General features: G+C 46.1%; 1 protein-coding gene across 1 annotated transcript; it reads right to left on the bottom strand.

The window, feature by feature from the left end:
- Window positions 1-11,425: 11,425 nt before the first annotated feature.
- Window positions 11,426-47,979, bottom strand: frmpd2 (FERM and PDZ domain containing 2; the record flags this gene model as incomplete). Its single annotated transcript, XM_079491889.1, has 28 exons — window positions 11,426-11,448; window positions 11,702-11,930; window positions 12,107-12,173; window positions 12,331-12,482; window positions 12,933-13,034; window positions 14,752-14,944; window positions 17,171-17,256; window positions 19,915-19,993; window positions 25,686-25,858; window positions 26,612-26,728; window positions 28,232-28,339; window positions 28,649-28,747; window positions 30,059-30,176; window positions 32,195-32,300; window positions 32,487-32,694; window positions 35,207-35,366; window positions 35,874-36,059; window positions 36,597-36,749; window positions 37,768-37,906; window positions 38,395-38,530; window positions 39,902-40,076; window positions 40,688-40,759; window positions 41,437-41,587; window positions 42,623-42,710; window positions 45,293-45,476; window positions 46,037-46,102; window positions 47,199-47,362; window positions 47,859-47,979. 27 exons carry the CDS (start codon window positions 47,977-47,979, stop codon window positions 11,890-11,892), a joined length of 3,444 nt encoding a protein of 1,147 aa, XP_079348015.1. The 3' UTR covers window positions 11,426-11,448; window positions 11,702-11,889.
- Window positions 47,980-71,231: the final 23,252 nt, after the last annotated feature.

Raw genomic sequence — 71,231 nt, 5'->3', positions numbered from 1 at the left:
CCCCTCTGCTGCGGTGATTTGGCTTCCCCTCTGTCACTGTCTCGTCTGCCAGTCCAGATCCTTGGTTAGTTGCACAAGTCCTCCTGTCCCTCGATCACGTCCCATGAACAGCCACGCAAGCCAGTAAACTCCATGGCTTAGCCTGGGAGCTGTCTCCTCCTTTGTCCTATCGTCCGCACACCACAGACCCACTCCCTTTACTGTCCTCCTTTGAATGAATTATCTGGCCCCATTTAAAGTCACTGGAGCTCCACCCCCTCATTGACAGGGCTGGCACTGGTCAAGTAATTAAGGGCTTAAAGGGGAACACAACCATTATATGATCTCACACAACACATTAAGAGTAATATAAATGACACAAGGGAAAACAATATTACTGATTAACAGGTAAAAAATAAGGCCATTAGGAAACACAAAAAAAAGAAAGAAAAAGGACAGTTGATCCCCGTCACACGAGCACGGAAAGCTGCAACACTGTAACTGTCATTTCTCGACCGTTTCGGATGCAGGAAGGCTTGCCGGAACCGGGCAGCCCCCCCCCCCCCCCCCCCCAGGAGCGCCTGATGTTGCGGGGACCCCCACACGGTACAGTTGCACCGCTCACTTCACACAGGTGTGATTTGTATATACAAATCCTCTCTTGTGGGGCTGCCTGGAGGAACAAACGTGAATTTGAGGGGTATATTTGGCACAAACAAGTTTGAGAGCTACTGGACTCCACCATGGCCCGTAGCACTTGCCCTAGCCCCTTAGATAGCACTTTATGTAGACTTATGTAGCCAGGCAAAGTTGAGCCTCAAGGGCCACCGTAGACTGGCTGCCCTGTCAATCAATGTGGAGTATATAAAGGCCCTGCAGTCTAACAAACAGGTCGCTTGGTGTTGGCTGTGGGTCCTGAGACCTGGGTCTCCGGTTTTAATTGTTTTATCTTTTCCCTACTTTTGGATGAGTTCATGTGCCTGGGAGTGATGAGCTCAGTATGTAATATGTATGTAGTATGTAATTGTACGTTTTCTTCATGCCAATAAAGCTCCATTGAATTGGGAGGGGGTTGTGGGGGGTGGGGGGGATTCTTGCCCAAGAGGTGTGACTAGGAAGCAGCCACAGCAGGGGGCCTTGCATATTTAAGTTGGTACAATTCGGACCTCTACATACCGGTAGATTTGCTGATTACAGGCTGGTAAACAACCGTAATCACCCGTAAATTTACTGGATTTACATGGCCTCTACATGTAGCCAGAGGGGAGAAAGATATGAATGAACACAAACACTCTAGATGTCACCACTGCAATGTTTTTGTTTGGTTTGTTTTAGAAAGGAATTCCATTGCATCTACATTAATATATATTAATAATAAATGAATGTGCTATTGCAACATTGTTCTGAGCTAACTTAAATAAACTTTTATATGCTTGGGGGAAAACTCACGTCTCAATCTCATTGGTCGAACTTGTGCATAATGGGAAACCCAATTTACAGAGTCATTGTACAGTTGGGTGCCACCGATATTGTCCCTTATCATTTGACCCATTCAGGCCTGACCTCAACATTTTAAAAAATCCTTCTAAATCCTCCAGTTTTCTGAAATAAATATTTTCCCGATTTTTCAAAAATAGCAGACCTACAAGCTCGTAGCGCGCCACTCGGTGGTGCGCTATGAGCTTGTAGATCTGCTACTTTTTCAATAGCTAAATTATAACATAATGTTTAAAACACCAAAAGGGGTTCCCGCCCAAAATGGGTTAACTGTCCTTTTGCGCAGATCACGCAAACCTCAGCAAAAAGAAAAGGACAATATCGATGGCCTCCAACTGTATTTCCTTGATATCAATATCAAGGTGGCGTAGTCATTTTGAATCATTAATTAAGAGTAAATTCTTTGCCCACCAGGTTACACTTAGATACCATTTTAAACAGACTCATAGCATGTTACGTAGACAGCACTAGAATTGCATTTGATGTAGTCATAGCACTTTATAGTACATGTATATAGTATGTACAGTTGGAGGCCATCGATATTGTCCTTTTCTTTTTGCTGAGGTTTGCGTGATCTGCGGAACCCCTTTTGGTGTTTTAAACATTATGTTATAATTTAGCTATTGAAAAATAGCAGATCTACAAGCTCATAGCGTGCTACGAGCTTGTAGATCTGCTATTTTTGAAAAATCGTGAAAATATTTATTTCAGAAAACTGGAGGATTTAGAAGGATTTTTTAAAATGTTGAGGTCAGGCCTAAATGGGTCAAATGATAAGGGACAATATCGGTGGCACCCAACTGTATAGTTTATATAGTTTCATACTCCACTGTTACGTTCTTATAGCTTACGCATGTTTCATGATGACTACTTTTTATGATGCATGCCATGCTTTTTGTTACTGCTTAATGTAAATCGCTCTGGATTAAGAGCGTCTGCTAAATGCCTAAATTGTAAATTGTAAAGACAATCACCTCCAGAACCAAGCTTACCCCTATTTGCCTGAATCGAATGCCATCATGCAGAACCTTATCTTCTGAGTCACTCCTGCTACTGTCTCCCTCTCACTGTCTGTCTCTCAGCTGTCCTACTGTCTGTCTCTCCTACACTGTCTGTCTCTCAGCTGTCCTACTGTCTGTCTCTCCTACACTGTCTCCCTCTCAGCTGTCCTACTGTCTGTCTCTCCTACACTGTCTCCCTCTCAGCTGTCCTACTGTCTGTCTCTCCTACACTGTCTCCCTCTCAGCTGTCCTACTGTCTGTCTCTCCTACACTGTCTCCCTCTCAGCTGTCCTACTGTCTGTCTCTCCTACACTGTCTCCCTCTCAGCTGTCCTACTGTCTGTCTCTCCTACACTGTCTCCCTCTCAGCTGTCCTACTGTCTGTCTCTCCTACACTGTCTCCCTCTCAGCTGTCCTACTGTCTGTCTCTCCTACACTGTCTCCCTCTCAGCTGTCCTACTGTCTGTCTCTCCTACGCTGTCTCCCTCTCAGCTGTCCTACTGTCTGTCTCTCAGCTGTCCTACTGTCTGTCTCTCCTACACTGTCTCCCTCTCAGCTGTCCTACTGTCTGTCTCTCCTACACTGTCTCCCTCTCAGCTGTCCTACTGTCTGTCTCTCCTGCACTGTCTCCCTCTCAGCTGTCCTACTGTCTGTCTCTCCTATCCCTCTAAGCTGTTCCACTGTCTCTGTTGGAGACTGTTGGAGAGCCTGCCTCACTGGGGCCTTGGCTGTCCCCTGTGTATATCCTATGTCGTTTTGGACTGGAAGCTGCCGTCTCGGTGGTGAAGGTTATGCCCTCCTCAGACGTTGAGGTTTCCTCCTCAGACGTTGAGGCTGGGGGGCTGACAGGGTGCTGCTATAGGCCGCATGGCGGCCGGCCGCTCCCTCAGGGAAGCCAGACCTCACACATAGAACAATGTTGTGACGCTACTACGGGCCAGCTGTAGAGAACTAACTCTCCTTCACTACTACGGGCCAGCTGTAGGGAACTAACTCTCCTTCACTACTACGGGCCAGCTGTAGGGAACTAACTCTCCTTCACTACTACGGGCCAGCTGTAGGGAACTAACTCTCCTTCACTACTACGGGCCAGCTGTAGAGAACTAACTCTCCTTCACTACTACGGGCCAGCTGTAGGGAACTAACTCTCCTTCACTACTACGGGCCAGCTGTAGGGAACTAACTCTCCTTCACTACTACGGGCCAGCTGTAGGGAACTAACTCTCCTTCACTACTACGGGCCAGCTGTAGAGAACTAACTCTCCTTCACTACTACGGGCCAGCTGTAGAGAACTAACTCTCCTTCACTACTACGGGCCAGCTGTAGAGAACTAACTCTCCTTCACTACTACGGGCCAGCTGTAGAGAACTAACTCTCCTTCACTACTACGGGCCAGCTGTAGAGAACTAACTCTCCTTCACTCACAGGTTCTCTCTACTACGGGCCAGCTGTAGAGAACTAACTCTCCTTCACTACTACGGGCCAGCTGTAGAGAACTAACTCTCCTTCACTACTACGGGCCAGCTGTAGAGAACTAACTCTCCTTCACTACTACGGGCCAGCTGTAGAGAACTAACTCTCCTTCACTACTACGGGCCAGCTGTAGAGAACTAACTCTCCTTCACTACTACGGGCCAGCTGTAGGGAACTAACTCTCCTTCACTACTACGGGCCAGCTGTAGAGAACTAACTCTCCTTCACTCACACGTTCTCTCTTTTCACTTCACGTCCTCTGTCTTTCTGAAGCCCTGCGTTATGCTTCGGCGAGCGACGGCGTCGGCTGCCGAAAGTAGCCCACTCAAACTCTAGACGGGAGGCGGGCCTGCCCCAAAAATTAAGATCTGCCCCCCCCCCCCCCCCCCCATTCCAAAGCGCCAGCGCTCGCCCAGCAGTCTGCTGTCACCCAGGCCAATTCCAAAGCGCCGGCGCCGCCCGCGTCTTACTGGTATTGTTTGTTTCTGTAAATATATTTTGACACGTAGCAATTTTACTCGTACACGTAGAATTTCAAATGCAGGACGTTGTACTTCACACTACAAGTAATTCTACAATTGCTACCTACTGAATCCACCACTGCACATTCACAGGTCAACGCACACACGCACGCACGGATGCATGCATGCACGGCCACACGCATGCACGCATGCACGCACGCACACGCACGCAGTACATCCGTTCACCGTTTGCCTTTCATTCGCCCCCTACACGCCCTCCCTCACCATTACCATCTCAACCTTCTCCTGCCTTCATTCTCTTCAGTTCTCCTCAGAAAGGAATGGAATGTCTCCTCATCGCCTTCCTTTTCTCTCTGCCGTGCCCCCCCCCCCCCCCCCCCCCCCCCCCCCACCCCATGTTTAAAAACCGTGCAATTACCATTGTTTTCATTCTTTAGACATCGGCCTATTCCAGACAGGATATAATGGTATAATTAGGACATCCTTTTCCACTCTTTTTCGGCAGTAATAAGTCAAATTGTTTGGGGGGGGATTTCACATTCTTTTTCGTGTTTTGAACAAAGACTTATTGGGCTTTTTTTCCACGCCGAGCATGTACGTGCACGGACACACGCACATATTCCGCCCATATTTTAGGCCTCACTCACACTGTTGCAACATGCATACAACATTTGTCTTGTGTCCTGTCCGTGTTTAATGGCCGCCCCCAATGCATTTCCAATGGAAGTCACATGGTTTGACAAAACATTTTTGTTTGATGCAGGGGAGGGGGGCACAACACACATCAAACTAAAATGTTTTGTCAAACCATGTGACTTCCATTGGAAATGCATTGGGGCGGACAAGACACAAGACACAAGACACAAGACACACAAGACACAAGACACACAAGACACACAAGACACAAGACACAAGACACACAAGACACAAGACACAAGACACACAAGACACAAGACACACAAGACACACAAGACACAAGACACAAGACACACAAGACACACAAGACACACAAGACACACAAGACACAAGACACAAGATACAAGACACACAAGACACAAGACACACAAGACACAAGATACAAGAGACACAAGAGACACAAGACACAAGATACAAGACACACAAGACACAAGACACACAAGACACAAGATACAAGAGACACAAGAGACACAAGACACAAGATACAAGACACACAAGACACAAGACACAAGACACACAAGACACAAGACACACAAGACACAAGATACAAGACACAAGACACACAAGACACACAAGACACAAGACACAAGACAAGACACAAGACACAAGACACACAAGACACAAGACACAAGACACAAGACAAGACACACAAGACACACAAGACACACAAGACACACAAGACACACAAGACACACAAGACACACAAGACACACAAGACACACAAGACACACAAGATACAAGACACACAAGACACAAGACACAAGACACACAAGACACAAGATACAAGACACAAGAGACACAAGACACAAGAGACACAAGACACAAGAGACACAAGAGACACAAGACACACAAGACACACAAGACACACAAGACACAAGAGACACATGTAAGAGACACAAGACACAAGATACAAGACACACAAGACACAAGAGACACAAGACACACAAGACACACAAGACACAAGAGACACAAGAGACACATGTAAGAGACACAAGACACAAGATACAAGACACACAAGAGACACAAGACACAAGATACAAGACACACAAGACACACAAGACACAAGATACAAGACACAAGACACAAGACACACAAGACACACAAGACACAAGATACAAGATACAAGACACAAGACACACAAGACACACAAGACACACAAGACACACAAGACACAATATACAAGACACACAAGACACAAGACACAAGACACACAAGACACAAGATACAAGACACAAGACACAAGACACACAAGACACACAAGACACAAGATACAAGACACACAAGACACAAGACACAAGATACAAGACACACAAGACACAAGATACAAGACACAAGACACAAGACACACAAGACACACAAGACACAAGATACAAGACACACAAGACACACAAGACACAAGAGACACAAGAGACACAAGAGACACAAGAGACACAAGATACAAGATACAAGACACACAAGACACAAGAGACACAAGACACAAGACACAAGACACACAAGAGACACAAGACACAAGAGACACAAGAGACACAAGATACAAGACACACAAGACACAAGACACACAAGAGACACAAGACACAAGACACACAAGACACACAAGACACAAGATACAAGACACACAAGACACACAAGACACAAGACACAAGACACACAAGACACAAGACACACAAGACACAAGATACAAGACACACAAGACAAATGTTGTATGCATGTTGCAACAGTGTGAGTGAGTCCTTACCCGGAGATGAGAGCTTTTTTCCCGCCTGAATCTTTATATCAAAGATCGAAAAGATTATTGTTTTGGCCAATTACTGCAATAATAACCCCACGACCCACCAGGGGACCCCGGACCACAGCTTGATCAGTGCATATAGTTTATGCAAGGAAGCAGGAGACTGTGTGTGTGTGTGTGTGTGTGTGTGTGTGTGTGTGTGTGTGTGTGTGTGTGTGTGTGTGTGTGTGCACACACATTTACACTTGCACACTGACATGCATGCTGACTCTATATTGTTTGACAAAGTGAGTTTGTTGCACAGATACACGCAGCAATCTACACACACACACACACACACGCACGCACACACGCACACACACACACACACACACACACACACACACACACACACACACACACACACACACACACACACACACACACACACCTCCCAGTGTGAGGCAGCAGTAACTGCGTGCTTCATAAATAAGGGTTCCTGTATGTTGGGCAGCATCTGGATTCCATCACAGATCATGTTCCTGTTGCAGACCCCCCCCCCCCCCCCCCCCTCACACACACACACACACTGCTTCTAATTATGCCTGAAGACACGCCCATTTGCGTGTGTGCGTGCATGCGCCCACCCCCCCCCCCCCCCCCCACCAACAAAAAAAACGTTCCGCGGACTTTAGCGCGGCACCGTGACGAAGCAGGCCGATTCAGCATTCACATTTTCTTTGCATTATTTTCTCACATTTTTCTTCGCAGTTTTTTCTCACATTTTTTTTTGCATTTTTTTCCTCACATTTTGAAAAAGTTTGGGAACCACTGCTCTATTGTACAGTAGCTATAACAACCATTGATACAGTATACTGGGAGAGCATTCTAAGCCGGGTCATGCTTTACCAACAGGCATTTCATCCTTTATTTCGCACATATTAGTGTATCACAGTACAGTACAAATCATATCAGATAACAATGAATTTATATTTCATAATTCCTTTGTCTGATCGAGAACATTACTATCACAATATGAACCCGTATAAAAGGCAGGATTATAAATACAGGATTTACATGGAACATCTATGATAATCAGGATTTATGTAGGACATCCATGACCTATAATCTGGCTATTATAATCTGATCGTGGTCATATCACAATGTGGATAATTTGCAATAACCCATAAAGGCAAGATTATATACAGGAGGACAACGGAGAACATAATCCCATATTTATGATCTGATAAAATAAGTTGGAATCTTATCACAGTTTGGGAACATTCCAAATATGAAGTGTATAAAGGCCAGATTCTAAGTGAGGAGGATTTATACACAGAACATTATTCCAGTGTCATAACATGTGATTATCATAACATAATTGTAGTCATCTGACTGCTGCCGTAATAATGTGGATCACGATAACTCGTAAAGGCAAGATAATGCACGAGGAGATGAAGGAGAACAGAATCCTATACTATGGTAATCAGCAGTGGTGGAAAAAGTACTGGATTGTTTTACTTAAGTAAAAGTATCAATACTGCAATGTAGAAACACTCCAATACAAGTAAAAGTCCGGAATTCAAAATGTAATTGAGTAAAAGTACAAAAGTAGAAAGTGCTCATTGTGCAGAATGTCCAGTTTTCACATGTATGAAAATCATTTGAAAAATAGCCGATCTACAAGCTCACAATGCGTCGCGATGCGACGCATTGTGAGCTTGTAGATCAGCTTTTTTTTTTAAATGTCTAAAATGTATATATGGCTGAAGTACTGTAGGTTTTTTAACAATAACAATCAAAATGGACAAAGTAACTACAGTAGTAGTTGTTTTCATTGCAGCTCAAAAGGCTTCACAACACACAGAGAAAACCCCCAGACCACATAAAATCCACTGAATGTTCAAAGTTCAGGTTGTGTGGGTGTAAATGAAACCTTTAACGACTTAAACCCTCAAACATACAAAAATAAATGACTGATGCTACATATTTGAAAGTGTCACTGATAGTGACACTATAGAGACAGTATGGGTGAATCCGGAACTGGTGGTAATAATCATAAATAAATATAGTTGTCAGCCAAGAATGTTTACATGTTTCCTCCCTAAAGAATAGTCCATTCGTACGTCATGCTCTTCTGTGTTTTCTCCTCTTCATCTTCACCAAATGGTTTCATTTTCTACAAAAGGAGACAAAAGACAACGGTTTAGTTAAAGGTACTTTAAGAGAGATGTAGAGTAGTGCAGGTTATAAAATCATGTTTTCATTTCAATGTGGAACCTGATACTAATTTAGACTGGGACTGGGACACCAGATTAGTTTAGTTTATTTCGATCAATTCAACAGTGTAACATAAATCATTACCTAAAACATTCACATTCTCTTATAGTTGATGGAAAAGGCATAGACTGAAGCTCAAAGCTATAGTGATGCCTATCCTTTGCACATGTCACATTTTCTTTAACATATTTTAAACTCACATAATGAATAATCCCCCTACATAATTATAAAAAAAATTACATTCACATTCACATTCCTTCCATTGTTCGTTAAAACGAACACTCAACATTATTATTATTTAGTTTTTGCCCTCGAAAAACTAAACTAGACTGGGACACCAGATGAATGTAATTAATATCACTTTGCTAGAATAGGAAACTAGAACAGAATCCAGATTTACTTTTCTTTCTTTCTTTCTTTCTTTCTTTCTTTCTTTCTTTCTTTCTTAAAGGCAGTGCATGGTTTTCTTTTACAAGATAGTGGCAGTATTGCGTTGCCCTGTGCTGACACCTAGTGGCCAATAGGTGTCAATCACCAATAATGAATTCAGTTATATGGTTAACATGACTTAACAATGACTTATAATCAGTTGAAATATGGGTTGAGCACCATTATACTGTATGCAATGATACTGTGAAGGACCTATAGGGTCTTTGCTATTCAAAACACACAAGATTGTTGTCTTTTTTAATATTTGTATAAGCTCCATAACAGCTCTTTTTTGCACTCTATATTCTATTCTTTTGTTTGCTGTGTTTTACTATTTGCTGCTGCATTGTCTGTAAGGAAGCCAAACAAAAATAAGTTTTACTCTTATGTACCTGTAGACAAGATGCAGGGGCGCAGATGGCATTTTATAACTGGGGGGTACATATGTGGGGGCTATCTATGCGTTTTTTAGCGGATTTCATGGCAAAACACATGCAGCCACGGTACATGGCTTTTTTTTTGGAGGGGATAATCCCCCCTCCTCATGAAACTGAGGGGGTCGATCCCCCCCCCGTCCTCCCCCCGTCCTCCCCCCGTCCTCCCCCTATCTGCGTGCCTGACAAGATGTAACAATAAAGCACAACCTTGAACCTTGGTAGTTGCTTCATAATCTTTTATAGGGTTCAGTGGAGTTTTGCTTCTACTGTGCTGGTAGAAGTAACCAGTGTTGTTTTTGGCAACAAATTTCTGTTGTAGTTTTAGTCATAGTCTCTTGAATAGTTTTAATTTAGCTTTAGTCACATTTTAGTCACCCGGAATGTTTCAGTGTTAGTCTAGTTTTAGTCGACTAAATATCATAAGATTTTAGTCGACTACATCTACAGGTGATTTAGTAGACTAACATTTATTCTGGCGGTCCTTGATGCCGTCTTAATGGCTGATTTTACACTTGCTGAAAATAGCCGATCTACAAGCTCACAACGCATTGCAGTGCGACGTGTTGTGAGCTACCAGGTGCAACCAGGTGTAAAATGACTTGTGTCTTTTCCTGGTGAAGACCTGTGCCACGAGGGGCTTTGGGGTTCCTGGTGGAGACCTGTGCCACGAGGGGCTTTGGGGTTTGTGTTTTCTAACCTGCATCCTTCTTCATGTCAATACCGGCTCACTCTCACCTTCACATGCTGTCCACCTGCTCTCCTTAAACTCCCGTTGGAGTCTCGTTCTCAGCTCTCTGTAGTTTAAACTCCCGTTGGAGTCTCGTTCTCAGCTCTCTCTGTCCTTTAAACTCCCGTTGGAGTCTCGTTCTCAGCTCTGTCCTTTAAACTCCCGTTGGAGTCTCGTTCTTTAAACTCCCGTTGGAGTCTCGTTCTCAGCTCTGTCCTTTAAACTCCCGTTGGAGTCTCGTTCTCAGCTATGTCCTTTAAACTCCCGTTGGAGTCTCGTTCTTTAAACTCCCGTTGGAGTCTCGTTCTCAGCTCTGTCCTTTAAACTCCCGTTGGAATCTCGTTCTCAGCTCTCTGTCCTTTAAACTCCCATTGGAGTCTCGTTCTCAGCTCTCTGTAGTTTAAACTCCTGTTGGAGTCTCGTTCTCAGCTCTCTTTAAACTCCCGTTGGAGTCTCGTTCTTTAAACTCCCGTTGGAGTCTCGTTCTCAGCTCTGTCCTTTAAACTCCCGTTGGAGTCTCGTTCTCAGCTCTCTGTCCTTTAAACTCCCATTGGAGTCTCGTTCTCAGCTCTCTGTAGTTTAAACTCCCGTTGGAGTCTCGTTCTCAGCTCTCTTTAAACTCCCGTTGGAGTCTCGTTCTCAGCTCTCTTTAAACTCCCGTTGGAGTCTCGTTCTCAGCTCTCTTTAAACTCCCGAACTTGGAGTCTCTCCACAATGTCCTACTCCCACCTCCGGCTGTCTGGAGAACAGAGAGAAACGCAACTCACGTTTAGGACAGATTCTAAAAACAACTCGCTTTTTGCATCGTTGACAACGAGCTGTGCGACCTCTCCTTCCTATTTTCAGTTATGCGTTGGCTATTCAAAAATAAATAGCAGATGTAGATGTGTAGAAGTGTGATCAGAACTGATTTAGAAGGCATTTGTAGAACAGTGATGATGATACAGTATGTAATTTACAGTCCATACTATGTACGTCATGGTGTTACATACGTTGTCATTGCAGTGATGGAGGTTGACCGGACCCTCTCTTGTCACCCGAGCAGCATGCAGGACCCCTGGCTGGCTGGCATGGACCCCCATGGTGGTGTCCTCCCCCCCACACCGGGGACGCCAGCAGTTCCACTTCCTGTTTCGACGTGTGATCCTGGAACTAGTCCACGTGTCCGCTGTGTCGTGGCTCATGTGCCGGACGTAAACTGCTGGATGGGAGGAAGGATTCCTGGAAACGGAAAGAGAAAGTACGTTTGTGTGTCAAGTTCACCTGCGTCCCTATAGTCTCACAGCCAATCACATAACATTCCCAACACCATAAATACACCTCTTATCTCATCACTTACTTGACACTGCTTCGCACTGTTAATGTAAATGTAAATGTATGCGCCTGTGTGTGTGTACCTGGAGCAGGCCGACACAGGGCCAATCGAACTTCCGGCGGTGAAGTCCTGAACAGCTGTTGCACCCTCTAGTGGACGAAAGAGAACTGTCAACAATCTCTAACCAGCATCAAAACCTCACCAACCAAACTTGATGAGCTCACGCAGGAGCTTTAAATTAATGCAGTGATTTATTGAATCGTTATTGCACCGGCTCAGTGGCCTTGTGGTTAGAAAGGAGCATGCTGTATGAATGAATGGAGTGTTTTTTACCGGGTAGGGCAGAGCCTTCAGCGGCTGGCCGTTCACAGCCAGAATGACGTCTCCCTCTTGGATGCGTCTGCTCTGGTGGGCCGGCTGGCCTGGGAACAGCTGCTTCACCATCACCAGACTGGCAGCTGTGGTGGATTTGGGCAGCAAATTTTAGATTTTTAGTCATGGCTACTGTACATACTCCTTGGAATACAACTTTTCTTTGTGAAACTGTGAAAAGGAAATGAAAAACGATAACTAACGGAAACTGTATTGTGTGTGTTTACAAAACCAACTAAAACAAACTGAAATGAATAGTTAGTTTTATGCTTAGAATACTTAGTTTTAGTCAATTAATTTATTAACTTAATCTGTAACTGAATGTTTTTTTTTTTTAATGCTATCTTTTATTGAGTTTTTATTACACAATACTTACTCTGGCCCTTTTCAATCCTGCACCTGACTTAATTGTCATGTGCAGGATTGAAAAGGGACGAACTAACTAAAACTAATACAAAACTAAACTAAAACTAAGCATTGTCACAACATTAAAAAAAAATACTAAACTATAATGAAAAATCCCAAACTATTGTAACCTTGGCTGTTGGTGCTTCCTCCTCCCGGCTCCAACTCACACATCACAAAGCTGAATCCCAGACCGTTGGAGTTCTTCCTCAGGGTCACCTCCAGTGTGTTGTCTGGGAGAGCAGAAAGACACCAGGGAATTCATTCCGCTCCTATGCCACCGAAATGTGGAACGCCCCACCGACAGCCATTGAATCCCTTGACTCCTTCAAAACCTCTCTCAAAGGGCACCATAAGGTCCATCTCAATGAATTAGAATATTGTGTAAAAGTAAATTTTCTTCCGTAATATAATTCAAAAAGTGAAACTTTCATATATTCTCAATTTATTGTGCATAAAGTGAAGTATTTAAAACCTTTTTTTTGTTTTAATCTTGATGATTATGGCGTACAGCTCATGAAAATAAAATTAATCCTACTTTATTTTTTTAAACGAGAAATGTCGACCATCTGAAAAGTATATTAATGTATGCAGTCAATACTTGGTCTGGGCCTGTGGAACTGTTGAGGTGTTATGGACGCCCAGGTTTGCTTTGATAACAGCCGTAAATTAATTTGTATTGTTCAGTCTCATGTCTCACACCTTCCTCTTGACAATACAACCTAGATTCTCTGTGGGGTTCAGGTCAGGCCAGTTGGCTGGTCACAGTAATACCATGGTGCAAAAAGTGACATGATGAAAAAAGCGACGCAGAGAGAAGACGTTTGGTTCCTCAAGCCGTCATCAACCCTGAACGAAGGTTCTCCATGTGGGCTATAAGTAGACAGTATAGCCTATTAGAGCTAATCAATGGTACTAATGAAGCTGATTGAGGCCCTTAAGGGCCTGCAAGAAATATATAAACAGCCCAAACAAACAAGGAATCAATAAATCCAATATTGTTGCATCACTCTTAAAGAAGAGATAACAATCCGATGTACAACTTTACGAGAGAGAGAGAGAGAGAGAGAGAGAGAGAGAGAGAGAGAGAGAGAGAGAGAGAGAGAGAGAGAGAGAGAGAGAGAGAGAGAGCAAGGACGAATAGAGCTAAATGGAGAGAGACAAGCAGACTGGAGTCTGGAGAGAGAGAGAGAGGACTCAGCAGAGAGGGAGGGAGGGGTCGGGCCTTATAAGAAGGGCAAGGTGAGGGTCAGGGGTCTGGTTGAGAAGGAGTACAGGGTCAGGAGATCGCGGAGGAGGAGGAGGGGGAGGAGGAGGGGGAGGAGGAGGAGGAGAGGAGGGGGAGGGGGAGGGGGAGGAGGAGGAGAGGAGAAGTGTGCGAAGGTTCACCTCGACATGCAGGGTCTTTATATTTTCCCCTTTATATTTTTCTGGCTTTTCTGACGAGCGCTTGATAACGGCAACGATTAATCAGCGACACACATGTCATGTATGACAAATCTGCTACTTCTTAAATTTGTATCCCACAATTTTGCAGCCCATTTTTTCACCCAGTGTGAATGTAATCCTGGGCGCTACACTTCCTCTGCCAACCTGGGGGGGGCAGCGGACTGACCTCATGCTTCCTTCTATGCATGAGGAGTCCAAGCTGCTTCTTTTCACCTGACAGCGGGAGTTTCCCCGGTTGGACGTAGCGCGTGGAAGGAACACGCTATTCCGACCAGTTCCTTTCCCCTCCATCAGGTGCCCCGGCTGGCCAGGGGGAGGTAGTTTAGAGACCAGTTCCTTACCCCTCCATCAGGCGCCCCGGCTGGCCAGGGGGAGGCAGTATAGAGACCAGGATTGGTCCCTGATTGGCCGAGCGCCGCCACCGACATACGGCAGCCGATTACAGCAATTGCGCGCTCTGCTCGCGCATGAAGTATAAGGAGTCAACACAGCGCCACCTACCGTCCGTGACAAAGCAGTAGTCTCGCGGGCGGCTGGACACGGTGTACGGGGTGGTCATGATGGCGGGACAGCTGTTGTTCCTGGTGGGGCAGCAGTCCGGACTGATGCTGTGAGGGGACAGACTGCTGCCCGTGTCCGGACTCACCAGCACCCTGGGGTGCAGCCCGCCCCGCTCCAGAACCAACGTCACCCCCTGGTGGAGAGAGAGAGAGAGAGAGACGGGAGAGACGGGCTGTCAACGTTACAAAACTTAATGATTGTCATACAAATAATTGATGCGATGAATTGTGTTTTTTTTTGGCATTGAACATACCAGTGTTGTTTTTGTCGACTAAGACTAAGACGAAAAATGTTCGTCAACATACAATAGGTTGAATGCTGAAAATAGCTGATCTACAAGCTCACAACGCGACGCGCTGCGACGCTTTGTGATCTTGTAGATCGGCTATTTTCAGCAAGTGTAATAACAGTCATTACGACGGCATTAAGGTCCGCCAAAATACATTTTAGTCGACTAAATCAACTGTAGATTTAGTCAACTAATTTTATTTGATATAATAATTTAATTGATACATAATTAACATAATGAATAACATTTTCATTTATGTTTTTCCTTTTAGGCTTCGTAGTCAAAATTGGCTCGATGAAATATACTAATAATATTTTACCCATAACTCAAATATACACAGAAATTACTGATAATAATTTGATACTTTCAAAATAATCATTACATTTTTAAATAGCGGAAATATCTGATGTACTGCAAGCTTACAACGTCAAGTCATGAAGACGTTGTAGATAGTTATTTTTGGAAGATGTATGAACATTATTTTTCAACATGGAAATGATTATCCCGTGCGTTCAATTCATCATAAAACGGAAGGGGTGAATAGGACAGAATAATTAAAATATTTTTTTTCAAGCATTCTGGCTACAGCATGCTCAGTTATACTGATTGAATTTCTGAATTATTAATATCTCTCGTACAGTTGGCTCCCATTAATGGCTGAAAACTTGATTGAATTCCCAATTATTATCCGCCACTCCAATCCGAGGTATAAAAGAAATGTCTTCTGTTAATATGACGACCCTGTATCTATAAATGGTAAATGGTGCCTTTATCCAAGGCGCTTTACATAGATTGTGCATTACATTCACCCATTCACACACACATTCACACACCTTTACATAGATTGTGCATTACATTCACCCATTCACACACACATTCACACACCTTTACATAGATTGTGCATTACATTCACCCATTCACACATACACCGATGGCGGCGGAAACCATGCAAGGCACCAACCTGCTCATCAGGAGCAATTATGGGTTCAGTATCTTGCTCAAGGACACTTCGACACTAGCCTCGAAAACCCAGACGTTTTTATTTCCAGGGAGAAAAAAAAAGGCTGGGTCCGAGTCCACTTCAATTTGGCATATAGAGTAGTGCAAACGTCGATCACTCTCTGCTGATTTCTGATCGTCTGCACCTTTGTTAAATTGACGCACACACGCACACCCGTACACACACACACACACACACTCCTCTCTCTCTGTGTCGCTCTAATTAATTATCCTCATGTCCAGCAGCTGTGCACAGTTTCTGCCGCCGGATCCTGCCACTGCCAGGAGCTGCCTATGCCATAGAAAGCATAGGTGAGTTCCAGGCTACTTCGACACTAACTCTGGGGGAGTCCGGGTTCGAACTGGCAACCTTACGGTTACCATCCAGCCACTCTACCCCTGAGCCACCGCCGCCCGATCTATAATATATACAATTGAGAAGTTGGAGAAGTGTGCCCCCCTGCCCCTCCATCATAGCCTGGCTAATAAGCCAGACTAATATCACACAACACTGTCGCGGTATATCAGTCTGGGCTGGCTCCACTTGGATTTCATTTCCCGGGGAACATTTTCTCTTTGACGCAATTGGTCAGAGCTACTGTCAGTCAAAAGTCTCAAGCATTGAACGTCACTGTACCAAAGCCCGCCCATATTGCATACCGTGTCCCGATTGGTCCGACCTGTTCTCGATTGTAGGAAAGAGGCGTGCTACTGAGCCTCGCCAGACCGAAATCCGCTGGTAGGCAACTTTTTTTTGCCAACGGCTGATTCGGTCTGGTTTATTAACCAGGCTACCTCCATCAAGCAAGGCTGTTTCGACAAACCATGTGACTTCCATAGAACTCTTCTCCCCCCCCCCCCCCTCTCCCCCCAGAACAGACACAAAACATGTGGTTTGAATGTGTGACTGACTGCAGCCTTATAGATAAGACTAATATGTAGGTACAGTAGCAAGCAGCCGACAGCAGGAGGCAGTACAGTATATATCGTGTGCGTGCGTGCGTGCGTGCGTGCGTGCGTGCGTGCGTGCGTGCGTGCGTGCGTGCGTGCGTGCGTGCGTGCGTCGTGTACCTCTCCTGTCCTGGTCAGACACTCCACTGCCTGCAGGTAGGAGAAGCTGTGGAACCTGATGCCGTCCACCTCCATGATCCTGTCCCCTGGAACACAACACAGAGAGCAGAGGTTCACAAACGCTTTCATGTCAAGGACCCCCAAATTGACACTAATAAGGGCCTTTCTGGGCCCCACCCCTCTCCCATTTGTTTATTCTGGGTGCCTGCCATGCAATGGCAGAAACACAGGTTGAAATCTAAAACGCATACTTAATTATCATCATCAATACGCGAAACTTCGACGTCTACGGCCGGCCGCACGGTTTGCCAAAGCCCCGCAATATATACATCAAAACGTGCGGCTCGGCCGGGAATGGTGTGCTTGTGCTTTTCTTTCCGATTCGTGTTACCGTGCCGACGTAATTCGCAATAAACGACGCGAAAATGACCCATTCAAAGTCGATGGGGAGACGCGGGTAAAAACAGAAAACGACACGTTACTTTGGAGCCACATTGCTCGGGCATACTGTTACGTAGAAACACGATTTAAACGTCAAACAGCACACGAGGCCATCGACTTTGTGGTGGTTCAGACGGAATTCGAATACGTTGCACGGTTTGCCCGCTATGGCAGTTCAAAGTGTGTGTGGTCTGAGCAATATTCTCGACTCAGAGTGTCGCACGCCCAGAGAGAGAGCGGATCAGAGTGAGAAGCCAATGTGAAGACTATACCGAAATTCTCCGAACAAATCGTCCTCACGGCCAAAATATTCACTTTACACGCATGGGTTTCGGTAATTTTGTAGCCACACTCGTCCTCTTTCACCCAATGTCACAACCAAAGCCCAGATACATACAGTACGTGAACTACAGCCCTGAAAGCGACAGGTGTACCATCATAATGTGTCAAAAACTCCATGTTAACTGCCTGAATGAGTCAGCAATTTTTTCATCACAAGCACAATTCTTAACTCGCTCTTATAACCACGTTTTTTATCGTACCAATACCACGATCGCACACGGCGTACCTCAATGCCTCGGGTCACTCACGGTGAAAACAAAAATCGCATTCGACTTTTACTTTTTGCGATAGAGCAATTTGTTCGGACATACGTTCTGTCATAGAGAGTCAGTGTGCTTTACCTTTCAATACTGTTTGCATTGCATAGACTAGCCCAGGTGAAAATGATACTTTGTTAATGATTCAAGGTCACCTGACCAACTCTCACACACGCGCGCACACACGCACATGCACGCACGTGCAGACATGTGCACGCACACACACACATTGAAAGTCAATAGAGAAATTCGGGGAAACACGTAACTCTGTCATTTCTCAACCGTTTCGGACGCGGGGCGGCTCGCCAGAACCGGGCCGCCCCCCTGAGCGAAACCAAATGGACCCCTTAGCATGTTAGCATTAGCATGTTAGCATTAGCATGTTAGCATGTTAGCATTAGCATGTTAGCATGTTAGCATGTTAGCATTAGCATGTTAGCATTAGCATGTTAGCATGTTAGCATGTTAGCATTAGCATGTTAGCATGTTAGCCTTAGCATGTTAGCATTAGCATAATAGCATGTTAGCATTAGCATGTTAGCATATTAGCATGTTAGCATTAGCATGTTAGCATGTTAGCATGTTAGCATTAGCATGTTAGCATTAGCATGTTAGCATGTTAGCATTAGCATGTTAGCATTAACATGTTAACATGTTAGCATTAGCATGTTAGCATTAGCATGTTAGCATGTTAGCATGTTAGCATTAGCATGTTAGCATGTTAGCATGTTAGCATTAGCATGTTAGCATTAGCATGTTAGCATTAGCATGTTAGCATTAGCATGTTAGCATGTTAGCATTAGCATGTTAGCATGTTAACATTAGCATGTTAGCATGTTAGCATTAGCATGTTAGCATGTTAGCATTAGCATGTTAGCATTAGCATGTTAGCATGTTAGCATTAGCATGTTAGCATTAGCATGTTAGCATGTTAGCATTAGCATATTAGCATGTTAATGCTAGCATTAGCATGTTAGCATTAGCATGTTAGCATTAGCATGTTAGCATGTTAGCATTAGCATGTTAGCATGTTAGCATTAGCATGTTAGCATTAGCATGTTAGCATTAGCATATTAGCATGTTAGCATTAGCATATTAGCATGTTAGCATTAGCATTTTAGCATGTTAGCATTAGCATGTTAGCATTAGCATGTTAGTATTAGCATGTTAGCATTAGAATGTTGGTGGCAACGTAATGTGCAATAAACTTAGACAAAATACCCCATTGAAAGTCAACCAAATGGACCCTTACAGGGTCTGAGAGGCTAAATGTCATCAAATGGTGGTCCGTGGCTCAAATGCTGCACAGACTTGGCGAGCTGCAGGCACCCAGTCAAATTTCCTGAAATTTGTTTCTAGTATTGTGTTTAGGATCCAAGATGGCCGCAGCACCAGGAGGGGGTGGGGCGGAGGTGAGCGGGGGGGGGTCGACATATGCCCTTACTGAGCTGCATTCAAGACACTTGCCTTGTGTCTGACACCTGACTTGTGTCTGAACACAGCTTTGATGGATGTGTTCTGCCCCCCCTCCCCCACATCAAACAAAATGTTTGGTCAAACCATTTGGGCTTCCATTGGAAATGCATTGGAGCGGCCATTGAACACAGACACAAGACAAACGCAAGACAGGTGTCTTGAATGTGTGAACGCATTCAAGACACCTGCATTCAGACAACGCATACAAGATAGACAGGAACATGATACCTGATCGTACGCGTCCGTCACTCTCAGCGGCCCCACCAGGAACTAGTCTGTTGACGTAGATTCCACTGTTACCCCCGCCCTGTGCAGAACACCAGACGATTGGTTAAGAAACACATCACATGACATCAACATAAACCAGTAAGACGCTGCAGTACAGGACAACGGAATATGTCAGCTGGCTGATTGATAGATACATAAATAAAGGCCCTCGCTGCCGCCCCTCACTTCACGCGAGTGTGATTTTTGTGTTGCTATGGACCCATAATCACATTTGATTGGTTGACTTGATATCATCATCAGCACACATCATGCACTGAAAGCTGCTGAGCTTATGTTGTGTGTGTGTGTGTGTGTGTGTGTGTGTGTGTGTGTGTGTGTGTGTGTGTGTGTGTGTGTGTGTGTGTGTGTGTGTGTGTGTGTGTGCGCGTGCGTGACTCACAGCGATGCTGAAACCCAGACTTCCTGCCTTCTTCCGCAGCCCCACGATGACCTCCTCTGTTCTGTCAACACTCAGAGACGACGAGGCCAGAGAACATCCATCCTGACACACACACACACACACACACACACACACACACACACACACACACACCATCCATAGAATCAACACTGCTATCAATGTATGCTATCTGTTGTCTGCCCGTCCGTCCGCCTGTCCCTCTGTCCGGTGTTTTGAAAGAAACATGTTACACATCCTTTATGGGGGCAGATTAGTCGAATGAGAATTATTCCATGTTTGTTCTAAATTTGTGCACCGTATGGAAATGTCCGTCCGTCCGTCCGTCCGTCCGTCCGTCCGTCCACACCTCTGTCGTGTCTTTGCCAATGTCCCCGTCCGTCCCTCCTCTATCCGTCCATCAGAGGGACAACGTCCCCTCCACTAGTACCTGTGTCCACAAGAGGGACAACGTCCCCTCCACTAGTACCTGTGTCCACAAGAGGGACAACGTCCCCTCCACTAGTACCTGTGCCATGTTGAGGATGAGAGGGACAACGTCCCCTAACAGTATACCTGTGTCCACTAGAGGGACAACGTCCCCTCCACTAGTGCCTGTGCCATGTTGAGCATGAGAGGGACAACGTCCCCTAACAGTATACCTGTGTCCACTAGAGGGACAACGTCCCCTCCACTAGTACCTGTGTCATGTTGAGGATGAGAGGGACAACGCCCCCTCCACTAGTACCTGTGCCATGTTGAGGATGAGAGGGACAACGTCCCCTCCACTAGTACCTGTGCCATGTTGAGGATGAGAGGGACAACGTCCCCTAACAGTATACCTGTGTCCACTAGAGGGACAACGTCCCCTCCACTAGTACCTGTGCCATGTTGAGGATGAGAGGGACAACGTCCCCTAACAGTATACCTGTGTCCACTAGAGGGACAACGTCCCCTCCACTAGTACCTGTGTCCACTAGAGGGACAACGTCCCCTCCACTAGTACCTGTGCCATGTTGAGGATGAGAGGGACAACGTCCCCTAACAGTATACCTGTGTCCACTAGAGGGACAACGTCCCCTAACAGTATACCTGTGTCCACTAGAGGGACAACGTCCCCTCCACTAGTACCTGTGCCATGTTGAGGATGAGAGGGACAACGTCCCCTAACAGTATACCTGTGTCCACTAGAGGGACAACGTCCCCTCCACTAGTACCTGTGCCATGTTGAGGATGAGAGGGACAACGTCCCCTAACAGTATACCTGTGTCCACTAGAGGGACAACGTCCCCTAACAGTATACCTGTGTCCACTAGAGGGACAACGTCCCCTCCACTAGTACCTGTGCCATGTTGAGGATGAGAGGGACAACGTCCCCTAACAGTATACCTGTGTCCACTAGAGGGACAACGTCCCCTCCACTAGTACCTGTGCCATGTTGAGGATGAGAGGGACAACGTCCCCTAACAGTATACCTGTGTCCACTAGAGGGACAACGTCCCCTCCACTAGTACCTGTGCCATGTTGAGGATGAGAGGGACAACGTCCCCTAACAGTATACCTGTGTCCACTAGAGGGACAACGTCCCCTCCACTAGTACCTGTGCCATGTTGAGGATGAGAGGGACAACGTCCCCTAACAGTATACCTGTGTCCACTAGAGGGACAACGTCCCCTCCACTAGTACCTGTGCCATGTTGAGGATGAGAGGGACAACGTCCCCTAACAGTATACCTGTGTCCACTAGAGGGACAACGTCCCCTCCACTAGTACCTGTGTCCACTAGAGGGACAACGTCCCCTCCACTAGTACCTGTGTCCACTAGAGGGACAACGTCCCCTCCACTAGTACCTGTGCCATGTTGAGGATGAGAGGGACAACGTCCCCTAACAGTATACCTGTGTCCACTAGAGGGACAACGTCCCCTCCACTAGTACCTGTGTCCACTAGAGGGACAACGTCCCCTCCACTAGTACCTGTGCCATGTTGAGGATGAGAGGGACAACGTCCCCTAACAGTATACCTGTGTCCACTAGAGGGACAACGTCCCCTAACAGTATACCTGTGTCCACTAGAGGGACAACGTCCCCTCCACTAGTACCTGTGCCATGTTGAGGATGAGAGGGACAACGTCCCCTAACAGTATACCTGTGTCCACTAGAGGGACAACGTCCCCTCCACTAGTACCTGTGCCATGTTGAGGATGAGAGGGACAACGTCCCCTAACAGTATACCTGTGTCCACTAGAGGGACAACGTCCCCTCCACTAGTACCTGTGCCATGTTGAGGATGAGAGGGACAACGTCCCCTATCAGTATACCTGTGTCCACTAGAGGGACAACGTCCCCTCCACTAGTACCTGTGCCATGTTGAGGATGAGAGGGACAACGTCCCCTAACAGTATACCTGTGTCCACTAGAGGGACAACGTCCCCTCCACTAGTACCTGTGCCATGTTGAGGATGAGAGGGACAACGTCCCCTAACAGTATACCTGTGTCCACTAGAGGGACAACGTCCCCTCCACTAGTACCTGTGCCATGTTGAGGATGAGAGGGACAACGTCCCCTAACAGTATACCTGTGTCCACTAGAGGGACAACGTCCCCTAACAGTATACCTGTGTCCACTAGAGGGACAACGTCCCCTAACAGTATACCTGTGTCCACTAGAGGGACAACGTCCCCTCCACTAGTACCTGTGCCATGTTGAGGATGAGAGGGACAACGTCCCCTAACAGTATACCTGTGTCCACTAGAGGGACAACGTCCCCTCCACTAGTACCTGTGCCATGTTGAGGATGAGAGGGACAACGTCCCCTAACAGTATACCTGTGTCCACTAGAGGGACAACGTCCCCTCCACTAGTACCTGTGCCATGTTGAGGATGAGAGGGACAACGTCCCCTCCACTAGTACCTGTGTCCACTAGAGGGACAACGTCCCCTCCACTAGTACCTGTGCCATGTTGAGGATGAGAGGGACAACGTCCCCTAACAGTATACCTGTGTCCACTAGAGGGACAACGTCCCCTCCACTAGTGCCTGTGTCATGTTGAGGATGAGAGGGACAACGCCCCCTCCACTAGTACCTGTGCCATGTTGAGGATGAGAGGGACAACGTCCCCTAACAGTATACCTGTGTCCACTAGAGGGACAACGTCCCCTCCACTAGTGCCTGTGTCATGTTGAGGATGAGAGGGACAACGCCCCCTCCACTAGTACCTGTGCCATGTTGAGGATGAGAGGGACAACGTCCCCTAACAGTATACCTGTGTCCACTAGAGGGACAACGTCCCCTCCACTAGTACCTGTGTCCACTAGAGGGACAACGTCCCCTCCACTAGTACCTGTGTCCACTAGAGGGACAACGTCCCCTAACAGTATACCTGTGTCCACTAGAGGGACAACGTCCCCTACACTAGTACCTGTGCCATGTTGAGGATGAGAGGGACAACGTCCCCTACACTAGTACCTGTGCCATGTTGAGGATGAGAGGGACAACGTCCCCTACACTAGTACCTGTGCCATGTTGAGGATGAGAGGGACAACGTCCCCTAACAGTATACCTGTGTCCACTAGAGGGACAACGTCCCCTACACTAGTACCTGTGTCCACTAGAGGGACAACGTCCCCTACACTAGTACCTGTGTCCACTAGAGGGACAACGTCCCCTAACAGTATACCTGTGTCCACTAGAGGGACAACGTCCCCTACACTAGTACCTGTGTCCACTAGAGGGACAACGTCCCCTAACAGTATACCTGTGTCCACTAGAGGGACAACGTGCCCTCCACTAGTACCTGTGTCCACTAGAGGGACAACGTCCCCTAACAGTATACCTGTGTCCACTAGAGGGACAACGTCCCCTCCACTAGTACCTGTGTCCACTAGAGGGACAACGTCCCCTAACAGTATACCTGTGTCCACTAGAGGGACAACGTCCCCTCCACTAGTACCTGTGTCCACTAGAGGGACAACGTCCCCTCCACTAGTACCTGTGTCCACTAGAGGGACAACGTCCCCTCCACTAGTACCTGTGTCCACTAGAGGGACAACGTCCCCTAACAGTATACCTGTGTCCACTAGAGGGACAACGTCCCCTCCACTAGTACCTGTGCCATGTTGAGGATGAGAGGGACAACGTCCCCTCCACTAGTACCTGTGTCCACTAGAGGGACAACGTCCCCTCCACTAGTACCTGTGTCCACTAGAGGGACAACGTCCCCTAACAGTATACCTGTGTCCACTAGAGGGACAACGTCCCCTCCACTAGTACCTGTGTCCACTAGAGGGACAACGTCCCCTCCACTAGTACCTGTGTCCACTAGAGGGACAACGTCCCCTAACAGTATACCTGTGTCCACTAGAGGGACAACGTCCCCTCCACTAGTACCTGTGCCATGTTGAGGATGAGAGGGACAACGTCCCCTCCACTAGTACCTGTGTCCACTAGAGGGACAACGTCCCCTCCACTAGTACCTGTGCCATGTTGAGGATGAGAGGGACAACGTCCCCTCCACTAGTACCTGTGTCATGTTGAGGATGAGAGGGACAACGTCCCCTAACAGTATACCTGTGTCCACTAGAGGGACAACGTCCCCTCCACTAGTACCTGTGTCATGTTGAGGATGAGAGGGACAACGTCCCCTAACAGTATACCTGTGTCCACTAGAGGGACAACGTCCCCTAACAGTATACCTGTGTCCACTAGAGGGACAACGTCCCCTAACAGTATACCTGTGTCCACTAGAGGGACAACGTCCCCTAACAGTATACCTGTGTCCACTAGAGGGACAACGTCCCCTCCACTAGTACCTGTGTCATGTTGAGGATGAGAGGTACAACGTCCCCTAACAGTATACCTGTGTCCACTAGAGGGACAACGTCCCCTAACAGTATACCTGTGTCCACTAGAGGGACAACGTCCCCTCCACTAGTACCTGTGCCATGTTGAGGATGAGAGGGACAACGTCCCCTCCACTAGTACCTGTGCCATGTTGAGGATGAGAGGGACAACGTCCCCTCCACTAGTACCTGTGCCATGTTGAGGATGAGAGGGACAACGTCCCCTAACAGTATACCTGTGTCCACTAGAGGGACAACGTCCCCTCCACTAGTACCTGTGCCATGTTGAGGATGAGATGGACAACGTCCCCTAACAGTATACCTGTGTCCACTAGAGGGACAACGTCCCCTCCACTAGTACCTGTGCCATGTTGAGGATGAGATGGACAACGTCCCCTCCACTAGTACCTGTGTCATGTTGAGGATGAGAGGGACAACGTCCCCTAACAGTATACCTGTGTCCACTAGAGGGACAACGTCCCCTCCACTAGTACCTGTGCCATGTTGAGGATGCGCACGTCCGTGGGGACACTCAGCCTGCTGCCCGTCTTCGGCGCCATCATGACGGACACGATCTCGTCCAGGCTGTCCTCTCGCTCGGAGGCCGACGCCACCGCCAGCGGCGACTCGCGGTCACTCAGCACGTCGTTGGAGCTCGCCGCCACACCTGGGGGGGGGGGGGAGGGGAGGGGAAGGGAACGATGGAAACAAGATGGAGTTTGTGTGAATGTTTAAACGTGTAATGGTGTTAACCGATTGGACCCTATTAGCGTCCCAATAGGCACTTAGGGTCTTCCTACACTTACGGGCCCCTTCCCTATACTTCCTAGGTGCTACCGATGACACTAAATGAATAAATAAATAAATGGTGCATTTATATAGCGCCTTTATCCAAGGCGCTTTACATAGATTGTGCATTACATTCACCCATTCACACACACATTCACACACCGATTGCAGCGGAAGCCATGCAAGGTACCAACCAGCACATCGGGAGCAATTTGAGGTTCAGTGTCTTGCCCAAGGACACTTCGACATGTAGACAGGAGGAGCCGGGATTCGAACCGCCGACCCATGGATCATTGGACGACCTGCTCTACCTCCTGAGCCACAGCCGGCCCACTAATGAAGGCTCTGGTCAAACAGAGTCAGGGTGCTGCTGTTGTGCGTGTTGGCTCACTGGAAACACTCTGCTACCCTGCTTTCTCAAAACATCTGAACACTGGACGGATTTGACAAAAATAATGACTTTGGAGTATTTTTCAGAGAAAACAGGCAGCAAAGAAATCACAGTAAGTGGATTCCTATTGGATGCGCGCGCGTTCTCTCTTGTGCCGGGAGGGACGAAGGCGTTGCCTAGCAACCTGGGCAGCACTAGATGTATGTGTCCGGCCGTCCTCCCCCCCCCACACACACACACCTTTAGCCTGTGAGATGATGAGCTGCACCTCCTCGGGGCTGTTCTGCATGACCTCCGCGGCCTCCGTGAAGGTCATGCCCTCCAGGCTGGTCTGGTTCAGGGAGATGAGACGACCTCCTGTATGGGGGAGGGGCGCACGCACACACGCACGCACGCACGCACGCACGCACGCACGCACGCACGCACGCACGCACGCACACACAGAGAGAGAGAGAGACGCGCAGAGTGAGTGGAAAAGGATGTACTTTTATAATAACACACGCTGCTGCACTCTGCTTTGCATGAGACAGACAGACAGACAGACAGACAGACAGACAGACAGACAGACAGACAGACAGACAGACAGACAGACAGACAGACAGACAGACAGACAGACAGACAGACAGACAGACAGACATCCCTATAGCTACCATTGAATGATTGATTGATTGATTGAATAGTTTATTAGACAGAATGTATAAAATAGCAACAGAGTACACTCCAAAATGGATAGCACCAAAACAAGGGGGTTTCCATTTAGGCCCTATGGAATCAATTCAAAGACAATTAATGTTCGATGGACGCCAGCGACATACAGCACATGGCTTTACAGTACACCTTGTGCTGGAATAGGAGGAAACCTCATGTTTCTGTATCAGTGGTGCTCAATATTTCATGTCAAGGACCCCACAAAATGTAATTGGCCTCCGCCGCCCCATCTGAAAATTATGTTGTTCCAGGGACCTCCCCAGAAGCAACGATTTGAGTTAAAATGTTCACTCTGTAATAATTGCGAACGCAGTGAGCATTTACTATGAGACCCAGCAGATCACGTCTGTGTGTGTGTCTGTGTGTCTGTGTGTCTGTGTGTGTGTCACGCTGTAACACCACCCGCCCACCACCAGAGGGCGCAGCTGTATCACACACAAAAACACACACACACACACATGCACGCACGCACACACACACACACACACACACACGCACGCACGCACGCACGCACACACACACACACACACACAAAACTTAACTTAAAAAAAAACTTAACTTAAAAAAAAACGTAACTTAAAAAAAAAACTTAAAAAGGAAAAACGCACACACACAAACTTAACTTAAAAAAAAACTTAACTTAAAAAAAAAACTTAACTTAAAAAAAAACATAAAAAGGAAAAACGCGCACACACAAAAAACTTAACTTAAAAAAAACTTAACTTAAAAAAAAACTTAAAGAAAAAAATTTCAAAAAAAAAACCTAAGAAAGAAACACGCACGCACGCACACATACACACACTAAAAAAATAACTTGAAAAAACATTTAATTTAAAAAAACTTAACTTAAAAAAAACCTTAAAAAGTACGTAATTTATTCTAATTGTTGTTATTGCAATTTACGAGCTGCGTTCGCTTCCCGCGTTTGCGCGTCTTACTTGTATATATTCAAAAATAGCAGACCTACAAGTTCATAGCGCGGCACTCGGTGCCGCGCTATGAGCTTGTAGATCTGCTATTTTTCAATAGCTAAAGTACTTTAAAACACCAAAAGGGTGTTTTAAAGTACCAAAATGGGTTAATTTAGACCAACTGCTGTCCAGGCCAGCGTTGATTTTGACAGGCGACAGCACGCGTGAAACGGTTCTATACCTTTCCTAATGCGTCCGTCCTTGTCTGCAGGTCCTCCGGGAACGACGGTGGCCACAAAGATTCCTAGGTCGTACCGGCTGACCGTGTCCTCTCCTACGATCACTATACCTGCAGAGACACAAACACAGGATGAGGACATTCCAAGACAAGGTACAAGGTAGAAAAAAAAGAATGTATGGGAAGTAAATGTATATATATTTTTTTTATGAAAATGATAGAAACATACACTAATGCTCCAACCTTACTGTCTGTATAAATCAACACGGCACGGCATACATTTAAAACATCAAAACGGCCAATTATTTGAATTTCATTTTATTTATTCCCAGCCTGTGGGCAAGTGGGCCCGCAAATAATTGGCAAAACACTAAATGATAATATAACATTGCGTGCGTGCGTGCGTGCGTGCGTGCTTACCAAGGCCAAGCTTCGGGTCCTTCTTTAAGGTCAAGCAGATGACCTCTCTCTCTGGGTTTAGCTGGGGCAGTATCTGATGGAGCTGCTTAGTGGGGGTGTCTGTTGGACATAAAATATACTGTTTAGTGGGGGTGTCTGTTGGACATAGAATATACACGCTATAAATATAATATACAGGTATATTTATATTCACTTGAAATTGGAGGAACTATGAATAGCCAGTGGTGGAAAAAGTACCCACATTTTTAACCCATTTTGACCTGAGATCAGATTCTAAAAATGTCTTCTACATCCTGACAGTTTTCTGAAAAAGCTATGTTTCTATGTCAGTCGTTCTTCGATTTTTCAAAAATAGCAGACCTACAAGCTCTATGAGCTTGTAGATCTGAATAGCTAAAACATAACACCAAAAGGGGTTCCCGCCCAGAATGGGTTTTAAACAATCAAAAGTATCAATACAGCAATATAGGAATCCTCTGTTACACAAGTGAAAGTCCGGAAGTCAAAATGTACTTAAAAGTACAAAAGTGCTGGCATCGAAATTTCCTTAGATATTCGTTTTGCCTTAATCCCTTAATCCCTTTGATCGGCTTCGATCCCAGGCTCCCCCAGAGTTAGTGTCGAAGTGTCCTTGAGCAAGACTCTAATTGCTCCCGATGTGCAGGTTGGTGCCTTGCATGGTTTCCTCTGGCATCGGTGCGTGCGTGCGTGCTTGTGAATGTAATGCACAATCTATATGAAGCGCATTAGATATATAAATGCACCATTTACCATTTAGAGGTATAATGATTAGAAAAGATCATCAAAGTCAATTAAAGTAATGGCAGCCTCGCAGGTGCTGGTGACGGAGCACGGTGACGGAGCACAGTCTAAATATAGCATCCAGCCCTGAAGTGGTTCCAGCACTTTTAAATCTGGTCGATCCTCTGCCGGTTTCCTCTCCGCTAATAGGTTTAAACGGCCTCAGCTGTGTGAACCGTCACGCTGCTTCAACCTCTCCTGTAGCAGCAGCACGGTGAACCGTCACGCTGCTACAACCTCTCCTGTAGCAGCAGCACGGTGAACCGTCACGCTGCTTCAACCTCTCCTGTAGCAGCAGCACGGTGAACCGTCACGCTGCTTCAACCTCTCCTGTAGCAGCAGCACGGTGAACCGTCACGCTGCTTCAACCTCTCCTGTAGCAGCAGCACGGTGAACCGTCACGCTGCTTCAACCTCTCCTGTAGCAGCAGCACGGTGAACCGTCACGCTGCTTCAACCTCTCCTGTAGCAGCAGCACGGTGAACCGTCACGCTGCTTCAACCTCTCCTGTAGCAGCAGCACGGTGAACCGTCACGCTGCTTCAACCTCTCCTGTAGCAGCAGCACGGTGAACCGTCACGCTGCTTCAACCTCTCCTGTAGCAGCAGCACGGTGAACCGTCATGCTTCCTTCAACCTCTCCTGTAGCAGCAGCACGGTGAACCGTCACGCTGCTACAACCTCTCCTGTAGCAGCAGCACGATGAACCGTCACGCTGCTTCAACCTCTCCTGTAGCAGCAGCACGGTGAACCGTCACGCTGCTTCAACCTCTCCTGTAGCAGCAGCACGGTGAACCGTCACGCTGCTTCAACCTCTCCTGTAGCAGCAGCACGGTGAACCGTCACGCTGCTTCAACCTCTCCTGTAGCAGCAGCACGTTGAACCGTCACGCTGCTTCAACCTCTCCTGTAGCAGCAGCACGGTGAACCGTCATGCTTCCTTCAACCTCTCCTGTAGCAGCAGCACGGTGAACCGTCACGCTGCTTCAACCTCTCCTGTAGCAGCAGCACGTTGAACCGTCACGCTGCTTCAACCTCTCCTGTAGCAGCAGCACGGTGAACCGTCATGCTTCCTTCAACCTCTCCTGTAGCAGCAGCACGGTGAACGCTGCTACAACCTCTCCTGTAGCAGCAGCACGATGTACACAGTGAGATGAATCGGCCACTTGGAGGACAAAGGAATGTCACCAAATGCATTCCAGAATGCTATAAAGCGAACGTGCAATGCATTATTGAGTGGTGCAACCACTCCATTACACAGCTATGTGTGTCCCTGGGTCTGTCTGTCTGTCTGTCTGTCTGTCTGTCTGTCTGTCTGTCTGTCTGTCTGTCTGTCTGTCTGTCTGTCTGTCTGTCTGTCTGTCTGTCTGTCCAAGCAGTAAAATAGCTTGGTTGGTAACTCTGTCACCGTTTCGGACGCAGGGCGGCTCGCCAGAACCGGGCCAGCCCGGTCTGTATGTTCCAGGGACCCCCCAGGGACCCCCACACGGTAACCACTGCATTAGGTAATTTAAGGGGGTAAGTAATACCTCTGGCGGCTACGGCGGGGCCTTCACAGCATGCACTCTTCTGGGAGCAGGCTGGGGAACGCATCCCTGTGCTGCTGGGCACGCACGCACGCACGCACGCACGCACGCACGCACGCACGCACGCACGCACGCACGCACGCACGCACGCACGCACGCACGCACGCACGCACGCACGCACGCACGCACACACACACACACACACACACACACACACACACACACACACACACACACACACACACACACACACACACACACACACACACACACACACAGGTGTTATCTCCGTCAGGGGAGGAAATGTTGAGCAAAACGCAGCAGAAAAAAACATTACACAATATTAATATGCAACTAAAAATGCTAATGAAGTGTCTCTTTTAGCTGTTAATTACTTTTCCCACTGCATCTGTATTCATGAGGCCAGCTGGTTGAAGCGCGGCTACACTGCTGTCTGACGTTCTGGTTTAACCACTTGAAAGTCATACATGTGTAACTTCTTCAACTAAACAAACGTAATTATCTTCGGCCTGGGCGGCTAGTGTAGTGGTTCGGGCACCTAGGGCTCCATTTTCGTCACCGCTAAACCCCTTATCCCTAAACCTCTTTGCCTTTTTTTACTATTTTGCAAAACATTTTTGAATAGTTAAAATGGCCAGTCTACAAGCTCACAACGTATCAATGTAGATTGGCTAGTTGAACTATTCAAAAATGTTTTTCAAAATAGTAAAAAAAGGCAAAGAAGTTTAGGGATAAGGGGTTTAGCGGTGACGAAAATGGAGCCCCTAGTCTGCTAAGCCAGGTGTGTTGCGGGTTTGACTCCTGATCCCGAGGACCTTTGCCACGTGTCACCCCCCATCCCTCTCCCCATTTCCTGTCACCATACTGTGTACCAATAAAGGCAGAAAAAGCCCCAAAAATAAAAATCTTCTTTTAAAGTAGTCAACTCTTTTTACACCTTTTAAGTGGTGCAACCACTTCCTTAAGTGACTATGTGTGTGGGTGGCTGGCTGGGTGGGTGGGTGGGTGCCAGGCCCTAAGGCTCTATGTATATGGCCTTGTGTTTTCAGTTCTCTGTTGATTCGTTACATGTAGTCACTGTGTTCAGTCCGGTTTTGAGCTTGCATATCGTAACATATAGTATTTCTTGTGTTTCCTCGTGCTTGTTCCCCGTTCCCCGTTTTTCTGCCTCCGCTTCTACTGTCTGCACTTGGGTCCTACACCTTCTCCGCCCTGCACCGTGACAGGCCCTGCTTCTCCGCCCTGTACCGTGACAGGCCCAGAGGTCCTACAGGCCCAGAGGGCAGGCCCAGGCCAGGCCCAGAGGTCCTACAGGCCCAGAGGTCAGGCCCAGAGGTCCTACACCTTCTCCGCCCTGCACCGTGACAGGCCCAGAGGCGCATTTGCAGCGACCGAGATCACCCTCCCTGCCCTCCCTGCCCAGCTATATATGGCTACTGTTAATAAATACTAATACTTCAATCAATCAATCAATCAATCAACACAGTACTGTACCTGGCCCCCTGGATGCTCATGCGGTGGTGTTTGAAGCGAGCCTCGATGCGCGCCGCCACGTCGTCACACAGCTGTGTCATGGAGGAGTCTGGGTCGTTCTGCGGCGTGGTCAGACCGCTGTCGTCGTCCTGCGGCGTCTCCGAGCACGAGAAGGACTTGTTCTGGCTGGACTGAGCCCGGCACGTTGTGGCATACTGAATGATGTCGTCTGGAGCAAAAACCAGTAAGGAAAAAATAAATTAATTTAGTGGTGTCTTGGATCATTTTTATTAAGTGGTGCAACCACTTCATTATGGAGCTTTGTGTGTCTCTGGCTGCCTGCTAGCCCCTCTCGGGACCCCCGTAAAGGTTTCTGACATTTGGATGTTTATGTCTTTACGGAGGGTCCCTCTCCAGTTCGTAAGCCCACAATAGGACGCAGCTGTACATAACCTCCGTTGCGGCCGTGCTGCGCTTTTTTGATGGGGGTTAGATGTTTCAAAAGAAGCATAGGAGCTATAGGAGACAACGGAAACGTCAGAGAATTTTCCTTTGGCGCAGAAGCCGTTAAGTATTTTGAAACTTTGTTTGACCGTTTTGGCAGCTCTGAAATTCTCTCTTCCTTCCTTCCTTGACTTCCTTATTGACATCCCATTGTACCGCCTCCAGCGCCAGGTTGGCTGCCTGCGCGTCCCTACGTTCCTGACTCTGATCGCTCTGTCGCAGGTAGCCAGTGTCAGTGTGGAGTGATGCAGGGATAATGTTTTTCCATGGCCTCTAGGGAGTGCGCATATACAAAGATGTAAAAAAAATGTAACTTTTCAGGATTTCAATTAAAATATAGCAAATTCAATATAGCAAAAATAGCCAATCTACAAGCTCAAAACGCGCCGCACTGCGACGCGTTTTGAGCTTGTAGATCGGCTATTTTTGCTACGATAGTATATGCAATGTGGCCCCTCTGGAGTGACTGTGGAACTTTAGTGGCTCTCTCCATCTTCAAAGTTGCACAACCCTGTACTACACGAACACTAGTAGCTCCACTTCCAAGCTTGACTCTTAGCTCTTGGCATTAAGGCAGGAACAACCTTCGCTTCAGGACATGATCCACGGCCCACGCCCCCTTCCCTTCCCTCTCAATTAGATCAGCTCGGCTTACAGGGACATCTGTCCTGTCCTTTCCTGTAAAGGCAAGTGTCGTAGACTGTTCTCCCTCGGCAGACTGAGGCTGACTCACTCCCCATGTTCGGCCACAGTCCAAAGGCTTTAATATAATTGGTCCTCACTAATGTTCATGATAAAATGCCACAATGATTTTTCTACTCTGTCTGTGTCTCATAAAATCCAATCCAAGGCGCTTTACACAGATTGCATTACATTCACCCATTCACACACACACATGGCGGCGGAATCCATGCAAGGCACCAACCTGCACATCAGGAGCAATTAGGGGTTCAGAGTTTTGCTCAAGGACACTTCGACACTAACTCTGGGGGAGCCCGGGTTCGAACTGGCAACCTTGCGGTTACCATCCGGCCACTCTACCCCTGAGCCACCGCCGCCCTCATGGGAGGGCTGTGGGCAGTTCAGAAACCCGTCCACCAGTGACATCATCGATGGGGAATCCAAGCTAATAGAAACTGCAGGCTTTATATTCCCCAAAAAATGGAAAACTAAAAATGGAAAATATATATATTTTTAAAGAAATCTGCCTAACAATGATGTCACTGGTGGACGGGTTTCAGAACTGCCCACAGCCCTCTTATGACTGAGACTGAGTAGAAAAGAATGGTGGTATTTTATCATGAACATTTGTGAGGACCAATTATATGAAGATATAGTGAAAAGTGGTGAGGATTAATGGTCCGCCTCTACCTCACCCCCTTAGCACTCCTCTCCTCGTATCACTTGTACTGTTTGCTTGTCTGCAAATGGTAAGAATGACATTACATAGCATGTTGTTTAGACCAGTGTTGTTTTTGGCAGCAAATTTTAGTTTTAGTCATAGTCTCTTGAGTAGTTTTCATTTAGTTTTAGTCACATTTTAGTCACCCGGAATGTTTTAGTTTTAGTCTAGTTTTAGTCGACTAAAATGTCATAAGATTTTAGTCGACTAAATCTACTGTTGATTTAGTCGAACAAAATGTGTTTTGGCGGGCCTTGATGCCGTCGTAATGACTGTTTTTACACTTGCTGAAAATAGCCGATCTACAAGCTCATAACTGCGACGCGTTGTGAGCTTGTAGATCGGCTATGCAACCGAGTGTAAAATGACTTATACTGGATCTCTTGTCTACTAGTCCCTTCTTAGTATTTTAGTCTAGTTTTTATTTGTTGATGAAATTGTCCGTATATTTTAGTCTTAGTTTCAGTCACTATAGCTTCGTTTTCATTTAGTTTCCATTTAGTTTTCGTCAGTGAAGAAAGGTAGTCGACGAATATTTTTCGTCTTAGTTTTAGTCGACGAAAACGGGTGCAGTACTTAGTTTAGACAGTTTTTGGTTTAGACTAGTCATTGGTTAGACCAGTCATTAGTCCTACAACTACAACCTATTGGTTAGACCAGTCATTAGTCCTACAACTACAACCTATCTCAAACCCTCACCCTAAACCTAACCTGTCACGGGGCAGCACACCTAAACCTAACCTTAACCCATGTCTAACCAATGACTAGTCTAAACTAAGTATGCACCCCGACGAAAACAACACTGGTTTAGACGTCTACTAGGTAGGATGTTTACCTGAGACCAGGCTGTGGCTCAGCTGGCGAGAGCTCATCTCGTTGTTGAACTTGTGCTGGGCGGAGCAGAGGTTGCACAGGTACTTGGCGACCCTCGACCTCTCGGTGACGAAGGTGTGCTTCTTCTTGCTGCCTCGACTCTCGATCACAAACTTTCGCCTCTGTGGGAACGGAAAAGAAACAGGATTTTATACCAACTAGGAATAGTTGTATGCAAATAAGTGAGAAAATAAATAAATCAACTAGGTGCTCAGTGGAGCTGCAAAAAGGTTTCAAAAAGAGGAGAGAGGACGGATATGAAATCAAGGTACTTTATTTAAAGTGAAAACACCGACATGTTTCGACTCTCAAAGGAGTCTTCATCATGATGAAGACTCCTTGTGAGTCGAAATATGTCGGCATTACTACTACTAGTAGTAGTAGTAGTAGTTAGTAGTAGTAACATCAGCGGTCTACCACTGTTTGTTTGCGTTTTGTACAGTAGTTTTACGGGAAACCGGCTAAATCAGTGCCATGACTAGAAAAAGTTGTCTATACTTTTCTTTCTATCCCTGAGCTATAATCCTACCCACTGAAGAAGATTAGCAGCTTTCAAAGTTTTGGGGATCATAGGTAAAATTGATGAGAACGTTTTCTCGTTTGTCCTGTTTGTTTGTTCCCATACTCACGTTGGACGAGATGCTGGCCGTGTCCCTCCAGTAGAAGGTCTGGCTGGCGGAGCGGCCGCCATCTTTGACCTCGTAGACGACGACACCTTTGGCACACACCCCGAGGACGAGCTCTCCCTCCACGGGCTTCTTCTCCTTCATCACGCGATACAGCAACACGCCGTATTCTGGAAGCTGCTGGCTCACCTGCTCAGGTAGGAAGGAAGTACATTTTATTCATAAAGCACCTTTAGAAAAACAAAGTTACGAGGTGCTGAACAATGGACACAGAATGAGCAATCAACAAGTTGAAAAACTGGAAACATAGCACAATAACGTAAAAATACAAGCAAGCATTAAATGAAACCAGCCACTAGCTGCCCTTTTACCCATCTGTAAAACAACTGCTCTCTTCAGACCACGAATGCAGCATTTACTATGGTGAAAGAAATGCAAAATGCCACAATTTTTTCCTTAGTCTCCTGAACTTGAAATCCATGTCTCCACTAGCTAAAGAGTGCTGGGTTGCGCCCCGAAAATAGCTGATCTACAAGCTCTCAACGCGTCGCAGCACGACGCGTTGTGGGCTTGTAGAACGAAATAAATGTGTCTTTAACATTCTCTTAAAGCCGGTAACAGCAAGGTCCAGACAGACAGTGTATATGTGTGATTTAAACCAAAGTCAGGGAAAAGGTACGATATTGATTTCCAAGTCAAGTTTCAAGGTTCTCCTCTAATCTCTACCTTAAGGAACTCCAGCTCCGACTCGTCGGCGAGCATCTGGACGTTGTTTCCATGCAGCCGTAGCAGCTCATCTCTAATGTAAGGCAAGGCCCGTTTCTCCACCACGCTCCTGGAGACATACTGGTCAGGACGGTAGTAGTTCCGTCCATACACCTGCAACAACACACAGACATACTGGTCAGGACGGTAGTAGTTCCGTCCATACACCTGCAACAACACACAGACATACTGGTCAGGACGGTAGTAGTTCCGTCCATACACCTGCAACAACACACACACCCCAACACGTTTTGTATTCCTGGAGACATACTGGTCAGGACGGTAGTAGTTCCGTCCATACACCTGCAACAACACACAGACATACTGGTCAGGACGGTAGTAGTTCCGTCCATACACCTGCAACAACACACACACCCCAACACGTTTTGTATTCCTGGAGACATACTGGTCAGGACGGTAGTAGTTCCGTCCATACACCTGCAAAAACACCACACCCCCCAAAACGTTTTGTATTCGCAGAACCATGATATGATCTTGAAAGTACACTTAAACCCTTCAAGGCTTGACCCGTCGATAATAACCGACAAGAAAAACTGACAAATATTATGGGTATTCATACTTTTTATACCTGTATGTATCATGTGAACAAATCCATGTGTCCCACATTTTTGTTCCGTCTATACAGTCCTCCTTGTTTCCCAAATCTCTGTGCCAAAAACACAGTAGCTGATCTACTACGCGTTGTGTACTTGCAGACCAGCTAACTCTAGCATCCGAATACGGATGCTAGAGTTACAAGGATGCAATCTGTCGCGCGTGCCAAGCTGTCATTCTCTTGTACTTGTATTATTTCCCACCACAGAGTAACCTCGCGTCTTGGAGGACAGTCTGGTGAGACCATGGGGGCAAGACAGGCAGTGTCGGTATAGGCCAATCAGAGGCAGGCGGGGCGTTACCATGTCTATGCTCGGACGTATATAGAATCACACTGTGGGTTATAGGAAACAGGTCAAACTTGAGAAAGCACTGCAGTGCTCTGGTTGGCTGCTTACCTCAGGCATGCTGTGTCCGTACTCGGCCTGCAGGGCCAGGGCACCCAGGCAGTGTTGAGGAGACCATCCGGCTCGAAGGACCATTACAACAACAGAATGATTAGAGAGCAGGGTCTTACCTCAGGCATGCTGTCTCCATACTCGGCCTGCATGGCCAGGGCACCCAGGTAGAGAGCGGTGTCTTCGTGGCAGGACATTTTGTCCTCCAGAAGGTCCTTTCTCAGCTGGAGGTAGTATTGGTGACGGGTAAATTTGTGCCTGATGATGGAGAAGGCAAAAACAAAATCACAACCGTGTGAAGTGAGGGGCCGCTCTTATCATCATTCATACATCATCATACATCACAGTCCGTGCTCAGCCAATCAAATCATAACCCAAATTCCGGTCATTCCCGGCCAATCACTTTTGCCGTCTTTTCTGTCTTCTCACTTTGAGCACGGGCACATATACGCGCAGAGATGCCTAGTCCAGGTTTTAAACAGCTGGTGGAAGGAAATGAAGGTTGCGCGCGGCTTCAACTTGCAGCGTGGGCAAAGCATTTCCGTTTTGTTTAGCCGACACTGCAAGTTAAAGCCACGCGCAACCTTCATTTCCTTCCACCAGCTGTTTAAAACCAGGAAGACTAGGCGCATTAGTGCACTCGGAGAGTGTTATGGGGACCCTTGAAATTAATAAAAGGCTGAGAACCATGCATGCACTGCTGTATGCCATAATCTCTGGACAAAAGATGAAGTTATGATGCTCACAAAAGAAGAGAGATGTCGGTGACGAAAAACTTGATGCGCAGGAAAAGGACAAGCGTGGTTGTAGGCACTTTCTTCCAGCTGTCTGGAGCCACTTTGGAGATCTTGGTGTCGTTGTCCAGGAAGAAGAACTCATTATCTGACAGGAGGAGGAGAGGAGATATAGGCAGATTTAACCAGTGGTGGAAAAAAGTACTCAATTGTTTTACTTAGGTAAAAGTACCAATACTGCAATTTAGAACTACTTCGTTACAAGTAAAAGTACTGAATTGAAAATGTACAAAAGTATCGGCAACATTTGTACGTAAAAGTACTCATATATGTCCCATTTCACAAGTTCACATTGTGTACAAAATTTATTGAAAATAGCCGATTTACAAGCTCGTACGAGCTTGTAGATCGGCTATTTTCAAATGACCGAAATGTATAGGGTTGAAGTGGTTAATGTATGTTTTCTAATCAAAATTTAAATCTCCAAAGTAACTAGTAACTAAAGTTTTCAAATAATTGTAGTAGAGTACAAAAGTAAAAATGTTGTCTCTGAGATGTGGATCGAGTAAAAGTATTCACATCTACACTACAGAAGTTGCTGGGCAAGCAGTGTGTGTGTGTGTGTGTGTGTGTGTGTGTGTGTGTGTGTGTGTGTGTGTGTGTGTGTGTGTGTGTGTGTGTGTGTGTGTGTGTGTGTGTGTGTGTGTGTGTGTGTGTGTGTGTGTGTGTGTGTGTGTGTGTGTGTGTGTGTGTGTGTGTGTGTGTGTGTGTGTGTGTGTGTGTGTGTGTGTGCAGTGTACACTACAGTATGTCTCTCTGGAAGCATATCTGTCCACCAGAGGGTGCTAAAACATCAAATCTTTAGTGTTGTTTAACTTTAAAGAAAGAGCTTGTGCTGCAGTACAGTATAAATTACTGAATCAGAGGATAACGGAGGACTGTAGCCGTCTCTATCCTTTATCTATCCTTTGATGAATTTCTCTATCCTTTGATGAATTGAAAATGGCGGGCCCTATTGTAAACAAGTGTAATGCTTTATGGTGTTGTCCACTCACAGTTAACAGTTTTTGTATTGAGTACGGTACTTGAAATGTACTGTAATTCTGCAAATCAATCAATCAATCAATCAATCAATCAATCAATCAATCCTGCCTCCCCTACTACATTATTTCATTATTGACAATTAATGGTACTTGGTAGACTGTGGGCTCCATTTTCGTCACCGCTAAACCCCTTATCCCCAAACTTATTTTGCCTTTTCTTTTTTACTATTTTGAAAAACATTTTTGAATAGTTCAACTAGCCAATCTACATTCACACGTTGTGAGCTTGTAGACTGGCCATTTTAACCATTCAAAAATGTATACAAAAAAAAGGATAAGGGATAAGGGGTTTAGCGGTGACGAAAATGGAGCCCTGTATCTTTGCATGTGCCCGCCGCATGTGAATGCAGCATATGGTAGCACCTCTCCACACAGACAGACAGACAGACAGACAGACAGACAGCTCACAGTCTTACCGTCCAGGTAGGCCAGGCCAAAGTAGAAGTGCTCCACCAGGTTGAAGTGAGCGACCAGCATGTCGAACACGTCCCCCGCTCTGCTCTTCACCTCGCACCTGATCAGGATGCTCTGGCCGTTGGGCATGGCCACGGTCACCTCCCGCTGCGTGGACGCAGACTTCCCCTTCTTAGACTGCCATGATGACACAAACACACACACACAGGGCTGACGTCACGCGATTACACGTTTAACCCATTTTTATTAGACCTGAGGACGCATCCGTGTCACCTGCCAATTGATTACTTAACCAGTCCACCTTTCACAGTCAGTTTGCACTCTTCGGACACAGACAGACTGGCACATACACATATCTCCATGTGGGACACAGACAGACAGTAAAAATGGGTGCTATGACAACGGATATTATTAGGTTCCCAAGTTGCATCGTTCCCAAGTAGGCCGGTGGCCTACGGGCACATATAGGTCTTGTAGCTTATAGTTTCAACCACTTTGACCATTATTTTAAACTGTAGCATGTTGGAAAATAGCAGATCTACAAGCTCATAGCACGGGCACCGAGTGCCGCATATTTTCAGTTGGGGGTCGGCAGCCAGTTACACGTCATTTTGGGTTCGTTGACATGAAATAGTTTGAGAACGACTAACATAGAAACATAGGTTTTTCAGAAAACTGTCATGATTTATATAGAAGACATTTGTAGCATATACGGTCTCAGGTCTAAAAACAACATTTGTATGGAAGGGAAAATGAAGGTCTCGGTTGTTTGATATGAACTAACTCACCACAATGGATCCAGGCAGCTCCAGGACGACTGCAGTTTCATCCTGCATCCTGATGAACTCAGGCCCCATGTCCTGGAAAAAGGACATCCACAGAGGAATACTGATCAGATCATTGAGCGTGCGACAGCAGCTTTGGTTTGGGGGGAAGGGATGCTGGGGAAATGACCCTGAGGAAGGCAGCAGTGTGTGGAATGCCTGCCAAAACGTTTAGGTTTTAATCTTACTTACTTTTGTCCGTTATTTTGGCTCTGAAACTACTGTATAGTCCTTTGATTCTCCTTTCAGGGACATGACCCTATTGATTTGTCCAGAATATTATTGTGTTTATACCGGCCTTTATCTTAGAAAGTTAAAACCACGTCCTGGTGTCGAACGGTTTTTGGGCATGTCATTGATTTAGGCAAAAAATCTCAAAATAACTAAGAAAATAAATATTCAAAGAAACATTTTCAAACAATTTTTAATAATTATTAAAGTTCGACTGCTGAACCCGACTCTCCCGTCCTAATTCATAAAGACCTCCTTCCCTGCCGAACCCGGCTTTTCCGACTTTTGTTTTAATTGTTTTATTCGCCGATTTTGATAACTTTTAAGACATACAATGTTTTCCGCGGACCCATGAATCTTGACATTTTCTGTAATATACACATCCGTATTCCATGCTTTTTGCGCAGTGCTACACACTGAAGAATCATGATGTAACGTTACAGCAATGGAACAAAAAAGACATCACAACTTCCTTGTCTCGCCTTTAGTTTCTTGTCGTTCAGACTGGACGTGGAGTCGAAGCGGGCGATGGAGCGCCTGTGGTCCAGGTAGGGGCTGCAGGGGCTCCGTGTCAACATGCGCCAGCTGCTGTAGCTGTCTCTGTGACGACCGCCGCCGCCGCCAGGGGGGATTCTGGGAACAACATGGGAAACAATTGATTTCCGAGTGTCTTCGAAATGGAGACATCCATCATTTTGACAAAACAAACAACCTCTCTGACAACATGATTGCTGGCATGGAAGTAAACTTACGTTGGAGTTATTATATCTTTAGTTCACTGCATTCATCATTCTGTCATTCTGTACGTGTTCGTTATTCTGTTATACCATTCGTTATGCACTTGAGCCACTTGTAATTATTGTAATTTATTTGACTTTCGAGTATTAAAGAAATTCTCTTTTATGAGCGGTGTTGTTCTTTCATACTGTACATGTTACGGGCAGTAAACCCCTAGACTTCAGAACAGTCCGTAACAACATCTGTCTGTCATAATAAGACTCATCTTGTGGTTTTCAAATTGCTCGCTATAATTAAGTTCTCGTTGGGGCATGGAGCCAAGCTGGATGCACCGCGTGGAGGAATCGGAAACAAATAGTCACCACGGTGGTGATCAGAAACGTACCCCTGCCTATGCCACCCGGACCACCCTTTAAAAGGCTAATCTATTTAATTAAACTATTAAACTAAACTAAAGTACTGGGGGTGGGAAAAACAACTACTATTACATGAATCTAACTCTAATGCTGTGTTCACACTGGCAGCTATGTACAAAGATACAGGCTACTATTTTTTTTCCAGTTGAAGACAGCAACATGAAGATAGCGAAAATAGCTGATCTACAAGCTCGATCAGCTATTTTCGGCGCGCAACCCAGCACTCTTTAGCTATAGAGATGCGGTGTACGACATGGATTTCTAAACAATTTTGTTCAACGCAAAATACTGTGTTCAAGTTCAGGAGACTTTGGTAAAAAAGCAATTCTCCTGAATGCTGCCTTCCGACATGGCATGGAAAGGAGAGGAGTGGCATTTGCATTTCTTTCACCATGTAGTAAATGCTACATTCGTGGTCTGGAAAGGGCAGTTGTTTTACAGACGGGTAAAAGGGCAGGGGCTGAAGCCCCCTTTGGTGTCTATGTGTGCACGTCCCTGATCATCATCATCATACCCGAGGGGTTCTGGTGTATAAGCGGCTCCTGACAACCTTCTGAACCTGTTCCTCAGGGTCCACAGCGTGGAGTTGGAGGAGGAGCCACCTGGAAGAGAACACAGCCAATCAATGAGTTGGAGGAGGAGCCACCTGGAAGAGAACACAGCCAATCAATGAGGTCCATATCCTCATGTTGAGGTTTATTGATTGATTGAATACTTTATTAACAAACAGGTGTGCAACGATAAGCACAGAAAAGAACAGTTCCATATGAGGTCTGCTAATAGGAATATATGTAAGCACCCGATGAAACATTATGACGAGAGCAGGATCTTGGCTTCACTCTAACATCAAGGAGGTCGAGACGACACCCCAAAGTATTCCACCAGATCTGGACTATATGTGGACGACATCAGCCTGCTCTCTGACAACGTGCAGCAAGCACAGGAACTCCTGACCAGAGTGGAGTCTGAGTGTGCCGAGGTGGGCCTCAGGTTGAATGCCAAGAAAACTGAGGTTATCTCACTGGATCATCCACATCTGACAACAACAGGAGGCATTGTGCTGAAGGAGGTCAAGGACAATCCTGGTCTCTAAACTGCCTCCCCCTGGCCACCCGGGGCACCTGATGGAGGGGAAAGGAACTGGTTGGAATAACGTGTTCCTTCCACACGCTACGTCCAACCAGGGAAACTCCCCCTGTCAGGTGTAAAGGAGCAACTTGGACACTCATGCATGAGTTCAAGTCCGTTGCTCTCCCCAGGTTGGCGGAGGGTGTGTAGAGCCCAGGATCACATTAGATAATTGACACAGGGGTGAAAAATTGGTTACAAAATTGTGGGATAAAAATTATAATAATTCAACTGAGTAAGATCTGAAAGTGAGGAAGGCGCTTGCATGGAGGGCCCTGAACGGCATGGCCAGTGTATATGGAACTCCGATCTCCCCCGACAAATCAAACTCAGCTTCTTCTATGCAACGGTGGAGTCTGTTCTCCTATACGGCAGCAAATGCTGGACCCTGAAGCCAAACCCTGCAGAAGTCTCTAGAGACGGATGCTACACCAGCACTTAACATCAGCAGGAGCGTACCAAAAATACCCTGTATGATGGAACACCAAGGGTGAGCCAGAAAGTATAGCAGCCTGCAGGAGAATGAGACTATAGCAGGACTATATGCCAAAGACACCAAGAACTGCCAGCCAGCAAAGTAGCGCTGTGGGAACAAACACACGGGCACCGGTTACGAGGATGTCCCACATTAACATACAGTTGGGTGCCACCGATATTGTCCCTTATCATTTGACCCATTTAGGCCTGACCTCCAAATTTAAAAAAAATCCTTCTAAATCCTCCAGTTTTCTGAAATAAATATTTTCACGATTTTTCAAAAATAGCAGACCTACAAGCTCGTAGCGCGCCACTCGGTGGCGCGCTAGGAGCTTGTAGATCTGCTATTTTTCAATAGCTAAATTATAACATAATGTTTAAAACACCAAAAGGGGTTCCCGCCCAAAATGGGTTAACTGTCCTTTTGCGCAGATCACGCAAACCTCAGCAAAAAGAAAAGGACAATATCGATGGCCTCCAACTGTAATATGTGGATGTACTCAAGAAAGATTCAGCTGGCCAGATGTATGGAGAACCGAGATGACTGCAAGCGACGATGGAGGTCTCGTCGACCCCGAGAGACTCTACACGTTTCTCATTGTAAAACACAGTGTACTACATTGTATTGTCAGTGTCTCACCATGCAGTCTCTCCCTGACCATCTGGCTGCGATCTGTGAGCTGAGGCCCATTCTCTGACACTGGCAAGTGATCAACCTGCAAAGACATGCACGCACGCACGCACGCACGCACGCGCACACACACACATTTTTTATTGGCTATAATCTTACTGTGATTAAATTATGTAGCTATATAAGCATATTAGTTAATGTTCTGCTGTCACACACGTGCCCACGCACGCACGCACGCACGCACGCACGCACACACGCACACACACGCACGCACGCTGTCAGCACCTGGAGGTTACTTCAGTAACCATGGTTCTTTAAGCAAATGTGCGAAATTGTTCCCCTATGGGGAGCGCGGGAACCCCTTTTGGTGTTTTAAGTATTATGTTATGCTTTAGCTATTGAAAAATAGCAGATCTACAAGCTCATAGCGCGGCACAGAGTGCCGCGCTATGAGCTTGTAGGTCTGCTATTTTTGAAAAATTGTGAAATCGATGTGCCTCAAATCATTGAATATATATATTCTTTCAGAGCGAATGTCGGCGGCCAATTACATATATTTTTGGGGTTATTGGCATGAAATATTGAGCACCACTGAAACTCAGAAAACTGTCAGGATGTTAAGACATTTTTTTAAATTTCGACGTTTGATTGATTGATTGATTGATTGAAATATGTATTAACAGTTTGCAGAATTACAGTACATTTCAAGCACAAACTCAATACAAAGGCTGTTAACTGTGAGTGGACGACCCAATTAAGCATTACACTTGTTCACAAGAGGGTCCACCATGTTCAATTCATCAAAACATTTAGAGACGTACAAATAGACACTTCTATATAGACAAAGAACAGAACAGGAATTCATCATAATGGAGGTAAAAAGGGAAAAGAAACATATACAGTGAGGGAAAAAGTGCATTAAAAGAACGTATGGCATCCTTCCGGTACTCACAGAGTCTTGGAGCACGTTGTCCACCATCTGTTTGAGCAGCATGTCAGCAGGGGGCAGCACTGAGTTCTTGTAGTGCCGCTGGCTGCTCTCCAGCACCGTCAGCAGGTCCGTGCGTCTGGGAGCCTCGTCCTCGCACATGCTCAGTAGCAGGCTGTCCAGAGCGGCGCTCAGCTGGACCGGCTGGGGACGGACGGGACGGGACGGGACGGACGGGACGGACGGGACGGGTACAGGCTTTAGGTCCCACGTTATTATTGGGCTGACAGCAGTGTTGTTTTTGACAGCAAATTTTGATTTAATCATAGTCTTTTGAATAGTTTTCATTTAGTTTTAGTCAAATTTTAGTCACCTGGAATGTCTTAGTGTTAGTCTAGTTTTAGTTGACTAAATCTACAGTTGATTTAGTCGGCTAAAATATGTTTTGATGGGCCTTGATGCCGTCGTAATGGCTGGGTAGATGGACGGACGGACGGGTGGGTGGTTTGGCATGTATCAGACGCTTAATCCAGAGTGATTTACAGTAAACATGCAGGAACAACACACGGTAATACATAAAATACATACAAATAGTTATCAAGAATCCTAAGAACCTAAATGTATTGAAGTGCAGCAGAATGAAGTGAACGTATAGTTCCTGGTTCTGAATCCTAAGAACCTAAATGGTATTCAGTAGAATGCAGTACCTGGTTCTGAATCCTAAGAACCTACATGTATTGAAGTGCAGCAGCAGAATGTAGTACCTGGTTCTGTGGAAGGTGGTAATCCACACACCAGTACAGCGTCATCCCCAACGAGTACACAGCCATCTGATGCAGGAAGGAAAACAAAACGCACACAGTGATTCTCAACCTTTTTATATTTTCCACTAAAAGTATAAAGTAGGCCTACAAGATTTGCCTCTAAGTTGTAGTGAGGTAAAAGTACTGGAAATAGGCCTTCAAGTAAAGTAGCCTACATACCTCAAAACTGTACTTAAGTACACTACTTAAATGTACTTATACGTTCCATCACTGGCACTGATACACAGTGGCTCAATGGAGAAAAGTGCTTTCACTGCTTTAAGCCGCGTTCACACCGCCAGAAGCTGGAAAAATAAAGCACGCTTAAAAAAAAAAGCTATTCATTCCAAGCTTCAAAATTAAAACGCTGGTATGCATAGAGATAGCATGGGAGCTGCTTCTAGCTTCCTTGGTGTGAATGAAGCATTATTGGGTTGATCCTTTTCATAGCATGTATTTGTATGAATGTAATTCAATCAACCAATCAATCAATCAATCAACCATCAAACCCAACTCTCTGACCCAACAATAAGGTTACTCTCAGAGAAATAATCCAGAAATCTTAACCAACTTTTACCAACCCATGACTTGGGTCAAAATAAATCCCTATAACCCAGGAAATGGTTATGGCTCTGAAAAATAACCCAGAAATATAACTCAACGCAAGTATAACACATGCAGGAATTGGGTTACAGAAATAAACAATTTTTTTACCTTTATTTAACCAGTAAAAACACATTGAGAGTGAGACTGTGTCTCTTTTTCAAGTGGGAACTGGCAGAATACATACAGTAATTACACTTTCAACGCTGCATTGTTGTCAAGTTATACAGCCAAACATTAAATCCATGAAAAATACCTCCAGGAGCCTAGATATAATATATACAACAATACTCCAAAATAGTACACTAACAATAACCAGGTACAAGACATTTTGAAAACAAATACACAAGTACATTTATGGACGGGAACCAAAAAACTATAAGTATATGGGCATATATGCGAATGCTAGTACATCCGAACATGTGCAGGTGTTGGATTGTACAGTTAAGATGATCCTTTTGAAACTTCTCAAGGGAACTTTCAACTTAGTGTCCTTGAGCAAGACTCCACCTCCACCTACCTTCTCCACGGGGGTCCTGGGGGAGGCGGCGTGACCCTGCTGAGCCTCCGGGGCGGTGAAGGAGATGACGTCCTCCGAGCGGCCGCAGCTCTTGAAGGCCAGGTTCCCGTTGGCCGACAGCAGCACCGAGCCGGGGCTCAGCACGCTGCACATGCTGCCTGGACCTGAGTGGACGGCATGGTTGAACAGAAGGAGAAGGACGTTAACACTTTGACTTCTAAACACGACTTGCCAGTTGCCTGGGCGCTATACTCTCCCTCTGCCAACCTGGGGAGAGCCCCGAACTGAGCTCATGCTTCCTTCAATGCATGAGGAGTGAGCAGGCCGCTTCTTATCACCTGACAGGGACCCTGAGAGTCCCTTTGAGAATGACTATCCTAGATTTGTATGGTAAATTCCACATTGGATCTGTACTCGGTACCGACCGATACACAAGTTGTGGGTATCGGAAAAAAGTATTGGGATGGAAAACATTGTATTGACCATCTCTAGTCCAGGGAGCCATGATGAACAGGGGCCCTCAGGGGCCCTCAAGCAGCCCTGCAATTTACTAAAATAGGTTCATGCTTAAATATGTTATCATGACCATGACCCCCTCCTATGTTGTCATTATAGACATAGTATTAGCTCAGATGAGATCAACACTGGAGTGTGGGTTACCTTTGCTGGAGATGTCGAGGAGGGCCTGCGAGGCGAGCAGCAGCAAACCCCACACCTCGTCTTCCTCCAGGGCCGAGCCGCGAGCCTCCAGCACCTCAGCCAGGGTCACAAACGTCCCCATCTGTCACAGAGCATCATTACATTACAAACAAACTTATACAGGATCACAAACGTCCCCATCTGTCACAGAGCATCATTACATTACAAACAAACTTATACAGGGTCACAAACGTCCCCACATGGGTTGGGGGGGGGGGGGGGGAAAGAGGGTAGGCCTATCAATCTTAGTTCTTCTTTCCCTTTCAGCTTTTCCCTTCAGGGGTTGCCACAGCGAATCATCTGCCTCCATGCATGTCGCCCTGTCCTCTGCCACAGCGAATCATCTGCCTCCATGCATGTCGCCCTGTCCTCTGCCACAGCGAATCATCTGCCTCCATGCATGTCACCCTGTCCTCTGCCACAGCGAATCATCTGCCTCCATGCATGTCGCCCTGTCCTCTGCCACAGCGAATCATCTGCCTCCATGCATGTCACCCTGTCCTCTGCCACAGCGAATCATCTGCCTCCATGCATGTCACCCTGTCCTCTGCCACAGCGAATCATCTGCCTCCATGCATGTCGCCCTGTCCTCTGCCACAGCGAATCATCTGCCTCCATGCATGTCGCCCTGTCCTCTGCCACAGCGAATCATCTGCCTCCATGCATGTCACCCTGTCCTCTGCCACAGCGAATCATCTGCCTCCATGCATGTCACCCTGTCCTCTGCCACAGCGAATCATCTGCCTCCATGCATGTCGCCCTGTCCTCTGCCACAGCGAATCATCTGCCTCCATGCATGTCGCCCTGTCCTCTGCCTCATATTCTTTCACACCAACTCAATTCATGTCCTCTTTCACTACATCCATAAATCTCCTCTTTGGTCTAGTTGTCCAAACCATCTCAGTCTGGCCTCTCTGGCTATTATAGGCAAAACATATCTGACATTTGCTGTCCGGCCTCTACTCGTTCCTGATCCTATCCATCCATTTAATAATAATCTTTATTGTCCCGAAGGATGTTCGTCTTCACAGTCTGTTCAAACACCCACATCAAGAACAACACAGAGCACATAACCACATAACACCAAGACAATACAAAAACATGAGGTCCCCACTGTGTACAGAACCATCCTATCATACATGTACTGTGTACAGAACCATCCTATCATACATGTACTGTGTACAGAACCATCCTATCATACATGTACTGTGTACAGAACCATCCTATCATTCATGTACTGTGTACAGAACCATCCTATCATTCATGTACTGTGTACAGAACCATCCTATCATTCATGTACTGTATACAGAACCATCCTATCATTCATGTACTGTGTACAGAACCATCCTATCATACATGTACTGTGTACAGAACCATCCTATCATTCATGTACTGTATACAGAACCATCCTATCATTCATGTACTGTATACAGAACCATCCTATCATTCATGTACTGTATACAGAACCATCCTATCATTCATGTACTGTATACAGAACCATCCTATCGACGGGGCAGTTTGTTTAATGGCGCGATGGCTGAGGGGACAAAACTGCTACTGAAACTGACCATTTTCCATGACAAGGTTCTGTATCTTGCAGGTGGCATGAGGTTAAAGAAGCGATACAGAGGATGATCAGTGTCATTTGATATCGAAAGTGCTAGCCGTGTGATGGCCTTATTGTTCATATCAGTTCATATCATATAGTGCTAGCCATGTGATGGCCTTATTGTTCATATCAGTTCATATCGGTGGCGGCGGTGGCTCAGGGGTAGAGTGCCTGGATGGTAACCGTAAGGTTGCCAGTTCGAACCCGGGCTCCCGCAGAGTTACTGTCGAAGTGTCCTTGAGCAAGACACTGAACCCCTAATTGCTCCCGATGTGCTAGTTGGTGCCTTGCATGGTTTCCGCTGCCATCGGTGTATGTATGTGTGTGTGAATGGGTGAATGTAATGCACAATCTCTGTAAAGTGCCTTGGATAAAGGCGCTATATAAATGCACCATTTATATTTATTTATTTATTTATATCATAAAGTGCTAGCCGTGTGATGGCCTTATTGTTCATATCAGAAAGTGTGGGTGTAGGAAGTCCGATAAGCTTCGAAGCAATACGGGTAATACTGAAGACTTTGTTCCTGTTAGGCATGGGCAATATGTACATACATGCAGAACAGTACAACAGAACATGTTGAATAATGATTTAAACACCTGGAGGGTGGGGGTTTGTCTTATGTGCAGAGGCAGCTCATTCTAGAGCTTGGGAGCTGCCACTGCAAAAGCCCGGTTCCCTCTGAGCTTCAGCCTGGTTTTAGGCACCACCAGGAGACGCTGGTCAGGGGACCTAAGGGTCCGTGTGGGAACATATATATAGGGTTTCAGCAGTTCAGAGATAAATGGAAAGATAAGACATGGACTATCGCTGCACTGGATTTCCTCTCTCGACACCCTATCATTATGCTTTCTCAAGATCTACAAAGGCACAATGCACACTCCCTCTGACCTTACACACACACACACACACACACACACACACACACACGTAGGAGTTTCATTACATGTATAGGCATTACGTTTAGTTTGACTTTATCAGTTCCCACGGATAAATATTGTGGGAATTGTGAGTTGTGAGCTTGTAGATCTGAGCAATTTTCTAAATGTTTGCCTCGTTATATTATTTGACAATTTGGCCAAATGGCACTATATATACCCTGTTCTTATCCCCTCAGTCGGGCAAAGGAAGAACTCCCCAAAAAATAACTGTCGGGCAGAAACCACCTATCTCCATAGTCGTGTTAATACGTGTTAATCATACTACAAATGTATCAAAAGTAGAGCACGCACGCACGCACGCACGCACGCACGCACGCACGCACGCACGCACGCACGCACGCACGCACGCACGCACGCACGCACGCACGCACACACACACACACACACACACACACACACACACACACACACAGACAATCACACAAACACACACACACACACACACACACACACACACACACACACACACACACACATGTGCGTGCACGTGATGCAGACAGAGAATATAATTATACATCAAAAATGGACTATACCGTATAGGTAAGGACACACGCACACACACGCACGCACACACACACACACACACACACACACACACACACACACACACACACACACACAGTCACACACACACACACACACACACACACACACACACACACACACACTTAATGGGGTGCAACGCTGCAGAAGTACAGTTCCGCAGCTCTCTGCAGAATGCTGCAGCATTGCAGCAGTCAATAATATTGCAACGGCGGGACGTTACGCTACTAATCCACTCAGGGAGTTTATTTGGCTGGCAAAGAGAGAGTATACAAAAAACAAAACAAATGCACCGGTACTGTTCATTCTGTGAAGTAAATCAGCGTCCAGTCCAGTGTTCAGCAGTGATGCACCATGAGGCAATAAGCAGCTCACTATAGAGAGGCTTCTACAACAATGTGACCCCTTTCCAGTGATGGAAAAAGCACTCAAATGTTTTACTTTACAGTATCAATACTGCAATCTAGAACTACACTCCGTGATCATTAGACCCTGTACTGTACTGTACTGTACTGTACTGTACTGTACTGTACTGTACTGTACTGTACTGTACTGTACTGTACTGTACTGTACTGTACTGTACTCTGTACTTAGGCTCAAAGCCCACGTATCGCCCTATGTGAGGGGACTTACTTTAACTGACTAAACTTGTTTTGAATATTTAATTAAAATTAAATAAAATAAACTCTCACACTCTCATGCCAGGTATATGAAGACCTCTCTACCCATTCAGCTATGGCTGCCCATGGGTTGCCAGGTACATGAAGACCTCTCTACCCATTCAGCTATGGCTGCCCATGGGTTGCCAGGTACATGAAGACCTCTCTACCCATTCAGCTATGGCTGCCGGTGGGTTGCCAGGTATATGAAGACCTCTCTACCCATTCAGCTATGGCTGCCCATGGGTTGCCAGGTATATGAAGACCTCTCTACCCATTCAGCTATGGCTGCCGGTGGGTTGCCAGGTATATGAAGACCTCTCTACCCATTCAGCTATGGCTGCCGGTGGGTTGCCAGGTATATGAAGACCTCTCTACCCATTCAGCTATGGCTGCCGGTGGGTTGCCAGGTACATGAAGACCTCTCTACCCATTCAGCTATGGCTGCCGGTGGGTTGCCAGGTATATGAAGACCTCTCTACCCATTCAGCTATGGCTGCCGGTGGGTTGCCAGGTACATGAAGACCTCTCTACCCATTCAGCTATGGCTGCCCATGAGTTGCCAGGTATATGAAGACCTCTCTACCCATTCAGATATGGCTGCCCATGGGTTGCCAGGTATATGAAGACCTCTCTACCCATTCAGCTATGGCTGCCGGTGGGTTGCCAGGTATATGAAGACCTCTCTACTCATTCAGCTATGGCTGTCCATGGGTTGCCAGGTATATGAAGACCTCTCTACCCATTCAGCTATGGCTGCCGGTGGGTTGCCAGGTATATGAAGACCTCTCTACCCATTCAGCTATGGCTGCCGGTGGGTTGCCAGGTATATGAAGATCTTCCACATCCACTGAGAACGTTAGTTGTTCCAGTTGTTGCCGTTGCTAGTCATGGCTGCCAGTTCCCACCTGATGTCGTGTGTGAGGTCAGACTGCTCCAGACCGTACTGAATAACTGCTAGCTTACATAATGTCTTGAGGCTCGGACTGAAGTCTAAGACATACAGGTCATCATGGGTGGTGTCTCCTCCAAAGAGGATGATACGATCTCCCACCATGCAACAGCACATCCTAGACATCGGAGGCGGTCCTTTCCCCTTGGGCTCAACCTTCTTCCAGGAGAAGGTCTCTGGACTGAATTTCCACACACCATTGACATCCTGGTTACCTTTGCGGACACCAAATATGTACAGCTCCTCATTGTAGGTAAATGCTGAATGCAAACAGCGTATTTCTGGAAGAAGTTGTGTAGAAGGTGTGCTCAGCCAGTCGTTGGTCTCTGTGTCAAACACTCTGATGCTGTTGGAGGCCCCCTGGTACTCATAGCCCCCAAATACAAACATCTTTGTACCGATGATGGTGGAAGAGTGAAGGAATGTAGCAGGAGGTGGAGTTCCTCTGGTGTTAAGTAAAGTCCAGACCATTGTGCTGGTGTCAACTTGTACATGTCATTAGTCCCTCCATTAGTCAGCTTGATGTGTCCTCCATGGATAAACATGACCTTGTCCAACACACAGGCTGAGTGCCACAACCTCTTCTCTGGAACAGTCCCAGAAACCCTGGGTTTGATCCATCTGTGGGCGTCGACATCAAATGCATAAATCACGTTGCAGTAAGCATAGCCTCCCCAGAGGTAGACAGTATCTTCAATCAGCACAGCTGTGTGGCCACAGCGCATGGAGGGAACCTCAAGGTGAGGTTCTCTTCCAGGTGTCAGAGGCAACCTGCTCCAGCACAAAGACACTGTGTTGAAGACGTGAACTTCAACCTGGTCACTGTTGTTCGTCACTGATCCGATCGCGTACACCTTGTGTCCGACTGTCACAGCCGCATAATGTCCTCCTCGTCCGTTCAGATTCACAGTCCACCTCAACATTTTACACACAAAGACAGGGCTGAAAAATCTGCAACTTCTCAAGCGCTGTTCTCAAATTAAATCCACTCAGATTGCTCACAGCACCACTTATATATTGGTTCAGACCTACAAGTAACGACGTCATCTTGATGACATCACATTTTGTCCAGATATGGAGGTCAAGTCATTTTACACTTGGTTGCATGCTGAAAATAGCTGCTCTGGACAGGGCTCCATATATGGAGCTGGCCTGTTCTGACATCACAACACTCCATATTTGGGCATGACTGACACATAACTCCATATATAGGAATAAAGGAACACAGAGAGACACATGCTACAGAAATCTCCATATATGGGCATAAAAGGGACACAGACAGGTGGGTGGAACGGGTACTCTGCCTTTCCGGTTGTCCAGAAGCAGCACAAAAGCCTCTGCCCGGCTCTACGGGTGGTAGAGTTTCTGCTATCTGCCTCGACGGAGCGGGTGGTAGAGTTTCTGCTATCTGCCTCGACGGAGCGGGTGGTAGAGTTTCTGCTATCTGCCTCGACGGAGCGGGTGGTAGAGTTTCTGCTATCTGCCTCGACGGAGCGGGCGGTAGAGTTTCTGCTATCTGCCTCGACGGAGCGGGTGGTAGAGTTTCTGCTATCTGCCTCGACGGAGCGGGCGGTAGAGTTTCTGCTATCTGCCTCGACGGAGCGGGTGGTAGAGTTTCTGCTATCTGCCTCGACGGAGCGGGTGGTAGAGTTTCTGCTATCTGCCTCGACGGAGCGGGTGGTAGAGTTTCTGCTATCTGCCTTGACGGAGCGGGTGGTAGAGTTTCTGCTATCTGCCTTGACGGAGCGGGTGGTAGAGTTTCTGCTATCTGCCTCGACGGAGCGGGCGGTAGAGTTTCTGCTATCTGCCTCGACGGAGCGGGTGGTAGAGTTTCTGCTCTCTGCCTCGACGGAGCGGGTGGTAGAGTTTCTGCTATCTGCCTCGACGGAGCGGGTGGTAGAGTTTCTGCTATCTGCCTCGACGGAGCGGGCGGTAGAGTTTCTGCTATCTGCCTCGACGGAGCGGGTGGTAGAGTTTCTGCTATCTGCCTCGACGGAGCGGGTGGTAGAGTTTCTGCTATCTGCCTCGACGGAGCGGGTGGTAGAGTTTCTGCTATCTGCCTCGACGGAGCGGGTGGTAGAGTTTCTGCTATCTGCCTCGACGGAGCGGGTGGTAGAGTTTCTGCTATCTGCCTCGACGGAGCGGGTGGTAGAGTTTCTGCTATCTGCCTCGACGGAGCGGGTGGTAGAGTTTCTGCTATCTGCCTCGACGGAGCGGGTGGTAGAGTTTCTGCTATCTGCCTCGACGGAGCGGGTGGTAGAGTTTCTGCTATCTGCCTCGACGGAGCGGGTGGTAGAGTTTCTGCTATCTGCCTCGACGGAGCGGGTGGTAGAGTTTCTGCTATCTGCCTCGACGGAACGGGCGGTAGAGTTTCTGCTATCTGCCTCGACGGAGCGGGTGGTAGAGTTTCTGCTATCTGCCTCGACGGAGCGGGTGGTAGAGTTTCTGCTATCTGCCTCGACGGAGCGGGTGGTAGAGTTTCTGCTATCTGCCTCGACGGAGCGGGTGGTAGAGTTTCTGCTATCTGCTGGTTGTGCCCATGTATGGCACCCGTGCCTAAGGTTGCCAGCCTACCCATCTCTCTCTCTCTAGGACCTAGACCTAGACCGCAATGTGCCCAAAAGAACCACGCACGCACGCACGCACGCACGCACGCACGCACGCACGCACGCACGCACGCACGTCCAGTCCCCGTCTCCCCGACAACACACTGGATCCACGTACCCTCACTTTACGTCCAAACTATCGCTAGAAGTATAACTTTCACAACACCATATAGATCTCACTGTGTAGTTTATGAATTGAACACATTGTATCAATGTGTTCCCTGCTGAGCTTCCTTGCTGCACAGTGTGAACGCAAACGCAGCAAATAAAAAAATGAATGATGCAACTTCTTGCCCTCTGCACCTCTACCGAAGTAGAGGTGCAAGAATGTGACCTAATGAAGTATTGTCACCTCATAAACACATGAAAAAATACTAAGATCACGGCACTCCATCTTTGATGTGGGACATCCTCGTGCACCGGTGGCCGTGTGTTGGTTCCCACAGCATTTATGTGCTGACTGGCAGCTCTTGGTGTCTTTGGCTAGTGTCCTGCTATAGTCTCATTCTCCTGGTGTCTTTGGCTAGTGTCCTGCTATAGTCTCATTCTCCTGGTGTCTTTGGCTAGTGTCCTGCTATAGTCTCATTCTCCTGGTGTCTTTGGCTAGTGTCCTGCTATAGTCTCATTCTCCTGGTGTCTTTGGCTAGTGTCCTGCTATAGTCTCATTCTCCTGGTGTCTTTGGCTAGTGTCCTGCTATAGTCTCATTCTCCTGGTGTCTTTGGCTAGTGTCCTGCTATAGTCTCATTCTCCTGGTGTCTTTGGCTAGTGTCCTGCTATAGTCTCATTTTCTTGGTGTCTTTGGCTAGTGTCCTGCTATAGTCTCATTCTCCTGGCTGCTATTTTCTGGCTCACCCAGCCTGGCATTCCATCATTAAACACTATACCTCTGGTATATAAGTGTTAATGCGGTAAAATGTGTGTTTTGAATAGTTTCATAATGGGTTTCCCAGGAAAGATGGTCAGATAAATACGGCGAAAACGTTTTGATTTATAGACTTCAGTATTAATCCGGTGGAGGGAATTCCGTTTCAGCTTATCTGAGGGAGCAGTTAGGAGGTTAAGAGTCTTGCTGTGCGTCGACACGTATAGGCCACTGGCCAGTGACCTTCTGTTCAGCGTGCAGGCGCTCTACCCACTAAGCTACGGCCGCCACGGGCGCTTTTATACTCCATCGGCGGAAAGTACTTACAGTACGTACTGTACTTAAGTACACTTTTGAGGTATTTGCACTATACTTGAGTATTTCCAATTTCCAATACTTTTACTTCTACTCCACTACATCTCGGATGCCAAAGATGCCAAAATAAGCCACATTAGTTTTTGAATAAATAATGCAGAGTTTAGAATGCATGCCCCATGCACCCGGGTATGACATATCCGTCGTTGTACCCGTTGTCAGAGTACCTTTGTACCCATGTGTCTGTCTGTGTCCCTTTTATGGAGAGAAATGCATGGGAGACTCCACTTTCAGTAGAGCACTGCAGAGCTCTGAGCCCTGGCTCAGGGGTAGAGTGGCTGGATGGCAACCGCGATCAGGCTCCCCCGTACTCCCATAGTTACAGTATTGTGTCCTTGAGCAAGACACTGAACCCCTAATTGCTCCTGATGTGCTCATGGTTGGTGCCTTGCATTGTTTCCACCGCCATCGGTGTATGAATGTGTGGGTGAATGTAATGCACAATCTATATAAAACGCCTTGGACATCATAAAGGCGCTATATAAATGCACCATTTACCATTTATTTAGTTGAATAGCCCTGGCTTAGGCAATTGGCACCGAGTGAAAAATGGGTTAGAACATTGTGGGATCAAAATGTAGTTAAAAAAAAACAGTTTGATGATTGGCCGTTTTATGTGACATCCCATAATGCTCACACGTCGTTTGTCACATTAGTTCTGATCTTTGCACACAAAAAAATACATTTCGTTTTTGAATAAAAGAATGAAAATCATTCACCCATGTGCCAGTTAACGCCATGAACCCTAGCCTTCCTATTCTGGGCATGTCACAGTGGGCGATCTACAAGCTCACAACGCATCACTCTGTGATGTATTGTGAACTGGTATTGGCCATTTTAGGCGAGTGTTGTTTGGTGTAGACTGGGGAAAAACGAAGGGCCAAGTACCAATCAGGTTTGGTGTAGACTCGTAGAGGGAACAAAGATACGAGATCCTCCTCCACACATTCAAGGCCATTCATAACCTCGCCCCCCCCCATACCTGTCTGACCTTGTCCATGTCAACATTCCCACCCGGTCTCTTAGGTCTGCCTCCTCCATCAAACTGAAAGTCCTCCCAGCCTGTCTGTCAAGAGCCTTCAGCCGCTCTGCCCCTCACCTCTGGAACTCCCTGCCTCCCTCCCTTATTATTATTATTATTATTATAAGTGTAGACCCCTGGAGGAGCCCCGTCACTAAAGTATAACACTGTATGGGTTTAATTGGTTAAAGAAAGAAAACTGTTTTCAGAAAACTGTTAGGATTTAGAAGTAATTTCTTTAGAATCGTCCTCAGTTCAAAATGGGTTAATGAGATCACCAAACTAATGCTGTAAGTGCTGCGACGGGCCAGAGAGAGAGCTAGAGAGACTCAACCACCATCTCTCTCTCTCTCTCTCTCTCTCTCTGTCTCTCTCTCTCTCTCTCTCTCTCTCTGTCTCTCTCTCTCTCTGTCTCTCTCTCTCTGTGTCACTCTCTCCTGCTTGCCTCTGTCATGCGTCAGGTGTCGGGGTGTTGACACGTTCACGGCGGTCTATAATTGGCTTTCAGCAAGCCTGCTGCGGGATGTTCTGGACTGGAATGCTGCAGGCCGGCTTCCTTCTCCCTTTCATGTTTTACCTCCGACAAGGTGACAGGACAGGACGCTAAGATCGTGAGCGTATATAATAGTGGCACCGCAGGTTGTCTCGTCTGGAATGCAGTGATAAACTGCTTGCTTTTCGGGTTTGAAATGACAGATTTTAAATGTAAGGCGGATCGTGACCCGTGAAGGTGGCAACAGAATTAATGGTTAGTGACGAAGGCGTACCTGAAAGGCAGGTTTTGCGAGCAGCGAAAGTAATGCAAGGTCACCCTGCCTGCAGTGACGGAAACTGGAAAGTAACTAAGTACATTTACTTACATCTCAGAGCCACGTAGTCCTATGGACCATATGTGACCAGATTTGACTGAGGAACTGCCATTGGAATTTTGTTTTACATTTTATTTTTTTAAGATATGGCTTACAATTTACAATTTACAATTTAGGCATTTAGCAGACGCTCTTAATCCAGAGCGACTTACATTAAGCAATAACAAAAGCATGGCATACATCACATATATAAAAAGTAGTTATCATGAATCATGCCTAGACTAAGAACGTAACAGTGGAGTATCTATGTAAACTATACATACTATACTATATAATATATTATACATGTGTACTATAAAGTGCTATGACTACATAAAGTGCAATTCTAGAGCTGTCTACGTAACAAGCTATAAGTCTGTTTAAAATACTATCTAAGTCTACATAATGTGCTATCTAAGGGGCTAGGCTAGGGCAAGTGCTACGGGCCATGGTGGTGCTTATAGAGTAATGTCTTGCAGATTAAGCAGGCTTGAAAGGTTCACTTTTGTGTCTATTTCAGCTCTGACATTAATTCCAGACATGCTCTAGTATGTGTAGAGTCTGCCTGTGATATTAACTCATGTTGGATAAAAATAAAATAAAATACATTCAGTTTTTTTCCTTTGGTGAAAAGCTGGAGGCTGCACGATGGCAGCCCCTCCGTCAAATCTGGTCACATATGCAGACCGCGGCCATCTTACCATATAAGTTTATGGCAAGGTGCTAACAAGGTGCAGTTTATGGCTGGTTTATGGTAAGGTGCTAACAAGGTGCAGTTTATGGCAGGTTTATGGCAAGGTGCTAACAAGGTGCAGTTTATGGCAGGTTTATGGCAAGGTGCTAACAAGGTGCAGTTTATGGCAGGTTTATGGCAAGGTGCTAACAAGGTGCTGTTTATGGCAGGTTTATGGTAAGGTGCTAACAAGGTGCAGTTTATGGCAGGTTTATGGTAAAGGCTCATACATAGTCTGGATTTTCGGTGGTTAGGTGACCACCGAACTACAACATGACGTCACGAGCCGCGGTAAAGAGAAAACCACCGCCACCGCTCCAGCCCTTCTCTCTGTTTTCACTCACCACCGCTCAACGTTATTTCAGCTCCAGTGGTTAGCTCACCATCCAAATCCAGACTATGAATGAGCCTTAAGGTGCTAACAAGGTGACAGCCCATTCATCCAAACAGAAAAGTCCTATCTGATTGTAATTACACAACGTCAAACTCACGAACATTGCAGCTGTACGAAAAGCTTGAATTATCCTCTTTCTAGCCTCAAACAGTTTGTTTCATAAAAATCCACTGTAGACATGTTATGAGCTACTTTGTGTCCTTGCAGGTGATTATTTTTCTAAGTGTTGCAGTTTGGAAGTGCTCGTTAGATATCACTCAACGGCCATGCGTACCACCTGTTAGACATCACTCAACGGCCCTGCGTACCACCTGTTAGATATCACTCAACGGCGCTGCGTACCACCTGTTATGAGCTACTTTGTGTCCTGCGTACCACCTGTTAGACATCACTCAACGGCCCTGCGTACCACCTGTTAGACATCACTCAACGGCCCTGCGTACCACCTGTTAGATATCACTCAACGGCGCTGCGTACCACCTGTTAGATATCACTCAACGGCGCTGCGTACCACATGTTAGATATCACTCAACGGCGCTGCGTACCACCTGTTAGATATCACTCAACGGCGCTGCGTACCACCTGTTAGATATCACTCAACGGCGCTGCGTACCACCTGTTAGATATCACTCAACGGCGCTGCGTACCACCTGTTAGATATCACTCAACGGCGCTGCGTACCACATGTTAGATATCACTCAACGGCCCTGCGTACCACCTGTTAGATATCACTCAACGGCGCTGCGTACCACCTGTTAGATATCACTCAACGGCCCTGCGTACCACCTGTTAGATATCACTCAACGGCGCTGCGTACCACCTGTTAGATATCACTCAACGGCGCTGCGTACCACCTGTTAGATATCACTCAACGGCGCTGCGTACCACCTGTTAGATATCACTCAACGGCGCTGCGTACCACCTGTTAGATATCACTCAACGGCGCTGCGTACCACCTGTTAGATATCACTCAACGGCGCTGCGTACCACCTGTTAGATATCACTCAACGGCCCTGCGTACCACCTGTTAGATATCACTCAACGGCCCTGCGTACCACCTGTTAGATATCACTCAGCGGCCCTGCGTACCACCTGTTAGACATCACTCAACGGCCCTGCGTACCACCTGTTTGGAAGTGCTCGTTAGATATCACTCAACGGCCCCTGCGTACCACCTGTTTGGAAGTGCTCGTTAGATATCACTTAACGGCCCTGCGTACCACCTGTTTGGAAGTGCTCGTTAGATATCACTCAACGGCTCTGCGTACCACCTGTTAGATATCACTCAACGACCCTGCATGCGTACCACCTGTTTTGAATTTGCACATAATGCAGGAGGCAGCAGGGTTCCTCTTATAACACTGGTCAGCACCAGACGCCAATGAGTGGCGTGTGCAAGGTTAATGTCAGTGCGCAGTGAAGGCACAGCGTTTCACACTGACAGTTTTATCACAGTTGCAGTCCTGCAGTCAGGACTGAAACTCACTGCATGAAACTCACTGCATGAAACTCACTGCATTCTTCTTCAGGACTGGAACTCACTGCATGCTTCTTCTAAAACTCACTGCATGCTTCTTCTAAAACTCACTGCATGCTTCTTCTAAAGCTCACTGCATGCTTCTTCTAAAACTCACTGCATGCTTCTTCTAAAACTCACTGCATGCTTCTTCTAATTGCATCTTTGTCAAAGATGCAGTCAGAAAATACACAGCTGATGTGCAACATGCCAGGAATCAATCAATCAATCAATCAATCAATCAGATTTTAAAGTATATTCATTATGATGCTTTGATTGATATTAAGAAAAAATATATAAATCTATATTTAAATATTAGGGGGCTAGTAGGGGTATTGTGGTTGATGATACATGACCCGATATCACCCTAACAAAGTAGAACATGACCAGACAAATGTGTCAGTCACAGTGGCAGCTGTGGTGCAAATCCTCAGGCTGAGCTCAGCTGGCCCGGCATCTCCTCCCCAGGACCCAATACAAGATAATATCCATGTGAACTCATCAGTGCATTCACAGCAACTCTCCTTCTTACCTTCCTACCAATAACAGTAGTCTCCCCACAACCCATCGGCTCAGTCGCAACTCGCAACCTCCGCTTTTACATCCTGAAGACCCCCATGACCAACAGGGTCGGGTCTAGCCTGCCCCAGGGTGGGCAGATATGCTGCAGGGACCCCCATGAGAGAAGATTTTTACGGCTCTAGCAGTGATTCTCCACCCGTTTTATTTAAAGGACTCTCAGAGTTACAGACCCTTTCGGGTCCATTTGGTTCCAAACTATCATTTAGCTGGGGACCCCCTGGAACTCCCTCAAGGACCACTGGGGGTCCCCGGTACAGTACAGTACAGTACAGTACAGTACAGTACAGTACAGTACAGTACACACTTTGTCCTCCTACACAAACAGTAAATGCCATTGACAATGAATGGACAATTTTGAGTGTCCGTGTAAACACAAACATTGCTAACAACAAAACATTGGTGACTTAGGTGAGGACTCAAATTCTGATTGGCCGGAATGAGATGATGTATGATGATGTACGATGATACGATCACACAGGTGTAATTTTTGAGGGGCGCTAGCCCCTCCTATATACAGCTTTTGTCCCCACACGTCTCAATATTTGCCATTGACAATGACAGGAGAAGTTAGGTCAAATGTCCGCCAAATATGACATACATTTGTGGCAACACAAAGCACCCCTCACTTCACGCGGGTGTGATTTTGTTTAAATATTTGACGTTTTTCAGATAACTTCAGGATTTCAAAGGTCAGGATTTCGAAGGTGTTTTTAGAATCGACCTCAGTCCTAAATGGGTTAAACAAACAAAAAAACTAATACAAACAAAGAGTTACCACCTAAAATGACGTGTCCAAAATAGGTAGCCTGAAAATTAAGGACCGTCCCTAAGACAAAAATCACACCTGTGAGGTGAGGGGCGCTAATATATTAAAGTCTAACTCATGTTGATTAGGTGATGTAATGGTGATGTAAAACAAACGGTGCCAACACAAACATTAAACGCCATTAACAATAAAGAGACAATATGACGTAAATGACACATTATGATGTAATTTTTTTCCTTCATTGTCAATGCGTTTATTAAACAAACATTGAACTAAAGACAAACATTAAACCTGTGTATATAGGAGGGGCTAGCACCTCACTTCCCACATTCACACAGCAATGGTGGCGAGCTCACACCGACCGACTCACTGGAGGCAATGTAGGGTTCAGTGTCTTGCCCAAGGACACTTCGACATGTGGACAGGAGGAGGAGCCGGGATTCGAACCGCCGACCCAGGGATCATTGGACGACCTGCTCTACCACCTGAGCCTCACACCAGAACCACAGACTTCCGTTAAAGCCCCTCCCCAAACTGCTATGGTCCAATCACAGCTAAGCATAACATGGGTTAGACAAACCTCTCCACCAATAGTTTTCCTATATGTTAAAACATATATGTGTAAAATCCATGATATTTTCATTGGAATGAATGAGCCTTGCTGGAAAGTGGGAGTGTCTAAGTAGGAGAGGCCGGGTCTTAGCTATAGGTCCATTGGAAACTGGCCTGGCTGACCTTCTCTGTGGCTAAACGCAGACATACTGTACAAGCTGACTTGTACACACCATGCACAATTGGCTTGTGACTGGCTGATCACCCCATAGCGATGATTTGATTGGCTGAGCACAACGTATATATAGAGAGTATGCACAGGCATGATTGAGTGTTGGAGTTTGGAAGCACTCGTTGGAAATCACTCAACCGTCCTGCGTACCACCTGTTTCTAAATGTCACATAATGCAGGAGGCAGCAAAATGTTGTGTTATTGAAAACAAGCACTTCCAAACTCTGACACTTAGAAAAATAATCAAATGCAGGGCATTTCTTGACAGAAAGTAGCTCATAACGTTTCTATGGTGGATTTTTATGAAACAAAAACTTTGCAGATAGAAAGAGGATCATTCAAGCTTTTCGTACAGCTGCAGTGTTGGTGAGTTTAACATTGTTGAATGCAATCAGACAGGACTTTTCTGTTTGGATGAATGGCCTGGCAAAGCCAGAAAGTCGTTTTAGAAAGGGTTAGAAAAGTGAAGACGCCAAAAGTGATTGGCCGGGAATGACATTTGTGATGATTTGATTATCCGAGCACATGTGATGATGTTTCAGATATGACTAAAATATGACTAGAACTAAATTAAGTTTCGTTCCAAAGACTATGACTATATAAAACTCACGTAATATTTGTGCTGTCAAAATCAACGCTGGTGTCGTGAGACGGGGGAGGGTCCCGTCTGACTCTTTAAAGCCGTCACATTAACTAGCTGACGGAAGTTGGCGTGCTGGCCGGCATTAGGAGGCTGATGCAGCCTCTCTGGGGGATTACACACAGATAGTAAATAACCCTTAAGTCCATCTGACACCTGAACCCGTCCGCTGGAAATAACGCCCGCACCACTAAAGTCAAGTCAAGTGTCCTCTATATACAGTAGGCTATTGTCAGTGATGTAAATAGGTTTTCAATGTAATGAGCCCCAGGATGCAGGGATGGTCTTTTATTTGAGTCCCAGGGACATTTTATGAGTCTCACTTCAACGAGTCATATTTTGCCATTTTTACAAATTGCAGCATTTAACTCCCATTTCATTTTATATGGTTATAATGTGGTTATATTCATGTAGAAAACAGAAGAAGAAATGCTTATTATAACTAAAGCTAGCAAAATAAACTAGAATAAAAAACAGTACAGTAGTCCAGTAGTGCATCCCGTGGATGCAGAGGTCGTTGTTTTATTGCGTCCCTTAACTATAAACTGCGTTTTGAGATGCAAAATGCACCCTATTTTAATCTCTGTATTGTATATACTGTATGTAGCACATTTAAAAACAACAGAAGCAATAACCCATATTGCTTTCCAATCAAGAAAAAAAACATCTAGTCCACACAATACAACCTATATTCTCTGTGGGGTTCAGGTCAGGCCAGTTGGCTGGTCAGTTAAGCACAGTAATACCATGGTCAGTACACCAGTTACTAGTAGTTTGGGCAGGTGCCAAATCGAGCTGGAAAGGAATATTAGCATCTCATATGAAGCTTGTCAACATACTCAAGCACAATGTTTTCACTGTCAGTGGATCAACACCAGCAGATAACATTGCCAAAATCATCACTGTGTTTTGTCAAGTCCAGAGTCTCAACACAACCATCTATTGTGATATTTCACAGCACTGTGTGCCTCCGTACATTGACAAGCTTTATGTTGATGCTTTTCAGGCAGCACTTGGCACCTGCCCACAGAGCCAAAACTACTAGTAACTGGTGTACTGACCATGGTATTAATGTGCTTAACTGATCAGCCAACTGGCCTGACCTGAACCCATGGTTCAAGGTTGTGCTTTATTGTTACATCTTGTGTACATGTACATAAGAGTAAAACGTATGGCCTGGGCCATGGCTCAGTGGTCCAGGCACCTTGGCTGGCAATCCAGTCTGGCAGTGTGCCGCGGGTTCGACTCCCGATCCCGACGGCCTTTACTGCATGTCTTCCCCCCATCTCTCTCCCCATTTCCTGTCAGCCTACTGTCTGTCCCTCCATAAAAATATAAAATAAAGGCGAAAGCCACAAAAGAAATAAACATTTAAGAGTAAAACTTATTTTGTTTGGCTTCCTTCAGACAATGCAGCAGCAAAGATTTAATACGACATCAAACAGCAAAACACAGCAAACAAAATAGAATATAGAGTGCAAAAAGAGAGTCCCCACAGAGAATCTAGGTTGTATTGTCAAGAAAGAGGAAGATGTGAGACATGAGACTCAACAACACAAATTAATTTACGGCTGTTATCAAAGCAAACCTGGGCTTCCATAACACCTCAACGGTGCCACAGGCTGAACACCTCCATGCCACGCCCCCATTGATGAAATAATTTCTTCAAAAGTAGCCCAGACAAAGTATTGACTGCATACATTAATATACTTTTCAGATGGTCGACATTTCTCGTTTACATTTTTTTAGTGGTCTCGTAAATATTCTAATTTGCTGAGATAGGATTTTTTTTTTCATGAGCTGTACGCCATAATCATCAAGATTAAAACAAAACAACTTTTGAATTGAGAATATATGAAAGTTTCACTTTTTTAATTATATTACGGAAGAAAATTACCTTTTACACAATATTGAAGCCTTCAGGTTCACAATATAAGTAAGAATGCTATTATTGTAGTCCTGAACTGTTTGTTATGGAATAGAAACCCTAGCATTATACCTTTGATGTCATTTATCACTGAGAGTATGTTCAAATCAGAGTCATCTAGTGAGAGAGTGGCGTCAACTATAGCGTTGACTCCCATTGTAACAATTGAATGCGGGAGTGTTCATTCTATCTCAATGGGATAGTTCCAATGTTTGGAACTATAGCCCAATGTGGCGAGAGCAAAGCGTCAAGGTCAAGGTAAACTTTATTGTCCACAAGGGAAATTTGTCTTGGGCTTTCACCCCAGCTACAGCCACACATAAAACATCAATGACAAACAAAAATACATTACAGAGACAGACACAACATTACACAATTGCACACATGATGTGGATAATCTAGCCTCACACAGTTACTGCTGTTTCAGAGCCTCGTTCAACATCTTAGTTGATGCTGGTACACCAAACGATTTTTTAAATCTGATGTACTTCCACTTTGGTTCTTTGTATCTTCTCCCAGAGGGCAGAAGTACAAACTCGCCATTTGGCGTGTCGCCACTCTCTTACTATTCCACTCGGGTTCAAATGTAACCACATTTCCATTAAGGGTCCAAATGGGCCTGCATGCATAACAATGAGAACTGTACTGAAATATGACACAAAATCACTGACTCAATCATTAAATGTAACAGTGAACAGTCTGAGATAAAATAAAGAAAAAGAAAGCACTACACCATGTACGGTCTGAACTTTCTCTGAAAAGCCTTGAACTGCATGTTGATTAAGAGTGATTCTCCTTTGAGTTGGTTAACCTATTTAGACCTGAAGACGATTCTACGAATGTCTTCTAAATCCTGACAGTTTTCTGTCAGGATTCTGTCAGGATCAAACATTTTCATGTCAAGGACCCCCAAACATATATGTAATTGACCGCCGACCCCATCTGAAAATATGTTTCAGAAGCAAAGCTTTGAGTTAAAAACGTTCGCTCTGAAAGAATGCGCCACATTGTCACACTTTTTCTAAAATAGCAGATCTACAAGCTCGTAGTGCGGCACTTGGTGCCGCGCTATGAGCTTGTAGATCTGCTATTTTTCAATAGCTAAAGTATAACATAACATAATGCTATAAACACCAAAAGGGGTTCCTGTCTAGAATGGGTTAAACTGAACGCTACTATTGGCACAAAGGCAACGGTCGATAACACCGTCAGTCAGCAGGGGAGAAAAGACTCAAAGTGTCTTTCCTGCATGTTGTGCCAAATATACAGTAATGAAATGGACGGCACATAACTTAACACAGCAGATCTGGAGGTTGCAATCCCGAACTAATTTGAACAAATAGGCCTATAATAATGTTATGTTATCCAATCCGCATCATGGTAGAGTATATGTGATCACTATGATGTATATTGTATTGCATGCTTTTCCTTTTGTGGTCTCACTTGATTATGTCCCTTTGTGATTTTCATTGATGTGATTACTAGGCCATTTCATGTATGAATGTTATTATATTGGCCAGTCACCCTGTGACGTGTTCCTTAGAGTTTTGACATGCAATTCTTCTAAGTGCTCACCACTGCTCTACCCCAGTGGTTCTCAAAAGTTTTCATGTCAAGGACCCCCAAATTGACACCAATTAGCCCGCGGACCATTTGAAAAGATATGCCAGGGACCCCCATAAGAGAAGATTTTTCCGGCGACTAGCAGTGATTATCAGCCCATTTCATTTCAAGGACCCCCAGTTTGACATGCATTAGTCTACGGACCCCCATTTAATGGCATTTCTCTGGGACCCCAATTTATATTGTAAAATCAATGTTAATGTAACTCTGAGACGGGTCCATTTCGTTCCATTTGTACACTTTCAGAGTTACAGACCCATAAGGGTCCATTTGGTTCCAAACTATCATTTAGCTGGGGACCCCCTGAAACTCCCTCAAGGACCCCTGGGGGTCCCCGGACCCCATTTTGGGAACAACTGTCCTAGCCCATTGTTCTGTATCACCCTGAAGAAGGCAGTATTATCTGTCCGAAACGTTGGTGTCTCTGTCTGTGTCCTCATTAAAACGTATGCATTGGCAGCTGTGAGTGTGCGGCTATACATTTTTCCCGTCGGCTGTGCACCTCACAAGGACCGCTGTGCTGTGCATCCTTTAGCTTATAGAGTATGTGAACGGACCACTTCACCAGTGTCATGATGACTCCGATGAAGACCGCATAGGTTGAAATGTTAGTCGTTTTTTAATACTAGCACCTAATAAAATGCTTAAAATGTCCGTGCGTGCTGCTCCAGTGTCCTCTCCTCCTTCCACCTATAAATTGTACTCTCATACAGTACTTGAATAAATCTACTTTACTACTACTACTACTTTCCACAATGGTTCCCCCTGGTCAAATGGGTATTTCATCTTGTCAGAGTGGGAGAATCTGGTCTCCCACATCATACGAGACCCAGGTTTGAATCCTAGGTTGGTAGTATTGTACCCATTCGGATAATTGGGTACCGGCACGTTTGTGACGGTGTGTTTGCCATGGATCGGTGTGTCACACTGCACACACTGTCACACACGTGCATTTTATCATCAGAATGGCCGGGGTCTTTATTGGCAGCCTAATGGCTCTCTTAGGTAACTCAGAAGAACCTTCTATAACTTCTGTGATGTTCTGGTTTTTGTTTAAGTCTTCATAATAACCAGCAACACCGCTGATAAAACAAATAAACAAACAAACAAATCATAAGCAAAAATACAAATCTCAATACATCTACAAACTCACAGATCTATGCACAGCTTTGTGTGTAGGTGTGTTTGAGCCATGTTTGTGTTTGTAGTACGGAATGTGCATGATTGGCTGATGTATATGATTGATGCTGTATAAGAGCATTTTTACATTTGATATTAAATGAGTTATAACTTATAACTAAGTACAGGGTCCCCAGGACTCTCACGGCTAGTACTACCTCCTGAGCATGCAGGGCCCAAATTAGGTTTTCAGCAGCATCTTCAACCGAGCTGTAGCATAATGGAAACAAACCCAGAACCTGTGAAATAATTATGCTCAAAGGCATGGCACGATTCAGGCACGTGCACACATAAGACAAACTGTACTCGAATACAGCATTTTACGTTGAAAGAATGTGTCCTCTGTGTAGAATCCATGTCGTACGCCTTCAAGCTAAAGAGTGCAGCCGGAAAATAGTCGATCTACAAGCTCTCAACGTGTCGCGCTGCAACGCTTTGTGGGCTTGCAGATCCGCTATTTTCACCAATTTTGGCCAAACGTGCCCCTTTTAAAGAATGTCAGCCCAGGCTGCCTCTCTAGCATTCTCTCCTTGTAGTCAGAAAGAGCCATGACTGGTAGCGAAACATGTGAAGCAGGGACGTGCACACATAGACATCAAAGGGGGTTTCAGCCCCTGACCTTTGACCTGTCTATAAAACAACTGCCCTCTCCACGAGACCACAAAACGGATGGTGAAAGAAATGCAAATTCCTTTCACCATTCAGGAGAATTGCTTTTTTTTCTCCGAAGTCTCCTGAACTTGAACACAGCATTTTGCGTTGAACAAATTTGTTTAGAAATCCATGTCGTTACACCGCATCTCTCCACTAGCTATAAAGAGTGCTGGGTTGGTTGCACCCCGAAAATAGCAGATCTACAATCTATAGATCTGCTATTTTCGCAATTTTTGTCCAAAAAAGTGCCCTTTTTTCAGCCCCTGCCTCTCTAACACTCTCTGCACGTCCCTGATGTGAAGCAGTTGTTCCCCCAGAGACGACATGACAACATGTCTCTCTGTTCACCATCACATCTCTCTGGTCAGACAGGCTACGGGCAGTGGCGTGCACAGACATTTAGAGGGGCAGGTGCTCAAGTGAAAAAAGGACACCTTGTGCAGCGCGTGGAACCGGCCGGTTGCCTTAATAGTGTGAGATTTATAGATTTTGGGGCCTAAATAATATATTATATGTTTTTTTATCAAGAATTGATCAATGTCACCATGGTCCACATGGTTACAGTGTACACTGTAAAAAATAAAAAATGTTATTTTTTCTTCAAAAGGGCACATTTGTCCAGAAGGACTAGCACCCCCTAGTGTCTATCTGTGCACGCCACTGGCTACGGGTGTATCTGTCTGAATCCTATAGGAGCGGAGGAGGGGGGGAGACAGACTACGGGTGTATTTCTTCTGTCTGAAATCCTAGATTTGTCTTCCAGGGAAAGTTGACTGAGTACAGATGCTCCTCTCCTACTACAGCAGCCAGTGCCCTGATTCTTGTACACATTCAGGCGTCGGAAGATGCCCGATACACGGCGAGCGAGCATTTCTATTTTTGGGCTGGTTCAGCAGCTCCACACACTTTGGCATATTTGGGATAAAGTACTGTAGGCCTTGCTGAAAGACACCTCAAAATAGTACAGTAGTTGTTGAGAGACTCCAGGGGTTTCTCAGCAACGTATAAGACACTGCGACAGGTTCACGTCTTAGCACAGTATTAAAGGTATATTCAGTGATTTGGGTGATTTGGAGAAAAAAAACCCTTGGTCCGCCCTTAGAGTATATATGAATAGAGACGGCACCCGAGTTCTCCTTCCATCCACTTGCATTAAGTTGCTCAGAAGCCCATGAGGCGATTTCACTCCTCCTTCCGGTTAGGAACAGAGTGCATTCTGGGATTGATTGGGCCAAAGACATGAACGCGCTGCCATTGCACTGAAACCGCGTTCACGTGTCATCATGAACATGCGCAATGATAGTCAACAGACCAGCGCGTTCATGTTCTTGGCCCAGCGCTGCAATACCAAATTCGGCCACTATGTCCATTGCGCCTCAGGGTTTCCTCCGGGTGCCGTCTCTATTCATATATACTCTAAGGGTCCGCCCCGGTAACAACATGTGCACACGCTCTACTGTGGGGGGGACGTGCAACAGGCCAACAGCAACATGTGTACCAAAAACAAAACAAAAGGTTTTTTTTTGGCCCCAGGGGTTAACTGGGGACAGGGAGGAACTCCTTATATGGTCAGCACACTCTATAGTAGGGAGGATTATCACCAACAACAAAAGAAAAGTGATATTTGAATTAAGTGAAATCACTGAAAATACCTTTAATATTGGCTGTTGACTTTGTGGGCGGTCCCAAATTCGTGTGCTATCTATGCTATCATACACACAGTGCACACAGGCATGCATGCAACACACACACACACACACACACACACACACACACACACACACACACACACACACACACACACACACACACACACACACACACACACACACACACACAACATCATGCATGAACGATCAGGATATTAATCAACCACTTGAGCCTTGGGACGGGTACCGTGTATATTCTGGCGCTGAATATTCTGCAAAGATACAACAACAAAATAGCCGGAGATCTGTCTGTTTTGTATGAGATTTTGTGTAGAGGTCGGATGATACTAGCAGTCCTGGTATAGAGCCCTGGGGGACCCCGGTCAACTAAGTATATTATAGGGTTTAACTGGTTTTAATTGACCAAGCTTTTCCTCACTCTCTCACTCACTCACTCACTCAATCCCTC

This window comes from Electrona antarctica, assembly GCF_951216825.1.
Source record: "Electrona antarctica genome assembly, chromosome: 22".
Lineage (NCBI taxonomy): Eukaryota > Metazoa > Chordata > Actinopteri > Myctophiformes > Myctophidae > Electrona > Electrona antarctica.
Note: the sequence above shows the minus strand (reverse complement) of the source record. Positions and strands in the feature narration are given on the sequence as shown.